Here is a 72,089-nt window from a genome sequence, read left to right as displayed (position 1 = left end):
GGAAATGAAAGCTCCTGTGAGAGAGGGCTAGCACCCTTTAAAGTCCCTATCACAGATCATATTCATGCATCACTACCATAGGTCACAGCTTTCCCTTTGAAACGGCTGGAGCCTCTGCAAGAGGCAGGGAAAACACTGTGCTCACTGGGTATCTTCCTCAAAGAAAGGCATTGCTTACTTCAATGATGTCTGTTCCTTTACACGGCTGCAGGAGCAGCAGGTGTGCTTCAAGGGTGATCTCAGTTATAAAACCTCAACCAGCTGCTATAGACTTATCTTTTGAAAGCAGAGTAACAGGGCAGTTCTGGGCATAAACCCAATATGATGTACTTCTGACTCTGGAGATTTCTCCTTTTTTTTCTCCTTACAGAAGCTACCTTCACCTTGAGAGCACTGGGAAAGGCACAGCAAAGGAAACACAGTGGTAAAATTTCCACAACCTCCAGTCCAGCCTAGCCACCATTTTCCTTTGGGTACCTATAAAGTGGTAACAAAGATGATGATAAATACCCAAAAGGTTATTTTTAAAGAAAAACTCACCTATATGGATGCCTTCATTAGGAAAAACTAGAGCAATCTCCACCAGGGAACAGTCTCCAAGAGATGCTGCCTTAGTGGTGGTCAGCCCTTAAATGAGGTCTAGAGGAGATGGACTCAAGCTCCACCCCTTCTGGGAGCACAGCTAAATTACTCTCACCTGTGCTCCCACAACTGACCCAACACTTGCCTCAGCTGATTAATCAAAGGTTCAGGCTGTGATTACCGATTTCCCATACAGTACCCTTACCATGCCATGCTTCTTCCAGTCCCAGCAGTGCTGAAATAGTGTAATGCTGAATTTGCAAGTAATTTTATATCACAAGAGAAGAGGATACAGTAGATACCAATACCTGTCACAAGACACCCTGAGCAGTGCACAGGACTTTGACTAGGTATCAAATTCAGTGAAGTAGCTCTGCTCTGTGGTATGTGTGAAGATAACTGCCTACGTATAAGGTTTTTGGAATTGTTTGTGGCCCCCTCAGGCCCATGGATGACTTTGCTAATACAGCTGCCACAGTAAGCACTGTAATATTTCCAGATATTAGCAAAACAGCTTAATTTGTACTTGCTACACCAATTCAAAACTCAGCAGATCTGAGTTTAGTTTCCAACACTGCTACAAACCTCTTTTCTAATCTTCCACTCACCTCTCATGCCAAGCATTTCAGAGGGATCAGAGATTCCAGCTGCCAGTTAAAGATACCTCCAACATGCCTGCCCCTCAGAGAATGGGCACTCAATACAAACACAACAAAGTGTACTGGAACCACCTCACTGTGCCCCAGCTCTCTGTGCTTCCCGCACCTGCTCACCATCTCATTTCTTTATATACCATAAGATTTCCAAGGCACATCATTTTTACAGCAAGATCCTCCTTCAGCCTGGAGCCTTGGAGTCCAGCTGATTAGCACATTTAGTAACAAAGGTAAGAGTTTTAAAAGGGCTGTAGAGTCTATTAGCCAATACAAACAGTCTGTCACCATGGATGGCCAGATAAACCCAAACTGATTGCTAAATAATTCTCCATTCAGTTGACTGTATAGTTCTCTCCACCCCGGGATCTCAGTCACTCACTGCATAACTGGGCAGCACTCCCTGCTGCCAAGACCAGCTCCACAGTTGCCCACCCACTGAGCACCAGAAAAGGCGAGTTATTATTTTAAGTTGTATTGGGAACTACTTTCAGGCTGCAGAATTATCACCTGCTGACGTCACTGCCGAGCATGGCATTATTCAGCCTCCTCTCTGACTTCTGCTAACTTGATGTCGACAGCTTGCTAGCTGCCAGCAGACATTGCTCATCACATAAGAATTAAAATTGTTATTGGCCATATTTTTCCAGCTGGGCTTTCAGACTGGTTTCATTTTGCCAATGGTTTGCAGGAAAAAAAAAAAAAAAAAAAAAAAAGCAGCATTAGGCACATAGTGAGCATTCATGAAAGGGAAGTGAAAAGGCACAGAGGCCCTTCCACAGGGCTGAACAAAAAGCAGCAACTTCAGCATAGAATGGGTTCCCCCGTACCTCCAGGCAGTGAAACCAGATGCTGCTCCCACACTTCAGCAGCCCCTGGTATCAATGCCTTCATACTCTCTTGCCCTCTGCAAACATCTAAGGCTTGAAGCCACTTAATGAAATCTCCAGCCAGGCTCTCAGCTGGTTCCTGCCAACCAAGTTTTCCCATCTCCACTCCATAAGGCTCCAGTCCTTCACAGTCAAGGCACAGCTGAGCTTAGCTTTTAGTGCTTTTTCTCCAACAAATTGTGTAGGTAGAGCAGAGCAGTGATCTGATCCCTAACTAATGCTCTCTTGGTTAGAAAAAAATCAGTACACAAATTACAATTGGTAGCTAACCCACACTTTGACAACTGCATTCACTGTCATAGCAGGGCTTAAAGCCTCAAAGCCAATAGTGACATAAAAGTCTCATTGTGCTCTCAGAAATAATTCCTTTTCCCAGCTCGTGTCCTAATACCTCTGTCAGTCCATGGGGTCAATTCATATTCTATCCAAACCTGGCGCTGTTTTTGCAGCTGTTTCTGCCTGACTCTGGCAATATTCATGCATGGCTATGCATTTCAGATGCATAATGCAGCATGCCTGTATACACTAGAGGTTTCTGGTTCCTGCCAATGCCAACCCATATGGGATTATTCAAGGGTAAGATAGCTGAAAGTTTGATCGCTAACCTATGAACATTTCAATCTCTAAGTGAGTCTTTCAAAGTGTTTCTTCTGATTTGGGAGTGACAAACGGTCTGCTCCCATCTTCTGTCTCCCCAGACATTGAAGGAAACATTAATGGACAGGTCAGATTCAGAATTCACCTTGCAGGTGAGCTGAGTCAGCAGCAATGCAAAAAAAAACCTCATGTTCCAGCTCAGCTAGCAAGGTCTCCCCCTCAGGGCTGGACTGCAGTGGCTGCCAAAGGAGAACAGAAGGGCTTGAAGGTCTCCAGCAATACTGTCAAATTCACCCTTTGCCAGCCAGCCTCTTCCTTCTTTGTTATTCACTAATGTGGATTTAACATCAGTTGACAGAGAAATGAGCAAAATGTGCGAGGTCAGAGATGCCTGGATAACCCATAATCTCAAGCCTGCAGGATTTCCTCAGGTATCATCTCAGGTGTGATCAGTTGCTCCTGGAACCATTCCTCTTAGTGCTGTTACAGGTAATCACTGCCCCTCTTAAGGCAGGGTGCTTACACCAATGGAAATAGCCACAGCAACAGACAACCTTCCACACAGCTCAGATTGCACTGTTGGCTGCTGGATTAGGAAGGACAGCTGACTGCTGGAAATCTCTGCATAAACAGAGGCTCCTCGTGGGTGAATAATGTATAGAGGAACATGCAGGTTCTTTCATTGCAGACTGGTCTGTGTTTACACATGAGATTTAGGAGGCAAGATTCCTCCTAAAACAGTTAAAACCTGCCTAGAAAACAGTCCAGACCTCCAAACCTACATCTTGCTCTCATTTTATAACTACTACAATAAATGGCAAAATGTCTTCTTTCCCTTTAAAAGTTACCATGGGAAATAATAACTAACCCTTTATATATATATATAAAGTATCTGGACCTAACAAAGTCACATCTTACACTTGAATTTGCAGTCCATCTCTGTCAGTTGGAAACTGATTCATCACTGCAGGACTCCACTGGTTGAATTAAAGGTCCTATCACTGAATGAGACATGAATGAATCAGAGCTCTCGCACCACACCAGTGTGGGTTTGCAAATATGGCCTTGGTTACGCTGCAGACAGAAAATGTCTACTTGTCACCATCAGGAGTGCTGTGCAGGACAGGTGAATGCAAGGTCTGCTCAGACCTCAGACAAACACAGAGCAGGGAAGCGCCTGCCAAGGACACACAAGAGAGAAAACAAATGAGTCTGCAAGATTTTAGAGAGTGTGAGAAGGAAATGGGAGGCAGAAGGGGAAGAATGCCAAACCTTATGTAAGTGTGGTGGCTCACAAACTGCCGTGAGAGAAATTTTCTCCTGGAGTATGCCCTAAGTTTTTGTTTTCTGGGGTGGGAGTCAGGGAGAGACAAATTGTATTTATGGACAAAAAAATCCCACACCACGTAAAGGCAGCAGATACTTGGTTTCAAAGCAAAAAGGAAGGATTGGGCAGGAAAAGGCACCACTGGTTTGCTGACATTTCCCACCTCATCTGTCATCCTCTGCTGATTCCTGCTGACATAAGTCCAGTCGAAATCTGATTAATCAGTTCCCAAGGGGTGCAGTGGACTCCTGATAAAAGACGGCAGAATGAGAGATGCTGAAAACTTCCTTTGGGAAGGGACAGGCCTCCCTCTTCCCCTGCCTTTATTGTGGTATTACCACAGGGCAACATTTCTCCCCCAGAACTTTGCTTTCTTCCCCCTTCTCAACATACCAACAGCAGGTGTCCGCCATGCATTTTTCTCTTCCCACAGCTTCCTGCTCTTGTTGTGACAGCTCAGCTCAGAGCTCCCTCGTGCTGCTGCTGCTCAGCAGTGCTGCAAGCAGGACAGGAGCAGCACAGGCTGCTGAGGTATCTGCAGCGCATCCCCTTCTGTCCTGGATGTGGCTGTGCCCAGCAGAGAAGGCTGAACTCTGTGCAAAGGGATGAGAAATGGAGGCTCTACAGAGGGGTAGAAAGCCCTCCTTTGCAATATTTCCTTGCTTGGGATACACTGAAGAGCCCTGCAGACGTGGAACAGACTGGTGTTCAGGTGCACATGGGAGTATTTCAGAGCAAGAGCTACAGTGATCCAGATAGGGATGACGCTACAAGCAGTTCCTGAGTCTGCTTGAAAACCACCACAGAGCATTTTGGAGAGCCTGCACTTGCACTCCTGCAAATTGAAGGACCCAGGGACCACCTTTTAACGACTGTTTCTGTGGCATGTGTCACAGCAGCATGGGCATTGCTCACCCTGTGGGGCTCCTGCCACAGTTCCTCTCTGCTATCTGCCTTAGATCATTAACTGCAGATGCTTCAAGCTTTCAATGCTGCATTCTGCCTTGCTGTTTGGTACCACCTTTCATTGTACTTGCCACCGTCTTGTCATTACTCATCTCTTTTTCCTCTACCATCTCTACCACTACAGAAGTGGTAGCGGCATTCATGCAGCACCTGGGTTTGTCCCAAGCTGCACACACGCTCCGGCCAGAACAAGAGCAGAGCAGGAGGTGCAGCAGTGCAGGGGTTAAGCTGTTCTGTGTGCTGAGGCTGAGCAGGCAGGCACAGTGAATCTCTCCCCTTCCACCTTCTTCAGTGAAATAATCAGTGCATTTTAGCCCCATGGGCATGCAGGGGGGAAGGGGGGTCCAGCTGCTCTTGTGCAGGCAGTAGTATCCTCTAAGCTGCTGGGGACTGGCTGTCTGAAGGAATTATCTCCAGGGCCCCATCAAGACTTGAAGAATAAAATTTAAAGGAAAAAAAAAAAAGGCAGAGAGAAAGCAGAGAGGTGTAGCCTGCTCCTGCATCATATGAAACGGAGACCACAGCCTTACTGTTTCTACCTCCATAAGCTCTCAAGCAGCATTTTGTAGAGAACATGGGTTGTTTTCCAAAATCTCTGACTTCAATAAATAAATAAAATATTAAAAAACACTCGTCTCTCTGGAGAAGTGTAAAGCACAGCTGAATATCCCCCTGCTTCAAACTGAATTCCCAAAGGGTGGCCCTGGAGATAGGTAGCAGGTAAAGACATGGACAGAAAAGCTGCATTTTTCAGCATCAGGTCACTGCAAGCAGTGAGATGTGATGGGATTTGATCTGCCTCACTGGCTTGGCAAGCAGCCAGCCTAGGATAAGGCAAGAGATGTTGTGGTTTCACAGTGCTAGTAGCTTCCTTTTCTCTGAAAGAGTCTAACAGTTGCAAGACTAGAGAGAAGTATCTGCCTGGGTATCTCCATCTCTTTTCCTTTATGCCATCAAATTCCAGAATCAGCTGTTTCAAAGGAAGACAGGAGATACCGAGTCTTCTATCAAAGCACTCCATGTTGACTGACTGCAGTGATCAGAGTACACAGTCTGCAACCTTCCACCATTCTGTGCCTGTTGACATGATTTAAATGGCTTGAGATGGTATGGGAAATACAGAGATAACTAACCATTGCCACATGAGAAAAGCCAGGGTGTTTTCTGAGGGCATGTATGGGAAATCGGTAATCACAGCCTGAACCTCTGATTAATCAGCTGAGGCAAGTGTTGGGTCAGCTGTCAGAACACAGGTGAGAGTAATTTAGCTGTGCTCCTGGAAGGGGTGGAGCTTGACTCCATCTCCTCTAGACCTTATTTAAGGGCTGATCTCCACTAAGGCAGCATCTCTTGGAGATTGCTCCTTGGTGGAAATTACCTCAGTGGTTCCCTGCAGACTGAAGGCTTTCATATGGGTGAGTTTTCTTTGTAAATAACCTTTTGGGTATTTACAATTACTATCTTTTATTATTTGTCGCCATACAGGACAACAGGCCTCTGAAGTGGAAAAAAACCCTGGAGCTGAATCTACAGTAATGTTTGGCCTTTCAGTCTGGAATACAAAAAGGATCTGGGGGTGCTGTTCAGTGCTCAGCTGACCATGAGCCAGCAGTGTGCTGAGGTGGCCAAGAAGGCCAGCAGCATCCTGGCTTGTATCAGTAATAGTGTAGCCACTAGGAGCAGGGAGGTGATTTTCTCCCTATACTCAGCTGTGGTGGGGCTGCACCTCAAGTGCTGCGTTCAGTTTGGGGCCCCTCGCTGCAGGAAAGACACTGAGGCCCTGCAGTGTGTTAGAGGAGGGCAGTGGAGCTGTTCCAAAGTACAGGCTTTTTGGAGTAGTGCTCAAGGGAACTGGGACTGTTCAGTTTAAAGAAGATTGGAGGCTCAGGGGGTACCTTAACACTCTTTACAATGATCTGTAAGGTGGTGGGGGTCAGGCTCCTCTCCTGGGTAACAATGATAGAACAAGAGCAAATGGCCTCAAGTTGCACCAGGAGAAGTGCAGGTTGGATATTAGGAAACATTTATTCTTAGAAACTGATGGGGTGTTGGAACAGGCTGCCCAAGGGGGTTGTGAAGCCACCATCCCTGGAGGTGTTTCAGGAAAGGGTAGATGCTCTTGTGAGGGACATGGTTTAGTGGGCAATATTGGTGGTAGCTGGACAGGTGGACTAGATAATCTTGGAGATCTTTTCCAACCTTAATGATTCTATGATTCTGTGAGATGCCCCACAGGAAGTAGGGCACAATTCTGCATTGGTTTGGGACACTTCACCAATGCTGGATTGCTTTTATTAGACCATTCAGCCAGGCAAGAGGACAAAGCTGTATTTCTCAGATAGGGATAGTGTTTACCAGAGGCAGCAGTTTGCTTTTTGTTTTGATTTCAGGCATCAACAGCAGCCCCAGATGCTCCTTTATCATCAGCAGGTCCCTGTATGTTGTGGATAGGTCTTGGAGCCTGTAATCCTGTCAGGACTTCCTGCTGTGCACAACACAGCTGCTGGAACGGATCATCTTGTGGCTGTTTCAACTAATGCATTTAGCTTCACCAGTGCTTCCCTGAGAATGGCAGTCTTGCTTTTTTGTTTGTTGTTTTGTTTTTTCTTTTTAACATTCTGCTGCCTCCTGAACAGGGTAAGGAGCACTTGGAAAAGTCAAGGCCTTTACCCTGAAGGTCATCAACAGGCACTACACAGCTGGGTGTTATACACAGCTGGGTGTTAGGTACTAGAGGAATTCTTGGGTTAATCAGCATAGAAAGGACCCTCCAGACTGAAAGAAAGGATGGATATGGAGTGGGATGGTGCTTTTCAGGGATAAGCTCTGCTGCAGACAGAAGCAAAGGTTCTGCTCCCAGAGCCAGATTCTCAGCCTTTCCTTTGGTCCCTATCTGACAGGAAGTGCCTGTCCTGTCCTTGTCTCCAGAGGGAGCCCAGTGCTTGGTGATCCAGCACTGCACACTGCTGTTTGCACCCAGTGGGGTCCCCCAAGCCCACAGACACAGGTTGTAGTGTTGCCCAGAGCTCAATGCACCAGTTTCCAAAACATCAGGGAAAGGGGGATCAGACCTGGATCTTATGGCACACACCAGTTGTTCCTCAGTAGCACATGGCCACACATTAACACTGCAGCAATGTAACTGAGCCTAAGTGCTGCAGGAGGCTTTGTCTTTTATGCTGTTTTCTCTGCTGCACTACTTACTTTGGGAAAACATTTAGAGAAAAGGACCAGCCATGCTTAGCTCTTTCTACATAAAGAGTGATCACCTGCTTGTGTACAAAAGGTATGTGTCCAGAGAAAGGCTGAAGTGCAGCCTAGGGAAAATGGATTAGGAGTGTTTAGATTTCCTTTCTGCTCTTTATACTTGTGGACTGACAGCAGAAGACATACACGATTGATAGCAGTCCACGCGTGCCTGGGCTCAGCCCCGTAACAGGCCAGGATGGATGCTGCGCCATTTGCACTGCAGCAAACAGATGCATTTCCCTTGTGACTCCTTTCCAGGCTCCAGCTCAGCAGAGCTGCCTCAGCTTCTCTTTAAAACAGAATAATGATATGCAAATAGCACCACTACCACACAGTATTTTCTAGCAGTTGGCACAGAGAACGGAAGCAGAGAAAGAGCTGAGGGGAGGGAATTGCTTGGCAAAGCATTGCTTGGTCAGGAAATGTCAGCTCATCAGAGGTTCCTGTCTCTTACCACGTATGATTCACTATTTATCATCTCAGACTTTAGTCCTTCATCAGAATCTGTGAAAGCGGGGAAGAGTGAGGGAAACTCCTGTACCAGAGGAGAAAACAGCTTACCTACTTCTTCTCCCTAGGGCTGATGGGCTCTGGCCGGCATCACCATTAACTCAACCACTACCTAAGATTAGGAAAGGGAATTAAAGGAAAGAGTCACCTTCCTGTCAGCACCATGGGAAATGTGGCAGAGCCCACCCTTCACATGAGGGAGGCCAGCAAGCTTTTCAGGTATACCCTTCCATGGGTGTCCTCACCTCTCAGCAAAAACAACACCAGGAGTAGAAAGTGCCCTTAAATATTAAAATACCAAAAAAAAGTAAGTGAAGTAATTAAGAAATAAATCATATTAGTAGTGAATATGGTGTCTTGGCAACATTCCTTTGAGATTCGCTCAGTAAAAATGTTTTAAAAAGTTATGAGGTAAATAAAGAAGAACCAGCTTTAAAGATTTCATTTTATCAAAAATGAGCCAGGAAGCTGCCCACACAGTAGGTAAATCTTCTTGTCACAGTCTAAGTAAGCTACTTCATTGAGGCTGAAGCTGCAATGTGGAACCAGGCTCAGAATGGTGCTTCATGGCAAGTGATGCTCATGGTAACCTCCAAGTAAGTGCTTCTGTTCTTTGCATGGTATTTAAGAGAAAGATTTGGTTGTCAGGTTGTAAAGCTCTGGAAAGAAATGTAAATCCATTCATGGGTGAAGGCTGTCTGCACAGTTTGGTGCACGTACTCCAGAGACCAGGCTACACTCAAAGATAAGAGTCACAGGCCCCAGGGATCATAGCTTAGATGTTGGGTTTGGTGCTTTTCAGAGGAAAAAGGAGTTGCTGCATGTGAGACTGGAATTTTATTGTTTTGTTGGAACAAGGAAAAGCAATAAAGGTCAGTCTTGATTGTACATGACTGGAGTTATTACTGTTGCTGGCAAGACATAATGCATGTTTTCTGGGTGTTTCTGCCAAGGAAGCACAGAGAGGAGGCATGCAGCCAAAGCTGTGGCAGGGGCCCACTGCTTGGAGAGTCCTAGATCCTGTGTACAAAGATGGCAGAGACTTCCTTCCTCCAGAGAGCTGCCTGTGTCTCTGGTGAGTCCTGAGGACTTTGCATCAAGGAGATAACTCAGTAAGAGCACTGTGGTTAAAGTACATCAGCCCTGAAGTCAGGCACATGTCTTGACAAAAAAGGCCAGGCAAGTGTGCCTGCTCCCAGCAGTGCGCTCTGCTGATAAAGCAGTTTGCAGGTTCTACAATGCATAAGCCAAGGTGGTGAAACCAATTGCTGGCCTTCAGTCCAGGAAGAGGTCCAGCAGTCCAGCACTTCAGGGCATGAAGTGGTTGTGAAAGGCTTGAGCCTGTGAGGGGTGTTGATCAGTGATCTGCATCTTTGCTGTGGCAAATTCCCAGCCTTAATGACTTCAGGTTTGCTGATGGTTGTTAGATCACTGGTAATCTAGGAGGTGGTGACAGGCAATTTATTATGTTTGCAGCATGCCTTGCCTTGTCATAGTAATAAAAGTGAATATTAGTAATAAGACCAAGTCTTCCCTCAGGACCTCAGTCCAGCAGGGTGGCAGATTTGTGTGCTGTTCTTTTCTCACCTCTCACTTTCTCTTTTCTCCTATCACTGCTTGAGCAAAAGAATCTCCCTTAGCAGTTTGCAGTATGGAACATGTGACAAAGACAAGCAGTCCCGCCTCTCTGAGAAGCAGTGATCCAACCATAAGCACACACATATGTAGGTGCAAAGCTATATTAATAATGATAGCATATTAAACTACAAGGAGCCCCTCATGCCATCTTATCAGAGTTCCCTTAGAAAGTTAAATGATGCACGCTTTATTTGTAATTGGATGCAAATTAAAATACCACTCACGAGAAGGCTGAAATCCTGGGAGGGTAGATTGCATGCATTAAACCTCAGGATCTGAATAATGTCAGAGAATACGTTGTTACTTTACTAGTGTTTGCTTCCGTCCTCTGCCACCCCAGTGATATGAAGAAATCAATCTCTTCCTCCTTCCTGGAAAGTGAAAGGGGGAGAGTCAAAGTCTGCTGATGAGAGCATTTGAGTCATTCACAATCTGCTCAGTCCAATGTCTGAAAGGCAGGACAGCAGCAGATCCACCAACGTGGAACGTGGACAGCCAGCTTAAATATGTCACATAGGGCATACAGCAAGCAGTCTGCTCTGGCCTGCCACATCCTATGTGGGTAGGGAAAAACAGTAGATCTGCCCTAGAATTCAGTTGTGAAGAGGTGGGCAGTGCAAGGAAAAAAGGCACTTTTCCTGTGTTTGAAGTGAGGCTCTACCCTCACAAAGATGGACAGGAAGGTATTTGAAGCTGATGCTGCAGAGGCAGCTTCTAGAGCCTTAGCTCTTCTGTGCTCCACCAACGTTAAATCAACACCGTGTTGGCTTCTGCCAGTGTGCTGCCACTGTTTCTCCCAGTTCAAGCACAGCACAGAGGCACTGTTATGCCTGTACACCGAGACAGTCTGTGTTAATGAATGGGAGCTGACAGGGAGAAGATGGGAATGCAGGATCAATAACACACAAGAGTCAGGTGTACAGATGGACCTGTTTACCTTGTTTTCCCCCCTGATGCACAGAGCAGGCAGACATAGAGGTGCCTGTTGCACTGCCTCTGTGGAACAGCCATCAGTTAAGTCCTGAGCTTTTCCTAAAGAAAAATTAGTAAGGTGGAGTTTGTGTCCTTCATTATACAAACATTTAGGCAAAAGCTGAGGACGTAGCACCAGTAACAGCAAGTGGCTCATATTTATAGATATCAGAGCAAACAACAGTTTTGCTCTAACCACTGCTTTTGCCCAGACAGCTTCATATAACAAATACAGCAGCTACAGACAGCTTTGCCTAAAGTGCCACCAGCTTTGTTCTTTTACCTGTATTATCTTTGCAGATTGCCTTTGCACTGCCAGCAGGACAACACACAGCTCTCCTCTCTGCAGGCCACGTCCGCTTCCAAATTTGTGTCCTCCATTCTTTTCTGTCCAGAATTGCAAAGATTTAGGACTAAAATTGCTTGGAGCCCTTATCCAGTACAACCAACAAATCCTATGGCTGTAATCAGTTTGGATAAGTGAATAAACATTGCTAGCTGAGTAAATTAACTACACATTTCTGTATCCCTACTGGATACTGGAACATGTGGGGACAGGAGCATTCTTACTGTCTACAAGGACATGATTAACACCTTAAAAACAAAGACTGAAAGATCTAAAGTGCTACTAGAAATCACAGGGAACAACTTTCCAGTGGTTTATCAGAAAACCACCAGACAGATGCAGGCTGTGCTACAATCCCACGTTACACCTTACGGCATAATAGGAAGAAGTTGTTCACTAGGTAGCACTGGCCAAGTACAGCTGGTCCTTATCCTAGAGGAATTGCTGAGAAGTTTAGCCATTTAGAATCTTAACATTTTTATCCAGGATTTCAAATAAGCAGATTATTTTTCCATATATATATATATATTTATTTATTTATTGGCATCGTATGTGAACCAGAACATGACTTAATGCCCTGAAGATAATGTCCAGCCCTGGGCTAATTGTTAACGCTGTTACAAAGAAAACTAAGGCAGAAAATACCACTGCAGAAGAGCTGCAAAAATCACATTGCAATCCAAAAACTAGAAGGAGATGATTTTGCATAGCCCTGGGTTACTTCCACAGATCTTTACTTTTCCCTATTGCTTCAAAGAGATACCAAATGTTATTATTTCATTCAGAGTCTTCATCTGGAAGGGTAAAATGTAGAGGAGTTGCTAGAAACCAGTCTGCAAATAGTTCATAGGTATAAATAGACTGGCAATAAAAAGAAAAGAAAAAAAACAAAAAACTTTCTAATATTCTTGCTAGCACCAAAACACCATTTCTATAGAGAGGCAGACATAAGGGTTCCTTGGGCACTAATGTCTAATCTTAATGATGGTGTTGCACATGAAGAAGATCTGGACATTCTGAGAACAGGACATGTGGGGTTTTGTGCTGAGTGCTTCAGCACTGACAGATCTTTCCTTAAGTTCCTTTGGAATTACCTGTCTGCTCTCCCTAAGAAGGCATTGGTTATCTGAGCTGATCTCCTCTGTGTTATGAGCTTCTCTGAAGCATTATATGTGATACCATATTTTATGTGCTGTACAAAGAGCTGGATCTCCTCAGAGCTTTTCTAGGCTTTCTAGGGTGGCAGTGCCAAATTCTATTAAAGGGTTTCTATTTCTTCCGCTCTAAAGACAGATGCCCTAGTGCACTGAGTTCTGGCAGTAGAACAATCACACAGCTTCAGAAGGAGCTACACGGTTTTCAGCTCAGGCAAAGATGGTTCCAGTTAATCAGTGGTTTCATTATCCAGAAGAGTTTGGAATGTCTTAACTCCTACTCCAGTCTAAAAGCTTTCATGGTTCAACCACTGAAGATCTCAAAGCAAAAGATCTCATCTTTCATGGCTCCAGCCTGAAGATCTCAAAGCAGTTTATTGTATTACCTGCCATCTTGGAAATTATCTTCCTTCTCCAGTTTGAGAACAAGGCCAGATTTCTCATAGTGGTCCATCATTTGGGGGTTCTGAGGTTTTGGCTACCTTTTGGAAAATGTTTTGATTTCCAGAGGTACAGGATCTTCTGCATCTCACAGATTAGAAGGGCTGCAGATTTCTACTAGTTACAAAAATCAAAATCCATATACTCTAAGTTTGCCATTAGGAAAAGCTAAAGACAATATAAAACTGGCTTGAAAAAATTCAGAAAATGCCCAGGATTGGAAAAAAAAGCATGACACCAGAACTGAGTGTCATAATCTGAGGTTAGATTTACACAGAACCCTGTGAAAACTCTGTGTCCAGTTGTCAGCTAACAGCTCCCTTTGGAGTCCATGGAGGTTTGCTGCCAATGTAAAGACTTTTCAGGAGATGTCTTTAGAAATAGACTGAAGGCTCCATTGCAGGTGATATCAGCACCCTGGCAGCATATTCCAGACGCACAAGATAGGAGTCTGAGGGAGTATTTTCTCCAACGCACAGTCCCAGAGTGCTGTGGTTCTTCCATCCTGACTAGGAAGAATACAAATGTATGTTCCCTCCACCATTTCCCTGGGGTGATTGCACAACAGGCTGCAGTGACTCAGGCTCAGCTGGAGAAAACAACATGTATTCAGAACCAAAATGCTCCTGGCCTCCACTCTGGGGCATGATTTTAACTAGGTATGCAACTGACACTCAGATTTGGTCCCTTAAGCTCTGCCATCCAATCCTTTAATTTCTTGGGCTTCCATTTTCAGCTGTCTACTGCTTTTGCATAGAGTTATGTGCTCAAGACTGGATGGATGAATAATCAGTTTGGGATACATGGTCCCAGATTCGCATCCAAGGGATTCACTCACATTCACCAGTTCATTAACACGCAGCATTATTTTCAGCTCCCTTACAATGCTAAGTCTGGTGCTAACGGCCTTTCTCCTCCACAGAGCTTGGAATGGATGTTTTGAATGGGTGTGTGTTTAAGACACCAGTCAGATGCATGAAGGAACACACGTGTGAATTCTCAGATCACAGAAACACAGATTTTCTCAACGAATCTAAACAAGTTTTTCTGATTAAAATAATAATAATAATAATAGTGGAGGATGATGCACATTTGTCCTCAGACAATTCCCACTGTCAACAAATGACCAGAAAAACTCTGTAATGAATAGAAAACATTGTTTCCAAGCAGTGATGACACTGAAACAAACTGCAGTAAGTTTGTAACCAGGAACTGGAACACCTGCATGTTGCAAGCTGTGGATACATATATTAAAGGAGGAACTACGGTGGTACCGGCTTTAAATGTGCCAGTACATTGTTTTTTAATGATCATCACCAGATTTGTGGTCATCATCTTGGATTGATGACCACATTGAGGTGAACACAGGCTGCTGCAGAAATGGTCCCATGGGCGGCTTGAGCCACCAGCCAGTTCAGCACAGTGAGTGCCTCCCTTGCACCAGACAACAAGAAGGGAGGTTCTTCCCATCCTGAGGCCAGTACAGAATTGTCCTCCAAAGATAATTATGGAAAAGGGGGAAAGACCACAGCCTCTGCCTCTGAAAAGTGTCGATTGATTGGTTTTCCTTTTGTTCTGCCAGTGATCTCCACTCCATGCTGAATTCCACCACATTATAGTCCACAGCACATCAGGAGGACAGCACACTGGCCATCTTTTGCAATGAAATAAGAGAACAAAGCAAAGCACTGGCTTCAGCCCTGACAAAGGATATACAGCACAGTGAGCATCTGTTACATCCCCTCTGCCTGCACCCAGCCCCTGCTGCATAGGGCTGCATTTGAACAAGGCAGCTCCTGCAGGTGCCTCCACCTCCTCAGCATAACACCAGGGGATGCAGGGCAGCCCACCCTTCCTTCCCTTCCATCCTGTCTCAAATCTGCATATTGGCCTGGCTTGCTTCTTTTTATCTCCCCCAGTGTTGCTGCACTTTACAGCCCTGAGGAGAAGCCAGTCTGTGAACCAGTTTATAGATGAATAAGAGTCCTGCCTACGTTGTCCCATGTAGTAAATACAGATGGAGGCTTTCTGTGATCTTGTTTTCTCTGCAGGGTCATGGAGTAACTCATTTTTCTCTCTCAGATCTGTTTTACATGTATATACTTGTAAAAAAAAAATAATTATATATATATAAAAGCCAGAGAAACCACAAGTCATTTTCAGTTGCCATTGAGCCAATGATGTATCTGTAATTAAAGAGGAGGTAAACTCATTTCTTTGTTGATTCAGGTCAGGCAGGGAGGAGCAGGTTGACTCTCCATTGCCCAGATTAGACTTGGGTAAATCTCATTCACTGATATCATCACTGAGGTGTAAGTGAATTTTCCATGAATAAAAGCTTCTCCCTGTTTGAGTCTGCCCTCTCTCTGGACTCTCAGCACTCCCAAGGCTCCTCCTGCAGCCCTCTGCCCTGGCTCCCATTTGACAGAGAGGCTGGGGAACTCACTGCATTCCCAATCCGCCTGCTGCCCTCCTACTTTCCTCCCAGCCCTAGAGCTTCCCACACATTCCAGCATCCTCGAGCCTGCAGCACACCTCGCTCTTGAGACAGCAGCAAGGAGCCTGAAAACATGATCATTCCAACAAAGCAGATAGCAGTTAGGAGAGCTCTGGGTAGATAAATTCTACTCTTTCGCAGCATGAAATTACAACATGTTGTTTCTTCCACCCTCAGCAGAGGGGGAACTCTGTCCTACAAATCAAACTTGTTCCAAATTACAGGCTTAATCCTTAATGCCACAGGGCAGTCTGAATCACGTGAGTCTTTCAGTCCAAAGAATATGCAGTGTTGCTGATAAAGACGGACAGATCCTATTACAGCTGAAATCCTCCACTGCTCATTGCTGTCTTCTGGGTTAGAGGATATGCACAGGGGCAGCTCTGCAGAGGGATGAAGCAAGAGAGGAATCTCTGGTTTTGAGGGCTTATTTAAGGTGCAGTTAGCAAGTAACCTCCATAACTTAACAGCTCATTTGTTTGCTCCATTCCCTTACAGTTGTCAGCATAATACACAAACCCACGATCCTTCACCTATGGGCTGAAAGTTACTGGGATCATGCTTGTAAGAGGTCCTGAAAAGCACCACAGAAAGCCACTGGTACTGTCGGGAGTCTTTATTCACATCACTGCAATCCACCCATCACCAGGAAAAGTAGAAAGGCCTGGAAATGGCCGACATTAACTCTATATATACCAGTCCTGGCTTACTGAAAAAAAGTTTGTATTTAACACGATACTGCTCTGTCTTTTCCTTTCATATTACTGCTTCCTTTTGCTCTGAGAGGAGTGTAGCCTTCTCCTCAACAGCACACGCATATCCCTTAAAAGAAGTGCATGCAGCATAGCTAAGGATGAGACAACAGGTGGGTAGGACAGATGGCGGACAGAGAGGTAACAGTGAGGTAATCAGGATTAGAACCACGAACAGTGGTTGGCAAACGTTAGGAGAGACATTTGCATGAAAACTGGATCCTTGCTTATGAAGAGTTCACTGCTCCCTGCTGCTCTCACCAAAAAACATGTTACTTTGACATCACAGTTGGTTGCTATGGGGATGCTGATGCTACCAAAGATAGGACTGAGCTGAAGGGCTATAAAAAGTCCTGGAGACCCAGCTGAGTCCATACGCATTCGGGAAGGGCCACTGCAGCATTTATTTTTGGCAGTAGCACAGCAGCCCATGAGTGTGACAGAATGTGACACCAAATTCAGAGAAAGAGACGTCACAACACAACAGAGAGCCGTGCTGCCACGGGAGGGGTGCGTCAGGGAAGGGAGGGAGGAAGTCGGCACCACCCTGGCAATAAAGAACAAAGCTCCCAAAAAAGGAAGCAAGTTTTAGAAGGAGGAAATGCCAAAAATAGATCTTTTCTGTTCCCCGAAAGATGTCACAGGCTTTAACAGCCTTGTGAGATATGGCTACTAACTAATTTTAAGTCTCAGTAAACGTGACCTTGCTAACAAACACTATCATGGTTATTTACAGCTGAGCTGTCAGTAAGTCCTCATCACTGACATTAATACTTCTAGACCTGGTCAAAAAAAAAACATCCTTTCAACATTCCTGCCTCCTCACTGCTGAAAAATGAACAGCAATATTGGTACGAAATCACTGCCTTTATGGGAGGACTTCACTAGGCAACAGGATGATTCCCAGTGATTTGAAGCCTGTAACATGAATGTGGTGTTCAGAGTAAACATGTTGTCAGAGGAGCTTCTCTTCCTTGGTTAGTGTGCCTTGTTTGATCTGTCTGTGGCTGCATTTCAGCTGCTACTTTGTTCCCTGTTCCTGAAACTGAGCAGATTTGCCTTCACTAAGCCCAGTGCTAGTAGCTTCATCTCACACTAAAATTCTCCTCAAGCCAGCAGCAATGGATGCCACTTCTTCTCCAGTATTACAGATCTTCAGTAGACACAAAGACTCATTATCAGTGTTCTACACCCCATACAAAAAGCAGGACAGTGCTTTCTTCAGACACTGGTTTGCTCAGTACTGTACATGAAGGAATACAAGAACAGAAGCCTCTGCTTGGGTTTATGAGCACCATTCCAGATTTTCAAAGGCGAATTCATCCTATTCTCCATACACCATGTAGGTGTGATTTAGACTAGGCAAAGCAGGGGGATGTGCTATGCTCAGAGGGGGTGTTCCTGAAGTTCATAAAAAACACTTTGCCTATGATATGGCTGAGCAAATATGATATGGTTGATGCATGAAAGTTCATCCTGTCTCCTCTCTCAACTTTGTTTCATGCCACAGCAGCTTAGCTAGCACAGAAACAGCTCTGCCTGTCATATCTGTACATAACCAGGGAGTCTAGGACAAAACAAGATGGGAAGAAGTAGAACAAAAACCAGTTTCTTCATTTTAAAACTTCTTGCAAGCCTCAGCCTAGGATGAAATCTTATAGCACTGCACATGAAGGAACATTAACTACTCCATGTGTCTGCTGGAAATATTTTGGGACACGTGCTTTCCCTCCTCAGAGGGGGGAAACAAATAATGCCTTTATTGCAGGCCTTGAAAGGAAACAGCAAGGGCTTTTATTCTAAAACCCATTGCCCAGCAGCTGAGGAATCTCTGGAACAGCTAAAAGCCTTCTAACTTCTTGTTCAGGTCTACACATACCGTCTCTGTATCCCAGTTAAACTTGCTGGGGTTTGTGCCAACATCAGTCATTAGTTTAACTTTCTCTTCTTTCTGCCTGTGTTTACACAGGTGTTGTATTTAAAGGCAGGAATTATCTTTCCTCCTCCATTCCAGACTACCTGGCTGAGCAGCCACAGCCCACCTGATAACTTCACTTAAAATAAGATCCTCATCCCTTGATTTTCTTCGCAACATTTTCTTGTACACATTCATTCCAGCATGAAATAATCTTTCTTGGCTGTGGGCCCTCCAAATAAGATACAATATTGCTGGTGCAACTGCGGCAGTGTTTGGAGAGTGGCATTAATGATGTCTCCACCTGTGGCACCATAACAACATGGCTTCTCACAGCCACAGCCTCCCATAATCAATCACACAGCCATCACACCCTTTTTCCATTGTCAGACCTCTCTGCTTTGGACAAGGACAAATTTCACTGCCGTGTACACAGAGGTGCCCTAGGGGGATTTCATCCCAATATTAACCCAGCCCTTGCTGCTATTAAACTGGGAACTTTCCCCAAGAGCACCCCTTCCCCAATGCTCTCACCTCTGCAGTGAGAGTATGGCTTGACTTGCCCATGCCGAGTGCTACACAACACATCAGGGAAGGTTCAGATCAATGCTTTGAGCACAGTTACCCACTTCACAAGCAGAATGTCCCCGCAAGAAAAGCTGAGAACAATAATTGACAATTTAATGCTTATGTTCCATTCCTCCCTTTCCCTAGGAGCAAACGTTCATGGAGAAGGGAGTAACGCCTCACTGTGCCAGTATTCTCAAATATAAAGCCACATATGGCACTTTGCTTCCTGCATCCTTAGATCAACTGCCCAGGACTCATCAATCTTTCTTCTCACCTTATGCTAGAGGATGTTCCCACCCAAAAAGAAAAAGCATCACAACATTTCCTACAGAGGCAGTTACTTTACCCTTAGTCCTGAAGAAGGCAAATGCCAATTATTAGCCATATATGAGCTGTCATAATGATTTGGGTAGCAGAGAATGGCAAAAGTGTAGAAGAACCTGGCTGGATATGACAATAGACAGATCTTCTATTATTTCCACCTCAAAATTGCAGTGATTCATTCAGAATGAAAAATGGAGTTGCCTGATTTAAACAGGAACCCATCTGACTGCAGTGGAGACAGAAATGAGTCTGAAATGAAGCTGAAGTTGTTGTTTCTTTCTCCTCCTTCTTTCCTCCCCTCCCTGTCCTGTTGACCTATGAAGTCACACAGTGCAAGTTCATTTATTGCTTGGTCTCATTTGCTGTCAAGTCTGCCTGACTTTTAGGCGATGCATGAGATAGATAACAGCACAGCTATTTCCAGAGCATGGCAGGAGCAGTACAGGAGCAGTAGGACTGTCAGCTCCTCCCTATCCCTGATACGTCTGGTCTCAAGTCTGTCTAATGGCACAGGCAGCCCCAGCTGCTCCTGCAAGTTTCAGGGAGTCCTGACCTCACTTAGATGATGATTCATCTTCCTTACACAGCACCTCTCAGCCCTGTCTGCTCTGATAGAAGACAACTGTGAATTCAGGTTTGCAAAGCTTGCAGAGTAAGGTCCCTAAGCACCCATCCAAAGGGACTCAGCTTTTCTGGGAACTCCCTGCAGGGCAACTTACAGATGAGTGCTCCCTTCTCCAGGGCAGCCCTCCCCAACACAACGCACCAGGCGAAGGAGAAAGGTTGTGCTGGCATGGAACCAGGTGCCAGTCCCTGCCCAGGAAGGACATGCAACTCCACCCGTGCATTGCTTGGGCCAGTTTTTGGTTTTTTGTTTTTTTTTTTAATAGAAAGACGCCAAACAGAAAGTTCTGTGTGTCCATTGTGGATTCCTGTTCCTTAAATCTTTCTCAGCTTCCCACTGATTCTTCTTCAGCCCTTAGACAGAGAAATGAGCTACTTCTGGAGCTGCTAATTGAGCAGAGCAGGCTGGCTCCAAGCTTTGGCTAAAACTGATGTAGATTTTGTCCTGGAGGCATACAGAGACATACAGAACCAACAGAGGCAGACTTGGTGGAGCTGACTTATGGCTCTCTTTGATCCAACCTGGGACAGGATGGAAGGAACTTTCTTTAGGAACCTGCAACCAGTTCCCTGCAGCAGTCTTATTATCTCCACAAATCAAAACCCCATGCTTTTACATTGCCAAAACTTAACACTTTTATTCTTGTTATCAAATTAGGTTATCTTATTTACTATAGAAGCTCCCTGTTTTTGTTTTTTTTTCTCCTGAACACTGCAGAAGTATAAAATAATTTCTAAGTCATGGTCATGTTGCCATTGTTTCTGCAATTCTTTTTAGGCAAAGGTCTCAGCAAGTTTTACCAGTAACAGTGAATTGAATCCCACCCCCCTAGTTCATCTGAGAACCAGAAGGTGAGTTAACTGTACCCTGCAGTTACTCTGATTCACAAGCTATCAAGATAAAGCCAAAAAAAATCACTCAGCAGCTGATAATTACAAGACCAAGGATCAACAAGAAGAATTTACTTTCTATAGCTTGCTCTGCTGTTGCCATAATATGGGCAAGTATATGGAAAATACAAGTTTACAAAGGTAAATTTCTAGAGAGAAAATTTGACATCACACAAATACTCAGTGGGATAACCTACCAGGCAGAGCACAAAGCAATGCAGACAATTTGAGCATAGAGAACAACATGTGTCCTGCCAGGCTCCTTAGAGCCACTAGTGCTGCATTTCATAGTGCTCAGCTCTCAACTGTGTGATGTTGAAGTCAAACAAATGATACCTGCTTGAACAGCAAGGCTGATCTCCGGAAGAAACTTTAATTAGAAACAGGCCTTATATGCAAAATAAACTAATAAAGCTTCCTACTCTATAGTATGTAAAATCCAGAACCTCTCCAATCTTCCTCTGTCAGAAGCCAGGATTTCCAATCCCACAGCATCTTATCAGCCTGAGAAATTTCCCCCTACGAATTAGATTCCCCATCCATCCTTCATGTGTATGACACAGAACTTAAGGTAGCTGGGACAAGCACTTACTGCTGTGTTCCTATGTCACTGTCTTTTGTCACTGTGTCAAGTCATATCAAAACAAAGTAAATTTAGGTACAGTGAGTGCGAGTGCTACAAAAATGGTTGTTGCACCTAAAATAGGCTGTACACTTTCTTATGTAATGAACGTGCTCTTAAGATACATTGTAAGATGCTATTAAATTTTAGGTAATTTCCCCAGTTTGAATGTGTGGGAATATGTACACGTAGGTTTTAAAGAAAATAAATAGAAAATACTTTGCAGCCCACTTCCTGATGTCTCATAGACCCCAGATTAAGAAATGCCATTCTCTATCAAAATATACCATTATTTTAGATCCCATTTCAAGTTTCCTCTTTCACTTGAAAGCCTGTAAAGATATCAAACTGCAAAAGATAAAATACTTCAGGTTGCTCAAAGATAATGGCAAGCATGTTATGGTCCATCACTCAGGGATTTTCAGCCAGTTTTACCAATCTGCTTATCCTACAAATTTTTTCAGATAAGCCCATGGAACAGGTTGTCAGTCTTGCATGCACATAATGCTACAATAGCTGAGACAAGAGGAGCAAACAAATTGAAAAGAGACACAAATTCTGACATATGGAAGCACGCAACCTCATGACTTCTCTGGATTTTCAAAACAGGAACTATGAAAGAGCAAAGCACAACAAAACAGTGGGCTGCAGGACATAGAAGAGAACTTGGAGAGGTATAAACAGAGATAGAGCAGTTCATCCAAAACCAGTAAATGCTTAGCAGTCCCTGAGTTGCAACACAGGTCCTGCCTTGTAATGATAAATATACATGGCAGCATACGCTCCATATGTCGATATGCAGTCTGTTACATGACTAACAGTTTAAGATTTTTTTTCAGATTGTAAGTTCAATATGGCCCAAGTCTTTATGTTCTCTAGCATTTTTCTTTCAAGAGCAGTCTCATAATCCTAGACAAGTGATTTTCTTCTTTGGAGTTGATTTTCAGCCTTGTTTGGTTCAAGTTTATTAAGCTCTCACAATTTCCAGTCCTGTCCCTCTACTTTTCTTTGACATCACAGGCCCCTGTTGAGTAGTTTGTTAAGCTACCGGTGTTGGATTTCTTCTCTTCTAGACCTGGGCTCGTTATTCGGTTGTCAGAAGAACTGTGCTGAATATACTCAAAAAGGCCATTTAAGAATGCAATATCTGCCAGACAGTGCTGTCAAAGTATGGAACTTGGAGCACATTGTGTTCAAGATGATCTGTCAAAATCCTGCCATTGCATTCAATTTACTCAATCATTTGGCTCATTTCATATCAGGATGGATTTCAGTGTTATGGACAACTGAAACCAACCCTTTCCATTTGTTTTGAGGGTTGGTTGGGTTTGTGGGTTGTTTGTTTTTGAGTTCTCATGGAGTCCTACATCTGTTCCTTCTGTGATCCCTACAGATCATACCTGATCTAATGGTTCCTTTACTCTTCACCACGTTGCACAATTTTCTTCTAGCCTCCTTTTTAAAGCTTGCAGAACCTGCCATGCAGCACAGCTTCTGTCCTTCTGAAGCCCAGTAGCAGGTAGCTTCTTCATCAGACTGAGGGACCTATGTGCTTAACTCCAAGCTAGATGACTTGTATCTTAATCTTTGTGCCTTTTCCCTTTCCATTTGAATGGCAGAATGCAGTATCCCAGCTCTGGTATTGCTTTTCTAAATAAAAGTTCTCCACAGATAGTTTTAACTGTTCCATTTGACATATTTATCTAACACTGCCTGTGCCACTGCCAGTGATGGGGGGTTTGCAAGTGTTAATTGGAAAATCCTTTTCATTTTGCTGAATTATGTTTCAGTCTTTTAAAAAATCTCATCACATGAGGAATCCCTTTCCTCCTTGGTATGCACATTTTTCTGCACTTTGTCAGCGTTTCAGAATAACAGTCTGGGTCTTTTACAACTTCTACATACTTCCTTCATCATTCGTGCTGACTGCTACCTCACTGGCATTGAATTTTTCTGCTTTCCACCAATTTTCATCCTGTTAACTGTTTCCTAACTGATACAGCTACATGCACTCAAGGACCCTTTCAGCATTCTTACCTTGGACTTGTATTTGCAATCGATCTCCTGACTTAGTGTATTCACACTGGCCTTTTCTAGTGCCAGACTCACCAAAGAGGCTGTTTATGAATTTTGTTACTGCTGTGCTGTGTGACCATCTGGTCAGGAGGCTTTTTATATCCCTTACTGGTAGAAACGCCCTCCCAGTCCCTTCCAAATCCCTGTACTATTTTCCCCTTGCTCTGTGCAGTCACCTTAAGCCCTTCCATAGCAAACAGAATTTTATTTTATTATTTTTTTTTACAAGGATACGTGATCCTCTGACACCGCCAACCTTTCCACAACATACTCTGCCTTACCTCCTGCCACCTTTACTGAGACCAGTGTCCTTATCTCACACTTCTGGGTACGTACCATTGCAGCCTTCTTTACTCCTCCAGTTTAATTGTAACAGGAACTTTTAATTTCCATCTGATGCTTTTCCTTCAGTGCTTTCCCTACTTCTCAGGGCTGCATAGACTCAGTATCAACTTCAATATTAACTTTCTTTCCAGATCTTTCACACTCTGTGCCATTGTTTTCTTGATGAGTAGGACATGATTTAAGATAAGTCCCTCATTACAAGAGAAGACTATGCATGCATAAGATTTTTAAGAAGTCTCTTCCCTACATGTAGGCTGTCACCATACACTGTTCCTGTGCTCTTTTGTTTGACCTTTTCCAGCTTGGTGTGCTGCGAGACACACTGCACTGAATGCTTCTAGAATTCAAGCCTGCCCACATGCCCCAGCTGCATCTCTGCAGACCATTTACATCAAACATCTGCATTTCATTAAATTTCAGGTTTTGGCACTAAACCACAGCTTTACTAGCATCTCTGGATCCTGCTCACTTTCAGAAGCTTTTGGAAGAGGTTTGCCCACGGTGATTTCAGGTGGAAGCCATAAAAAATTTGGAAGTTTTGCTTGGATTCACCCACAGTATGACCCTAATATCTCAATTTTAAGATGAATCTGAAAGGCTTTGAGACTTCTTTTTTAGCTACGTTCTGAATGAATTATTTAAAGTGCAGTAATCCAAATTAATGTGACACTCAGGATTCACAGTAATGGAACATCATTTGAAAGTTTGCAAAGTTTGTGCCGCCTTAATTCTGCACTCCCCATGCAGGTCCAGATTACTGCATAACCAAATATAACCTTATGCATCTTTCAACAATTTTTGATAACTAAGTTCTAAGCTGACATGTTCACAGTGCAAGGAACTGCTACTTTCAAATGATTTCCATCCTACCTTCTCAGACTACTACCTGAGCTGGTTCAACTGATTCATCTTATTGATAAAAAAACAAACAGATTCACAGGCATTCTCAGATTGTAGGCCCCCTTACAGGCAAGAGAGAGGGAAAAAAGGGTTTAGTTTTGGTCCTATTTTTTACTTCTGTTGTATCAAATGGGTTTGCACAGATCTCATCCAGAGCTTTCCAGCCCTCTGCTTCAAGTCATTATCCCCACTCTCATGGCTAAAGGCTTCTGGAAGAATTGTTGCCATTCTGAATACAGTTCACAACATCAAAAGATTTCCACATGGATGAAAATTTTCACTGCTCTGGGAATCTCATTGTAACATAAGGAGGGTTCTGCCAAACCAGCTCTGCCTCTTCTTCAGCAGACTGGCATCCAAACACTAAGCATGGAAAAATACATGCCAGTGTCAGCAAAACTCAGACTTGAAGAACTAGCCTTTCTTCCTTCATTCCTGGCCTGCAGCCATAGTATTGCTGGCTGTGATCTTGTCATATGCTATTCTGTAACTTCCAGAGGGTCAGCTTAGATGATGGCTTATAAGAGGGATACTGTAGCAATTGATTGTTTCTTGTGCTCAGCTTGTGTTTCCATTCCCTCTGCAATTCATTTCAGTGGTGTGGTTACATATCAACATGATTAACAGTACTGAGGGCAGCCTTTTAGCTGAGCAGAGCTGGACAACATGGTGTACCTGGAGATCCCACATCACTCTTCCCAGGGTAGGAGGCTGGCTCAGGACCGCGATGGATCCAGATTCAGATAATGGCCTCTGCTTCTTCCTGCAAGCTCACCCACTCTGGCAGTTTCAGTTCTGCATTTTCAGACACTGAGATTGCAAAGAATGCTGGTGCAAAGGTATTTGTATATATCCATGTAGGGGGATGAAGCACTTAGAGTTTGCAAAGAATTTCTGGATCAGTCTGTGGCAAATGAGATATGAATGTAAACAGTGCATAGGTACATATGTAAGAGTTTGCACAGACACAAATGCAATGCTGAACCATACTTCATCATTTATATAGTTACTTTGATCTTCAGACTGTCTTATAATAATAACTTCTTTCTGAGATAAGATAAAGGAGCATTTTCCCTTCCTAAAATGCAGCAGAAAAATCAAGATGTGAGCTGCCTCTAAAAGAAATGCTCCCCTCCAGCCTAATTTGTACATGATTAAAACCACTGCAGAACTTTTATAGAGGTAAGTCTGCAGATTCAGATGGGCAAACTTCACAAATACTTCCTGGGGCACCTTAATACATCACTGTCCTTAGATTTTTGTCAGCCTTGCTGCAGAAGTAACATGCTTTGCAGCACATTTGGTAGAAAGGGAGAAGATACCGGATGCTCCAGTTTCCAGAATAACATTTTACTTCAAACCCCCCTTCCCTGGCAACTGAAGCCAAAACACTGAACTTTGAACGACAGACAGGTCCACACTCCCTTGTTTGCACTCAGGGTTAAGGATGTTTTAAGGCTTTGCAAGCAAGTCAGAAGTTCATATAGGACATTCACGATGCACTCAGATGGAGCTACTTTGACACCAAGGTGTTTCTGAGCACCAGATCTCACCATAATCCATTAGCACCCTCAAAGAGATTTCCTTTAGGGTTCTTTGTCAGCAGAATTACTAATCATTCCAATGTTAGGAAAGCACCACATTGGGAAAGCATGCAGCTGGACTTTTGCTCTGACTTGCTCTGCGGCTTAAAACAAGTTGCTCTGTACTCCTCTGCCACAGTTTCCTTTCCTCCAAACTGGGGATATGCTGCCAGGCATACAGACAAACACTGCTCTTGCTTTATAGCTCACAGCAAGGAATTCAGCACATTGCTGTGATTCTGTCTGAATGAAGACATTGACAAATGCAGCAGAGCAGGCTCTCTGTCTTTGATCTCTCCCTTTCCTCCATGCAATTGTGCTCAATGGTAAAATTTACAGTCTTAATATTTGGAACTGTCCCAAACGCCTTTTCCTTAGATAACACGTGCAAATTGAATCAGGTCTTAAAGTTTAAGAATGTTGTTAAGAAACTGAATGGTACTGCAGAAACAAATGCATGTCACCTAGGCCCTAGTTTCCTTTCCCTAGCCAGCAAGACAATCACGAAAGTGGAGTAAGGCCGCCATAGAACAAAAGATGCTGAGTCCTTCTAGAAAGAACTTGGTTTTAGAAACAAATAAATCAAAAGTAAATCTTTAACCAAAGCAAACACAAATACCAACAACAGCAAAATTTCAGGAGGGGGGGGGGGACAAGATGCTCATGCCTAATGATAAAGCTTGCACTATAGGCAGAGGTTACTGATGTAAAATAGAGCCCAAAGCACATGCTCATTTTCTCCTGTTAACACCACACTCCCCTGTTTTCACCTTGGCTTCCCAGTTGCCTGGTGGAAATCCATATTCTGTGGCCAACAAATGTTATGATTCAGGTTGTCCCCTGCTCCCTGAGAGACTGTTTCAGCAGCCTTCTGGGCCAGGGGAAGTGCCTTGTGACTCATCCCTCTTTCTGTTTGCAATACGGAGGGACAGATCTAATCCATGGCTTCAAGTCTAAACTTTAAGGCTATGTAAGGGGCTAAGTGGAAAACCGAGCATGCCTTAGACAGCCACACAAAACCAGTAACTTGTCAGCTCAGCAAGGATCACTACTTCTGTGATTTTGCAGTTCTATTCTCAGTACCCCTCGGACATGGCAGGAGCCATTTATCAAGTTATGAAGATTTTATATTCCTCTCCACTTGCTATCAGTGAGGGCAGCTATAAGCATCTGCTGTGATGCAGGTACAGCCAGCAATAGGCAAATAACTTTCCAGAGGCTACTCAGTCCTCTAAGACTTCTTATCACTGCAGGGATGGGCTGCATGTCAATGTGTACCAAAGACAGAACATATCTCTCCACTCAATCCAAAGTACTCTGAATTCAATCAGCTTTGAGTCCATTTCAGTGAGCTTTGTTACAAGCCTTAGCCTACCCATGAGTGATGATGTGTAAGAGGAATTTGCATTATTAACAACTTCTTAATACAGTATCACTGTCTTCTTAATAAGGCATATATCACTAGGGCACTATACTGTAAATCAGAGCGTTTTATGTTTGAGGGCCCTCAGAAACAGAATGCTTTGGAAGATGATACAACTCTGAGAAGTAACTAATTTCCTTTTGAAAGGAAACTGTTTGCTTTATTTCTCTTCCATAAAGGAGGCTAAAGCTTTGGATCACTCTGAGCCAAGGTCCTTGAAAAGAGAAAGGAACCAGCAAGGCTTGTTTTCACAGGGCAAGGTTAAATAGTGTTAAACAGACACATTTTTTGCTACTCATAAGAATTTAAGTGATGTTATGAAAAGCCTTGGTTTTCTCATTAAAGAGACCGTTTTCCTGCAAAGGTTCTCCAGATTAAATTGATTCCGTAACTGAAAATTATGATATTGAATTATGCAGACAAAAGACAAGAAGCTTTCTGCAAGGTTCTAGTAACTTCACCATCCTCTCTGACAGTCAGCATCTCTCTGGCTGCACAGCTCAGAATTAGGATCATCTGGGCAGGGTTTGCTCCCTCTAGGAATCTTTGAGAAGCACAGCTATGAGACTGCATTTCTGATCCTAAGTATGGCAAGCAGAAGGATGGTTTGTGACTCTGGGCCAAATTTCATTCAGTTATTTGACCTGCAAACAGGCCAAAGATCATTCACATCATATATATGCTTGTACCTGAGAAGTATTTTACCTTGCACACATCTCAGAATTAGACTGAAAAAATCCTTCTTTGTAGTCCAAGTTGTATGACATAAGAAAGCCTGAACAGTGGTTGAAATTGCTAACGTTCAGAGCATACCTTGAGGGTCCTGAAAGAATAACGCTTCTCCAGTTAGAATCTTAAAACAAGACCTCAGACCTCATCAACAGCAAAAGGTAAAGTAGTGAGGACAAACTGTTGTTATGTGATGAGCATAGTGCAGGCAGCACTGTCATTGTGGAGCCTGTGGAGTTCCACATTGAAGGACAGAAAAGTCCTCCTTGCAACTCTGAAGAGGGTGAAGGGTTACTGCTTAGACCAGATGTAGTGGATGTGTCTGCACAAGCACAGTTAAAAAAATATGTGCACTGGCACAATGGACACTTGCAATATCCAAATTTCTGTACTGGCATCTTACTTTATTGCTGTACCATTTCCACTCCTTGTCAGGAAACAGCTAATGTCAGCACCCAAAAGTATTAGGGTCAATACCCTACCTTCAATTTTGCTATCAAAATGTTAAGCCATTTATAGTTTTCATCTGTCATTTAAAGCATTAAGTATTTTAGCGCTTAGAAAAATATAGTTCCAGGATAAACAAACTGCTGGTCTGATCCAGAACTTGTTCTGATGTGCTCTCTTGGTATGTGGAAATTGGTATCCAAGCAATTCTCCAGTTAAACCACAAGTTAGAAGACACAACTCTAGGCTTAAAGAAAGGAGTTTTGTGCCCTTCGTCAAATGAGGAGGATGAGGTTAGGAAACAACAATGATCCCTTCTGATTTTACATTTCTGATTCTGCCTTTCTCCATTAACCCCATGGGAACAATCACAGTAATCTGCTGAAAGCCTAAGAGCTTGTAAAATAAAGTGGTGGAAGGCAGGATGATTGTCGTGGTTGTTGTTCAGGAATGCAGAGAAAAGCAGAATCATGCAGAGTTGAGGGGAAATACTTTTGAGAAAGACACAGCTGGGGTTTTACCACAGAGCAAGACCTGAATACCAAAGACTTCAGTTCTTTAGTATCTGTGTTGGGATAGTGCTTGCTAATATACACAGAATACCAAATCATATGACACGTGTACAGTACAAGGCAAAGGCCTATAGCTGCCATCAACCAGTTTTCAGGTCACCAAAAATAGTACTGATCACAATTCAGTACTAAGGCAGGAATAGCTTACCCCCTTCTGAGTATAAGGGTTCACTGGAAACTCCCAAAGGAGGTGACCTCCAAAAAGAGATGCTTTCCCTTCTGCAGCCAGCCCTTAAATAAGGTTAGGGAGAGGTGGACTACTGGCAAAGTAGTAAAAGGGAGCAGCTGCCATATGTAGGAGAGAAATGACAGTGCATAGAGTCCATGGCTAAAATGCTCACTGATACAGTCTAAGTGATGACAGAAAAACCCTATAGATCTTCCTACAGCCTTATATATAGCTTTCCATTGCCGTCCCTGTCACCTGGCAACTACATTACCATCAAGACACAACACATGAAAGATCTTCCTAACACATCACCCTGGACCTGTGTACAGCAGAGGAAGGCAATGACAGTGCCTCCTACTAGGACACAAGTGCTACAGAGTAATAGAATACAACAAAGGAGAAAAAAACCCAAAACATTATCTCACCCCCTTCCAGTGAACAATAACAAGTGGAAAGAAACACAATCCCTGTCCAGACAGATGCTGCTCCCTCAGCCACTAACCGTTAAACGAAGGTGAGAAGGTGTGGATCTAGATCCCTTGGTTAGCCACACCTTCTCACCTGGTGCTCAACCATTTGTTCAGGGCATGACCTAGGAATTCTGCTGCAACCTGGAATCCTGTGTAGTGAAAAAGAAATAAGACAAGCCAAACCACAGGCAGGAAATATCAGTCCTTTTCTAGAAATGCTCATGCCAGAGCTCTAACACCAAATCTGTGCTGTTCAAATCTGGACAATTGTATTTTCAGATTCTGCCTGCATGAAGATGTTCAGGGCTCAGAGGGATATAGGAGCATCATCCGCTAAGAGCAGAGTATTTACACAGCAATAGAGAAGAACCGCTAAAGAAATTCTACTGTGTGTGCAGCAATACTAGCCTTCATAGTCTTATAACTCAGCCAAACTGGGAAAGGTTTTTGCAGGAATGGCAAAAAACATCCCTTTAATTCCATGAATATTTCCTTGCCAAACCTCTAATGTACTAATACTTATTTTTTTCCTTTTTCCTCTCCACTCCTCTGCTTTCTTTGTTTTTCTTCTCCTCTTCTTCCCTTGCATGAGTGTTAGGGATGTCATGACTACCTGCATTTTCCCAGTTAAAAGAGCTCTCTAATTCGGCTGCATTGGCTGAAAATGTACAAAGAAGTTAGTTTGAATCTAAGCATGCTTCATCTCGAGAAGCCTAAGTTGTTTTTTTAGCAAATGAAGAGAAGGCTGCCCTAAGAAGAAGTCAGGCATCCTAAACGTAACTCCTAGACCACACTCATCCCAAAAATGAAAACACAAAAATGCTGCAGCAAGTATGTGAAAGACTCACATTTCCAAAATCATTTGTACCTGAAGTCTTCGTGGAAGGACTGGGTTTGCTGAAAGCTGGAACTGAATCTCTTTGAATTTGTTTTTTGCAGAAGCTGGACAGGGATGTCCCGCTTACTCCTTTGTTTCTCCTTAGTTAAGATGGCATTCACTGGGCACTGAATTCACTGGCACTATTAAAACTTTTGTCCCATCCTTATTTTTGTTTCCTTTAGGACCGCTTCTCTTGCGGGGGCATATGGAGAAAAGAGGGATGAAATCTAGAAGGCGAAGATGTCTGATGATAGCTTTGGAGTTCCCTCCTCAATAAAGTCAAACAAAAAGAACTGTGATCACTAAATAGAAGCACTAAGACAGACTCCTGAGCACGCATGTAAAATAGGCCTTTTTTAGAATCTGCTTTTTACTGAAGTGTTTTGTCTGAGTTTTTGAGAAGCCACTGCTTGCATGTCTCTATACATGTAACAAGGAAGCTGCTCCATCGACAGCTCAGATCGAGTACTGCAGTAAAGTAACAACACCGGAGTGGAAAAGAGTGGGGAGGAGGCAGTCTGAATTCACAGCCATTAACTCTTTCCATCCATTTCACAGCTCTCTGCTAAACGCTGGAAGGGGAAAAGAGATGTTTGTCGATATCCCTCATCCTCCTGCAGCTGGCCAGGAGCAGGCTAACCCATGACTGAGCAGGGATGCATTGAAGTGTAATGTACTTCTTCGGTCATCACCTCTCCCCCTGCCCTGGCATCCTTTGAAGAAGTGGAGGGGACTGCACTGCTCAGAAACACCATCCGGGTTTTCCTTTCAGCTCTCATCAAATACTGCTTGGTTCCCTTCATTCTCTGGGTTAGTTCCAATGTTCATTATCTCTCTTTGTCCTTCTGATGCTGGCCGTGTTGCACACAAGCTCATCAGTCCTGCTGAATACGGGCTGCCAGCTTGTGGCCATCCCCAGCCACCATAGTTTTAAACCTGTTTCCTTCCAAGGGATCAGGAAATCCTTTCTTATTGTAAGACACAGCCTTGGGATGTGAAAAGTGAATCAGGAGACTGCTATTTAACTCTTTCCTAAGTGTTCAAAAAAAAAAAATCAGCGTATATTAGAAACCACTGCTCACTACCCCTCCCTGCCAGAGCTTGTACCTCATAGCTGCACTTTCTAAGCACTCACTCTATAGGCAGGATGCTCAGGGAATGGCTGTTTTTCATACCAATAGCTGCATGCTGACGCAAACAGTGCATAAACAAAGGAACTGTCTCTTCTTCCTTTACTACAGCCTTCCCAGATTAAAGAAGCTACAGCCATCCAAGCTACAAAGAAAAGGAACAGAACTCTAGTTGGTAGATAGCAAATCTTCACCAGCCAGTTTACTTACTGACAAGCAAATCATAGACTGAAACTGTCAGCAAGGAGGTAGCAGTCTGGGCCTTTAAGACAAGTAAATTTATAGTCTTACTTTCTTGTAATTTTGTGTTGTGTCTTCTCAGAAAAACCTGCAAGTGGCAAAAAGTACAGAGGAATGGACAATATCTACATACAGAGCCCACTGCTATGGATCCTAACCCACAGCTTTTCTCCAAGCTGTACTGTAATAGTACTAATGTATGACCTTTGTCACGTCACGATACCTATGACAATTTGAGCATGCACTTAAAAGAGACTTACGTAAAAAGAAAGTAAAAATCGAATTTTCTGCTTAACAAACTGTAGCAACAACAGCAAGCAGGAGATTAAACAGCCAATCTGTTGTCTCGCTCAATAAGCAGTATGAATATGTATGAATTGGCAAGCTCAGAGTAAAATGCCTTGAGTTAGGGCAGCAGGGGTCCAAAAAAGAGGCAGGCTACCATGTAAGATTTCTCCAGTTACCCCAGTTAGTGTTGCAATTCTTTTCTTCATGCAGGTCAGATTTAGAGCCCAGGGAGACCCTGGCTTTATGTGAGGCATACAAACCAAGCATTCCTGCCAGTGTTTTGATAGGGTTGCCGCTGCCAACTCCCAGTCTCCACGGAATGCTTCTGTTTGCCATTTCATGCATCAGATCATTGTATGTAATCTGACTGCACGAGACACAATTAAAGTATGGTATGAATCTGCAAAGCTGGACATCCAGTTTTGAGTTTCAACTTGTGCACAGATGCATATGTACGCTGCTTTTTCAAATAAGTGGAAAGCAAGAAAGTAAGGGTATTTAACCTCTATTTTCCTACCAATGCTGCCTCTCTGTTCATAACAGAAGTGATACAGAACAAGAGTTATACAGGCTTTCAGTTTTTCCATATACAAAAATCAAAGGTCTCAGTGTAAGAGAAGAGAAAGCGGAAAAGGCCAGGGGAAAATAAGTAAAGTTAACCAGTGGATGTTGTGAGAAAGAAAGACCTTTTCTACCCTGCTTCTGTAATCTAGCAGGAGTATCTGCTATCCATGTTGACATCAGCAGCGCGGCTGAAAAGAAATGCTTCCTGGCCCTTATAGCTTCTGATGTGTTCCATCAAATGCTGTCAGTTCAAATGAAGAAATGCTGTTCTCATGCTGCATCCTTCCTGACTCATCGCACTGCTACATGCAACTGCACTGTACTCCGGCAGAGGCTGGCATCGCTCTGTTCCCTAATAGTCTGAGGAAGTTGCATGGCCTAATCCTTATTGGCGTATGCATTAGAGCTGCCCAGCTGTGCAGCTCTCTGGAAATAGTCCCTCCACCCCCCATTTCTCTCCAACAGTTTGTTTCGACAGAAAGGCTGTTAGACATTCAGAACAGAGCCTGCTGCCTGGGCTGCCAGATTTCCAAGCTCAGTCAAATGCATGGTCTCCAATAGCAGCAGCACTGAAAACAAGTACAGAGTGACCATCTAAATTGTATGTTGAATAGTGCTTTATGTCCAGATGCCCCCATTTTTGCAATAGATAATTTTTCACTCATTTGAAATGATGACAGGAAAGATAACATTTAAAAAAGGTACAAACAGATCCTGCTCTTCCACTGTAGCAAAGACTTTTGGAGACGATTAAAAAAATTACAATCTGACAAGGTTTATAATTGATTTTGTCCTTTTGTAACAGACAAGTCCCATATACAATATCCTCTGGCCCCTGGGGGTTGCCCTCCTAATTCTTTTGGCTGATATAATCTTAGTTTTAAATGCCAAACACTCTTTACTCTCTCCCAGCTGAAATCACTGAGCAGTTGAGCACAAGATATTAGATCACCACAAATTCAAATTTTCCTTTATGAAAAGGAAGCACCATCTTTTACAGCATGTGAAACTCATAAGGGCTACCAAATTAGCGTTCTGTTCTGTCTCCTCGAAATAGCAGGAACTGAATTTCCAGTGCTTTAAAAACCTCTACGTGCAAGGTTTCAAACCACCTTCTCTGGGCAGACAAACATGTCATAAAAACAAGAAAATAAACTTCTATCTCAGCTTATTCTAGAATGGAAAAGTTCAGTTGAATGGACCTACAAAGCTCAGCAAGTCCAACCACCTGGTCACATCAGGGCTAAGCATATTAACGGGGGCTTTCTCCAAATGCCTCCTCACCACAGACAAGCACAGGGCATCAGCACTTCACTAGGAAGCCTGTCCAAGCATTTGATCTCCCTCATGGTGAAGAAGTTTTTCCTGATGTTAAGCCCGACCCTCCCCACGTACTTCGGACCAATTCCATTCTGCTATCAATTCCCAGGAGCAGAGCCCAGCATTTCTCTCTGCATCCCCTCCTCAGGAGATGTTGAAATCAGTGAAGTTGCCTCTTCTCCAGATCGGACAACCCAGGTGCCCTCAGCCCCTCCTCCCAGGAGCGCCTCCAGCCCTGTCAAAGCTTTGGTGCCCTTTCAATGATCTTAACATCCTTGTTATATTGTGGAGCCCAGAACAGCACACGGTATTCAAGGTGAGGCCTCACCAATGCTAAATGTAGCAGGAGAATCACCTCTTTTCCCTGGCTAGCCACACTGTGTTTCAGATAGGGCACTGCCATATTCCTGTAGACTTCAAAAAGAGTGCAATTTGCACTTGCTGCAACATGCACATATAACCACACCCTTCCAAACCACTTGGAGTGTCTCAGAGCAGGTTTTCCCACTGAGAGATGTGATCTTCCACCTGTTGACCTCTGGCATGGAAATTCAGAAGGAATTAGTCTGGGTAAATCACGCAAGTGTTGTGAGAAACCTCGTTCCTTCAGCTGCTGAGAAAATCCTCTCCTCCTCCACATTTCTTTCAACCATTTTCTGAGATGGAAGAAATGCATCTTGTTTTGCATGTCTGTTCATTTACAAGCACTGTTGCATACCAAAGCCGTGCAGTGAGAGACTTTTGCTGCGGCTTGGTTTTTTTCAGGTCTTCTTAATGAGAACTACTAAAACCAGTAACACACCTTCTCCAGGAAACATTGAAAAGCTGGTAACAATCCAGCTGAAACTGGCCGTACCATAGGAAAAATATCCTCACTTAGACCAAAGGGAGGCTGCTTGCAGGCTTCAGATGTCACTGCAGAATGGCACGTTACACTAACTAGCTCAGATACTGAAAGCCACCTAGCTCAAGAAGCATAAAGATACACACAGGCTATTTTACACCTTCTGGTTTGCAGCTAGTTCAAGTCTATCCATGCAGACCTTGTAAATACAAACCCCAAGAGGAGGAATGCAAAAAGCTTGCCAATTTAGTAATGTCCTCTAGACAGATGTTCAGCAAAGGCCTTGCTGTGACCATTATTCTAGAATAAGCCAATTGGAAAGAGCAGGAAGGAAGTGTCTGTTAGTGCAAAGGAGGTTTGGATTTTAATCTTCCCTCTAACTTTTGCATTGTTTTGGCACTTAGATTTAACAACTGTGTTCTAGTTCCTCTCTCTGAATAAGGAACTAGGTGTTACAGTAAGCTTATGTCAGCGATGCCAACTAAAAACTTGGAATCTTAAGAACAGATGGAGAAATGCAGCTAAGTGGCATCTCATGCATTTTACTTGTTTCCCCTTTCCTCCTCATTCCTAGTCATCACTATCAGAACTTAAAATTACCAAAATCCACTTCATCCCTTCCCACCTGGAGTCAATACGCAATTTCTTCCGTAAAAATTTTCTAGGGCTCCACCAGTCTGGTCTTATATGACTCATAAAGCTCCCATCACGTTCTTTGTGATAATTCAACAGTCTCCTAGACAACATGACAGCAGTACATAGGTCCTAAAATTAAGCAAGGGAACTGCATTCTGAATTCCTCTGTAAAGACAACCTGTGAACAAACCTGGCTCCAGAGCTTTTCTCTTTGCATTTTTCAACTACCACCAGAGAGTTATCAAGCCTCCATACTAGAGCCAAGTTCCTCTAAATTTAATCCTTTATTCTTATAGTCTTGTTTGAATGCAAATGTGTCTCTTGGTATAATTTGAGTCTTGTTCTTTGTTCCACAGCCACTGAGGTGACCAAACATTCCAGTTTAATCGAGATACCATCAGTTCTTTGTTGAAAGCTGTTAAAGCAGATTTCATTTTTCTAACCACACATTTTTTCTCCGTTAACCTGCCTGGGTCTTTCTCAGTCAGTAGTGTCCTTCCTCAGGCAAAGTGATGTTTGTTGGATCAGGTATCCATAGCCAGATAGAGAGAATTCCTTGCTGTGTAATAAATGTTTAAGACAAGACTGTGTGCACGAGTAAAGGCTTCTACAGAGCTGAAGGTGCAATGCTGTTTAGCTTACCAGGAAGCACATGCTCTCTGAATATCACCTTCTGTGGTAGATACACCTCTGCCTAAATCCTAAAAGGTTCTCAAGCAACTATGTGGAAAGTAAAAATCTGGTTACTCAAGGATTTGTGATGAAGTAATTAATTCATATTGATGGCCAGGTTGTATGTTTAGCATCTCAGAAATTCAGCCATGCTCAGGAGCTTCAGGTCAAAATCTATTACACAATGAGTCATTAATAATACAACTGCCTTGATGGTCTCTCAGTTAGAGACCACTTGGAGTCTGCTGTGCCCACACAGGAAAAATGAAAAGTAGAGCCATCTTTGCCAAGATTTGAGCTGCAACTCTAAGTATGTCCTATTTGAAGCTTAATGTTATTTGGTAACTGTTTAGATAGGTAAACAGTAGAGAGCACTGTATGCTAATGTTTTACAACAAGGGAATTCAGGTCAGTGTAACAGGGATAAGGTAGCAACTGGAAAGAAAAATAAGCAAAGAATTATGACAGGATAGCATCTCTATCATATTTTACTTATCGCTAGAAAGCAGTTGTCCCAAATGGATAAATATGAATGTAGATGTATGCCATTCAAGATTCGGAGAAATTTAGGTTCAGCTCTATTATGCGAGTCTGTAATATGAAATAATGATAATGTGGAACATGTGTATTAAGTATTTCTTATATATTCCCCCTACTCCCAAACTCTTTTTCTTCTGTTTTAAAAGAGACATCGCAGGGAATTGCATAGAGATGAACTACAAATGCACAAAGCAATAAATGGGGTAATGCAACTATGCATTTGGCCCTTCCTTTAAAGCATGCTGCCTATTCAAGATAGAAACACAACCACCTCTTTTGTAAACTTATTTTAGCTGCAGATCAGATGTGCCCAGATCATTCAGAGATTGGGTAACTAGCTCATCTATCAGACAAAAAGAACAAAATGCTGTAGATAAGGAAAGAAAAGGGGAGGGGAATATTAGATATGAAACATAATATCCCTAAGGCAATTATACTACCCAATTGTGTTTTCATTAACATTTAATATTTCTTTGTCTAACTTGCAACTTGTATGCCCTGTATTTTAAGGCATCAAATTATACTGCCATATTGAGGATTATTTAAGCAATCCCGGTAAGTAGGTCAGCCAGTAATTTACTCTGGGTTTATTAGAGTGTGCTAAAAGAAAAGAGCAACACTGCTATTTGTTAAGCGAGCAGCTGGACTTTAATTGTTGGGGGGGAAAAACACCATCAGTTGAGAAAGTGTTTTGTTAAGATTTCTAGCATAAAGAAAAGTATAGCAAAATCGGTTTGCCAGACAAATTCGTGTAGCAAGCAAACATGATTAAAGCAGCTTCTCTTCCATAGCAGGTTAGATTAAGCACCAGGAGGAACAATGCAGTGAAGGGCTCTGAGTGACCCAGGGGACCAAGATGGAGGATGCATTTGGTCTTATGTAGCCTGATTAGACAAGCATTTTCCCCAACTGTGTTAACAGCCCCAGAAACTGACACTGAAAGAAAGAAAATAATACCAGTCACATTCCTTTGAATCATGAGGAAGACTGTTCTCATTCAGTTATATATAAAAGCAAAAATAATGAAGTTGTTCTTTTTAAACTAGGGTATCCTCCTGAGGCAGGATCTCAGGTATTTACTTATGAACTAATCTCTATTTTCCTTGCGTTGCCATTGGAAATTCTCTCCAGTACAGTAAAGCATCAAATAAATTTTTGAAGAGAAGGTATTGATTTTGAATTGTACCTTCAGGTATGGATGTAAAGCTGGGATAAAGCTTTTAAAATACACTAATTGAATGGCATTTGTGGGGAGAAAAGGCCAAAGATGTAGTCTTAAATTCTGAGATTGAAGTGCTAACACTTATCCTTCTCTCTGAAAGCCACATCAGCAGCTCCTCCACGTGAATACTCTGTAGTAAGGGATTTCCATGGGTTTAAATAAAGGTGAGAGCAACGTCCTGTCTGGGCAGCATCGTCTCCCCCAGAACTGTCAGAGCAACTCAGAAATGGCTATTGTGTATGTTCTTAGATAGCATTCAGAAAGGAGGTAAATTGTACCCTTTTTCTGCCTCAGTTATTTTACAGCAGGGCAGCTCTGCCCAGCCTGCGGTAGCAAACCAAAAGCTTTGCTGATGTTGGCCTAAATAGCATCCTTGAATGGTAGCTCTCAATTACAGTTTGCCTTTTCCTTTACTTAGAAACTTTGTTTTTAACAAGTTTTATTCATGAGCTGGCCTTCCTCAATGCAGGAGATTGACTTGAAAAGTCCAATTTCCCTTCCCCTTCTCCCTCCCTTCCAAAGAAATTTTTCCTTTCATAAGCTCTGAAGCAAAAACATCATTAAATTTTCTTTTACATGACTGCTCAAGGGTTTCATGAAACCTTAACTATCCAAAAAAGCCTGCAAGAAATCAGGAAGAGCATTTTACTAACAGCACATTAAAAATATCCCGATAAATGTTTGTATTTCTAAAAACTCAGAATGCAAGTGAGATGTCACGTTGCTCTGCTAGAGAACAAAAGAGAACTTAAGACAATGAGCTACAAGAACAGAGTATTCAGAAGGTGAAATATTTCATAATCCCTGGGTTCTATTTATTTCTCAGTTTTCTAGTTCTGTAGCTTGCAGTGGATTACAGAATGTTTCTATTAAACAAAAGTGAGTATTAAGCAGTTATGGAATGGTTTTGATTGTATTAAAGGATCAGTTTTCCACAGAACCTGGCTTTTAACAAGTCCTTACTGTTCATTCAGGTAAACGCATGCATATAGGTATCATCACTTTTAAGGGTTTGGGAAAAAAGTATAGTATCAAGATACAAACTGAAAGTCAAGAAATTTGGGTCATGTCAGTGCAATAGGGGCAAACATTTCATCAGAAACCCCACTCTAAGAGAATTCAGAGATTCTTCTGTGGCACTCATCTTGTGACTGAACAGTCTATTAGTCCTGATACCTCGTCAGTCCCAGCAGAAATAGCAATCAACCTGCTTAGGACATCATGCAGCACATTCCATCTGGCAAGTGGAGATTGTTCAGCACAAAACGTTGTTTCCACTTTGTATTAAATGGGCAACCTTATCAACTATAGTTCATGGCAAGTCTGAAATAACCACATGAAGAATGCACAGCTGATGGAACATCCTTTAGGCTGAGTAAGTACAGACTGATGAAATACAACATATACTCATCTCCCTCCAATATTCTCTCCAAATTACTAAAATAACTCCATTGTTGACAGCCGTGCCCACTTCATTTGCATCTAAGTTCTGGTACCGGAGAGTCAAGGGGTGCTAGCTATTATCAGCAATGAGTCACCCAACTTCATAGTTCTCTCATAAAAGAGGAAGATTAGAGGTGAAATCATAAATAAGGTTGTAAACAGCAAGAGAGCAAAGATCCCTCAATCCCATGCTTGAAAACAAGCTTGACACTGTGCTGCCCATAAGAAAAGGGCACTGTCACTCTGTTGTGTGTACCTACTGTCTCACCACAAGACATTACTGAGACACACGAGTCCATTAATAGATCACTGGTCAAAATTCCCCCCACAAAGTTCCACTTCAGAAAACCTGTTGCTTCTAAAGGAACCAAAGGCTCAGATACAAATCAAATCACCTTACTCATGAAATGAGATAAAATTTTCACATTGAGGGTTAGACAGGTGTACAATCAGCCACAGGCAGCAAGGACTTTGCAAAATGCCTGCTATTAATTATCTCATATCGTGAATCACCAATTTACTGACTGGAGGCCTGCAGAGTTTCTATTCCCTGATGTAGCAGAGTGGACTACAGTCTAGAATGTGCTGTAATGGAATAACTCAAGAAAATGGTTCTTAGACACTAACTACAAAATGATGCTGAAAAATATACCAAAAGCAGAGCCACATCTCCTAGTCCTGCTGATACCACTTACTTGTGCTTCAGTCAAACATATTTTTCTGCCTTAAGTAAATAAAAGTACAAGTAAAAAACATAGCTAAGAGAAGTTAGTCCTTCCCCCCCACTGTGGGATCAGTATATGCAATAAACAGATGACTTCATGGCCAAATATCTCCTGGTCTGAAGGGGCCATTTGACTTTTAAGAGCATACAAGTACCATCACCAGCCCAATGCTGATCACTTATCAATTATGCTTGCTGCCTAAAGTTTTAACTGCAACATTAATAACTGGAAAAAGAATGAAAACAAGAAGTATCTCAGTTTATAAGAGAATGCAGAAGGTATCATCTGAAATCCACATGCAAAGCTTTGGATCAGACTGATCAGTAATGCCCAACCTGATGAGCATGAGATGCCCAGAATGGCTCTGGCAAGACAATGAACATTGGCATGAAGTGAGTTCTTTGGGGTAAGGCTGCGTGCAACTGGCCAACCCTGTCCTACTGGCCCTGCCTGCTACTCCTAATGGATACCAGATGAAGAAAATCACAGAGAACAGGCTAGCTGTTAATATGAGATGCAAAAGGCCTGGGAGACCAGGAACCACGTACCAGAGGAGCTGATGCAGGAGACAGTCTTGTGAAATATAATTTTGACATTTAGCTGTGTTTGCAGCCCAAATATCATTTGGTTTTACTCCATTTTTAAAGCATCTATATTGTAACTGAAACCACTGATTTTTTACAGGTATTTAGAGTGTCTACATTTTGTGGACAAAAAAATGAAGGCGGAAATCAACAGTGTATATGTATCAGAAATTATATATTTCAATGAAAAAAAATAAAGCAAAGGACTGTTTATGATTTCTTACCACAACGGAAAGAAGGCTTGGGCTTATCAGACAGCTCTAATAATGAACAAGTTCAGATTTCAGTCACGCAGTTCTTTAAAGGAGCTGCTGTTAAATACCAGCTATTTCTGCTCACCTGTGAAGAACACACTACCAGGAGTAAAGCTGGACAGGAAAAAAAATGCTTATTCTTCTGTGCTTCCCAATTCCACCACAAAAACAGTTTGAGAGTGAAGCAAAAACTCTCTCGAGTACTTCTAGGGACAGCTGTGAAACAGAAAACCTTCTCAAATTGCTGTCAAGGTACAGTAACCCCTCTGCATTTAGCACAACGCTGTGGACACAATAACATCTTTAGCAGCTGGGGCTTGCACACGATTTCTTTTATGCATAGGACCATAGGGCCAAGAACTCTGTTGCGGATGCACAAGGTCTGATATACCCTGTTAGCATCAGCTTGACTGACATTTAACAAGGCATTGCTCTTACCCTCAGGGTCTTCAGTGAAATGAAGGCCTTCCCACTGCCTTCAGCTTCCCCTAATTATTCACAAACTGTTTGTGTCTTACAACTACCTAGAAAATAGTTGTCTGTGAAATAGTGTCTGTAGTTCCCTTCCCTCCCAGCTCCCCCACCACATCATCTCCCCTTAGAATTTGAGCCTGATAGCCATTTCTCAGGACTAAGCATTTATTACGGTAGCCAGCCAGTAGTTAATTTTTTACACATTAATGATGATGTGAAGAAAGCTGCATAGGTAAAATGTAAGATAAATGGTAAAATAGGCTCTGACTCCCTGGGCAAGTGGCAAATCAGGCCGTTATGACCTCTTGTGTTGGCAGACAGATGTTGGAGAAGCAGCTAACTAACAGGATGGCAAAATGTTCTTCTGAAAGCAGAACTATAAAGATCCTCTTTGTATGTTAAATCACAGACCAAAAAAAAAAAACTAGGATCTTCTTAAAAGGAATAGGCTGACGATCAGTACTCAGATATTTCAAGGAAAGTTTCCACTATTCATAGAGCCATTTGAATTGGAGGAGATCCTTAAAGGCCATCTACTCCAACTCCCCAGCAGTGAACAGGGGCATCTAAGCTAGATCAGGTTCTCAGAGCCCCATCCAGCCTGAACTTGAATGCCTCTCCAGGGATGGGGCATCCTGTGCCAATGTCTCACTATAAAAAGAAATCATTTTCCTTATATCCATACTCAAATTGTTTTACTCTTTTAGCTTGAAACCATTTCCCCTTGTCCTATCACAACAGACCCTGCTGAAGAGCCCGTCTGTCTCTTTCTTACAGCCTTCCCTTAAGACACTGAAAGGCCACTATCAGGTCTCCTTTGGAGCCTTCTCTTCTCGAGGCTAAACAGCCTCAGCTCTCAGTTTGTCACTGCAAGGGAGATGTTCCATCCCTCTGTGACCCTCCTCTGGTCACACTCCAACACATTCACATCCCTCCTGTACTGAGTACTCCTTATCTGGACACAGCGCTTCCTCCCAAGGAAGTTTACCTGTTTTACTCTATCTCACTTCAGAGGCAACTTGGAGTTTTTATAATTTAAGTGGCAGGATTTCAGCGACAGACTCAGACACCTGAACCAGACAAGCCAGATCCACACTCAGTCACTGTGCATAATATTTCTTCATCAACACTTTGTTAGAGCAGCACCTGTACACTGGGGCAAATTTAATGTGATAGATACTGTATGGTGACAAATAAGAAAAGACTGTAATTGTAAATACCCAAAAAGTTACTTACAAGGAAAACTCACCCATATGGAAGCCTTCTGTCTGCTGAGAACCACTGAGGCAGTCTCCGCCAAGGAGCAATCTCTGAAAGATGCTGCCTTAGTGGTGGTCAGCCCTTAAATGGGGTCTAGAGGAGATGGAGTCAAGCTCCACCCCTTCTGGGAGCACAGCTAAATTACTCTCACCTGTGCTCCCACAGCTGACCCAACACTTGCCTCAGCTGATTAATCAGAGGTTCAGACTGTGATTACCGATTTCCCATACAGACACCATCAACTCATGGATAGGTGATTAACTCAGAGAGCAAGCAGGAAGACAGAATCCATTTCAGTGTGTTACAAGGAAACAGGTCAATTATGGCAATTCCTTAAGTAGTAATAACTGAGGCAAATTTAAAGCATTGCTCTTTGGAGTCCAGTGAGACTTTCTAACGTATTTAAGGACAGAACACTATCAAAGCTGTAATTCCATTCCACTGAGATAGATTTTTTTATCACAGGCACATGAAGTAATTGTAAAACTGAAAACTATATATGAGTAAATGATCTGGTGGCAGATGTAGTGAACGTCTTTTACCCAGACATGCTCAGATTCAGGCAGGATGGGGCACTGAGCACCTGATGTAGCTGTAGGTATCTCTGTTCATTACAGGGGAATTGGACCAGATGGCCTTTAATGGTCCCTCCCAACTCAAATGATTCTATCAGTCTATGTTTCTGGGATCTACTTTTCTATCAAGTAAGCAAAGCCTGAGTTACCTATTCCAGAGACTCTACCAGACATTAGACAAACAGAATGGCCAATTGGACATAAAGATCAAAATTTTCCAAAGAATCTAGAGCAGCTACTGCCTACTTTGTAATAATTTACAATGATCTATATTTGCAGAAAGAACAGATCAACAACCTATCTCAGTCAGCCTAAGCTTGGCATCGGTAATCAGGAAAATAAATGGGACAGTTACAGAAAATTCCATCTCTACAGACTGAGTTTGCCTTGGACCTTCCAGAACCTTTCCTGAAGCTTAGAAAGTTCTCTAAAACATTGATCCTTTTCCTGCACAATAGTGTGACATTCTGATCTGCAGACCTGTAGGGGTGATACAGCAAAGAACCCGGAGAAGTGCCTCAGCAGAGAAGCACCACAATTTGTGTGTATCTTACAGGAATAAAAAAAGCAAAGTGATTTTGACTACATAACTGATAAGCTGGTACTGTATCCAAACACCCAACAAAAACTACCTGGCTTTTAAAGGACATTTTGTCTTCCTTCCAATCAGCTCCCAAAGCTACCTCAGAAAGGCACAAGCTTCCATCTTAATGTAGATGTGGGGGGAAAAAGAGTTTCCTTAGCTGTGCATATTCAATTCAAGCAGTTTTCCTCTGTTGTACTTGTTGATTTATCTTGTCCAAACTTGCTTTAGCTCATACTTTTTATTCTTCCCAATAACAAATGGGTGAAGCAGCCAAGGACAGAATTTAACTCCTCATCCTTCCCCTACCTTCAAATTAGCCTCTTGCACATGCCTGAAATGTGTGATCTTGTACAGGAAAATAGCCTTCTTTCTTTCTGAGCAAGTCATGAATGCAAAATATTTTGTTTTATAGGAATGCTGCAGTGATGCACACAATGTATTTTTTTTTTTGTCTCTTAACAGAAATGTTCTGTTTTTTCTAATTTTTAATCTTTATACAGGGAGAGGAAAAATTCTAATGCTCCCCCTGTGAGTGAAGTTAAAATCACATACCCGCAATTTTTTCTCTTCTCTGCACCATTCCTGGGTAAAGCAGCCTCTCTGGAAACAATAGCTTGAGCTTTAGGTATCCACTGGGAAAACAGCTTCATGCTTGATTGAACACCCTTCTCTTGGGATTCATTCTTGCTAAAGTGCCTGTGTGGTTTATGCCAGAAGGGATACACAATTCACACGTGGATCCAACACTCACTGAGAAGTAAGTACTTAGTACTAATAGAGCCTAACAGGAGTGAGCATCCCATGGATTACAAGTGCACCTGAGAACTATCCCCCATTCGGAGAAAACCGAAGGCTTACCTGACTGGTTTGAGAAGGAGAAAGCTGAATATCAGCATCTTTCTCCAATACAACCAAAAGCTGTGACCAGAAAATAACTACTATTAGATTATATGGTCAGATAATAAGCAGAAATGCTATCAGTGGCTCAAAGTCCACAAACAAAGATGTGAAATAAGCACAGTACCCCCTGGATCATTTTAAAAACACTTTTCAGGTGTGAGACAGATCATTCAAGCAATAAGCACAGACAAATAACAGCTCAATCAGCATGTTCTACTGCATTCTGAGCAGTACCTACCAGAAAATTTCCAGGATCCTATACTGTACATATAAATGTACATATGTACATATATATAAAAGAAACAAACAAAAAAACATCTTTAACAGAGCTTGCAAGGTGAAAGAGTGTTTGTTTGCATTCTGCCACTTGACACTAAGGCTGCCTTTGCTGTGCACACAGCTGGAGACTGTGCAGTGACAGAACAGCAGATAGCATCATTTTTGGATTTCGAATTCTGTAATGCATATACGAAACGCCACCCCCCTCCTACTACATGTGCAGTCTGCTTGATTCAAAGAGACTGCATAGCCAAACCTGATCCACTGCTGTTTACCACGGATCTATAAATAGTAAACAGCACATTGTTTCTCTTGGTAGCCATTCAAGCCATTCATGTGATGACTACCTTCATTTTGCCATTTATAGGAATTGAGGGACTGAGAGCATTAGGCTGCTTGCTGCTGTTTGTGGAACAAATTGTCTCAGAACTTACAGAAAAAAGGCAGAGACGGAGAAATAATGTACATCATTACCTGGGACTCCACAATCTTCAAGTGATTTGCCAGTGTGTACAAGCAGGAAAAGCCCAGCTATAAAAGGGAGACTAGAGAAAGGTGTTGAGTACTGCAACAGTGCTGAACTAATAGCTCTCCTTGTCCGTATGATAAAAGTAAATGAAAAATCCCTGACAACATAATGAATCTCTGAATGACAATGGAGCTGCAGGGAGACAATAAAACTTGTCACCCTAGAAGCATGAAAATAACAGATCAGTGCAACTTAAGTTTGTTACTTGACAAGCTCTTAGATTTTTGCACCACATCCTTCATATAAACTGAGTCCAATGTTAACAAGTAGACATGCAGAACAAGAAAAACAAACAAAAACCAACAAAACAACAAAGAACCTCAATTTGAAGAGGAAAAGGAAATAAATTGATTCAGGTTCAGTTTGAGAGAAAATGCAGGAACCTGTTTCAGAAACGACCTGGAAGTTGCAAAGCCGGGACAGACTGTGGTCCAGTTGGTCATCTGTCCCATACGTAGATCTTAAACATTTAAAAACTAAGAAAGAAAAGTCAAACTTTTGGATATACACCACTACAAATCCACAGGCAATTTTAAAGGAATCGGAAGGGCAGGATTCCATATCAAAAAGCAGAGAAAAGAAGTTTCTCCTGGTCATTCTTGATACCATTCTGTACATTCATGCAATATCTAACATAGTGGGATTTCGAAGTGACAGGGCTTTGTCCATGATGCTGCAATAGCAATAATAGGCTTGCTGAAATTAGTAAACTCATAACGACTTCAAAGGACTCTGCCTCAAGGCACTGAACAATTTCTAGAGCCTGTTTTTATTTAAATTGTTTTCTGTGAAAAAATAAATAAAACTCATCATCATTTGTACCCCTTAGAGACAGGTCACTCATATGGACAGCGGCTGGTGAAGGAAAGCAGAAGCAAATATTTGGTAGCAAAGCAGTATTTCTTGCTCACAACAATAAATGTAGCCTTCTCCTAATGACCAGCAAGAACTAACCATAGAGAAACAAAACTAAGCTCAGAGAAGAGCTAAAGCTGGAAGTATTGTCACTGGAATCGAGCTCGCATCCAAACACTCAATGTTAAATTCTGTTGAGAAATTTTACATCTTCACCAAAAATAATGGAGTCATTTGCAAATAAATTCTTCCTGCCACGCAACTCCTTATTATTTATTCTCATTTCCCCTTCACTCTTCCCCTAGAAGTTATATTTACTTGTTGGAAATATATACCTTGTTTGAGAAACAGGATTTTCCTCCTGCTTTTTGGAAGGATGGGAAGGTTATGGAAATGAATATTATTTAATTTGCTTCCACATGTTCACATTTTAGATGGATGAGATAAATTCTGGAAGTATGGAGCACTGCAGAGAGAATGTGAGTCTTAGAAGAATGAGTCTGAGATGTTAAAGTGGGCTGGTTTGTAAGAAGAATGTCTTCTGAGGCCTAAGAGAGAACATTCTCTTTTACTGAGCAGGAACTTTATGGAAGAACGGCAATGTTTTTTCCCTACATAGAAATAGCTTTAGGAGATGGGACAATCTCTTCTTTGTATGTGAGAGATTTTGGTTTCCAGGCACCTTTTTTAGCCTTCTGGATCAGTTGCCCTCTACTTACACATCCGGATGTTAATTAGGATTGCACTTACTCGTCCCTAGCGTCAACCTCTTAACTACCCTTTTGCTTTGGACATAGCTCAGTGTGAAGAGGGGCGGTGACTACAAACACTGAGTGAAAACAGGGGTTTCTGGAAAAGAAGATACTGATGTTATTTGTATTAGGTATTTGTGGGGAAAAAACCACAAAGCAGGACTTACATGAACATCTGCAGATGTTGATTAGCTTCTTTTAAAAATAAAGGGTTGATGTTGGTAAGTGTTAGGAGAGAAAATCTGACTGCCTTTACTGCAGATGGGAAGCTGAACTTTCACACTAGTCGGTCCTGCACCGTGCCCATATCTTACAATGATATAAAATATTCCTGTAATATGGAAGAAACACAAACCTCTATATCTTATAAATAACAATCTGCAGACCCTAAATGAATACAAGGATGTAATTCACTCTAGGATTTCTGCAGCTGTTAATAAATCACTCAAGCTGCACTCTGGCAGCTTATGACATCAGCAGCAGCCCTCAAGTGAATTACAGCCATTAATTTACACAGAGGAGGCCATCTATCATCTATTATTGACCATCTGTTACTGAGAAAATGTACATTTTTTTATAAATTATTAAGATTTTGATAGAAAATGGTCTTTAATTTTATTCGTTTTCACATGCATTTGTGATGTTTAACTTCAAGTTTGTAACCATCGGTACAAGCTGATCTGTGCCACCAGTTGGAAGCAATCACACGTTGATAGTGGCACACCTACTTCGGGGCTTGTCTGGGAGGCACAGCATGGGGTGCTTAGGGCTCCTGCATAGACATGAGTGGAAGGGTCTGATCCTCTCAAAGGCATTGCAGGAAGACATGTACTCAGCAGACAAAAGAAACAAAATCCTGGTGTGTCCAGTGCAATATAAAGTGCTTATCCACTGCTCTCTATATCCTTTGCAATGTGAAACCTGTTACACTTTGTACAACACCATTTCTTCCAAATAGTAAAAGTAACAGCTATCGAACATCTGCTTACTGTCAACAGAAGATAAGACATTATCTCAAAGGAAGAATCAAGCTCATTACACCTGCTGATTTACTACAGCCTCTTCCTGGTATTTCTGTTTCCTCCTGTTTCTACTTCATGAGGTGGTACCGTTGTGCCCTTACCATCAGCAGCATTGATTGTATGGATTTGAGTACAGTATATATGCAGTTTAAAATTGCAACGGGAGTTACAGCAGCTACAAGACACAGTGTTATTATTAAAAGAGGTTATTGTTAATGCATTGCAGATATTAGCATAGGGCTTGTAAAATAAATAGGAGTGTTTTTGGGCAGTGAGATTGGGCAGTGCTTCAGTGTTTCTGAGCAATGGAGAATGGGGAAGGGGGCAGGGGTCAAAGTGTGCACAGAAATCAGCTTGGAGCACGGCTGAGTAACAAACAGTTGAGGGCTGGCTCAGAGCAGTACCACCCTGAGATACTCAGTGTGCTAATATATATAATAATTATGTAAAATTATAAATGAATAAATAAATCAATCCCAAATGCCTACGTGGCTGAGTTAAACTGTCAGGTGGGCATGGACTTTTCAGTTACATGTCTGTACTCCTGAAAATTGCTCCTAACTACAGTCTTCAAGTCAGATCTGAAAACAAAAGAATAAGCAGCATTCCTGTCACACAGGGACAAGACACCACTTGCTCAGCAAAAGCCACATCCTTACCTGGAAACTGAAATTGGTTTTGTACCACTGGACAGGATACAATGCAGTTGTTCTTCACAGAGAGGAAAGGATTGAGGGTCTGATTCTTAAACTGTAGAAGCTTGGACCTTTGTGATGCCCTACATAAGTGTAATGCAACAGTGGAAGTCATGAAATCATCATGTGACTGAAATACTGGGTAACGTGACTGAAGGAAGCTTTTACTCCTGTAAGAAATGATGCCATCCTGGCTGTTCTTTGGTAATTAACTAGGAAGCAATAAATGTTTAAGATCTGAGACCCTACACATTCCTGTGAGGACTAAGCCTAAAGTATAGCGTGAATTTAGGAAGTGAAAGTTTTGTTGAAATTCTCTATGGGGTTTTCACAGTACAAAATATAATGGATTTCTGATGACATCTAGTTGGATGTTCCAACTCACCATACGCCACTGAACTGCAGTGATCCCTTCATGCCTCTGGGACCAAAGATGGCATCTCCTGGTCCTGAACTATGCAGTGCCCATCCACTCCATGCATGCACTGAACAGGCTGAGGCACCTATAAAACAATATACAAGTGCTGTTATTAATATTAGCACAGTGTCACTGCCTGTTGACCTATTAATTAATAACCCTTTCTGGTCTAAATAAAGCTTTCCAGGGTTTGTAAATTAAGTGCAAAAACTGCTAATCTGGTTCAACAACATGGCATGGCAAGGCTGAGCTTCAGGAGCAGCTCCTTGTTGTTACAATAACATCCACTTGTTCAACATTTCTGTTGCTGGAATCCCTGCCATTCCCAGGAACTGCAGTGCACGGGCAATTAAAGTAGAATTAAACCCCGTTCCATGTGAAAAGCGTGTTTCATTAACAACCTTAAACTTCGTTTCCTACTAAGCACCACTGGGAGACTTCCAGTACACAAAGGGAGCTGATCAACAGGAGGAGGATTGAGTTTTTACACAGTGTAATGCTGATAGGACAAGGGGGAGCAGCTTTAAACTAATAGAAGTAGTTCAGGTTGGATGTTAGGAGGAAATCCTTTATTCAGAGGGCAGTGGGGCACTAGCAGTGATCTGTGGATGCAGGCAGAGCTGGATGGGGCTTTGGGCAGCCTGAGCTGCTGGGGGGCAGCCCTGCTTATGGCATAGAGTGGGACATGGGTGGGCTGTAAGGTCCCCTCCAACCAGACCATCCAGTGATTCTAATGACCACAGAGGAACCCACAACGCTGGCAAGTGGCTCTCAGAACTTTCTCTGCAGCAAATCGTTCCCACAAACGCTTCTGATGACTTACAGAGAACAAAGATGCTCTAAAAGCTTCAGCTAAACCTATGGAAATAAATATGCCTGAGAACAAACCGTACCGTGATCTCGACAAACACAAAGGGCAACTTAAAACATCGGGGCGTGCAGTAAAACTTGTGAACTTAGAGCAGAAGGCGGATGGCCGAGGGGGTCATCACTGCCATCACTGAGGGGCTGCCCAGCAACACCTCCCTGTGGAGAGGGTGGGCGCCATTTTTAAAGAGCCCTGTCAGGGCGGAAGGGGAAACAGGTGCTCGCTGCGATATCGGCCCCACAGAGCGGGCTGTGGTCATACACACAGTTTGGGGTTGGGAAGGGACGCCTGTATGCTGCAAACAGGCGGACACGGAGCATCCCCACACCCTTAAAGCGCCACAACGTGCAGCGGCTGCGATGGGACTCCTCACATTTAAAGGGCAGCCCCGTGCGGAGGGATCTGTCAGCACACGGCCGGCCGGCACTTCTTAAACCCGTGCAGCGGCGGGGCGGCCCGGACCTCGTTTTCTCTCCGGGAATCCCTGCGTTGCGCCGCCTCGAGCGGTCATGGGCGCTGCGGTCCCCGCTGTCCATCCGCGGCGGGCGAGGCACGGAAGCCGGCTGAGTGTCGGCCTGCCCCTGCGCCCGCCCGCGTGAGGGGGAGCTGGGGAGCGACGGGGATTGAGGAAGGAGGAGAGCTCGGTTTTCTTTCGAGCCGTGTATCCTTCCGCGCAGCGGGCACAAGAGGCTGGAGCCGCGGTGTCCCTCCGCCGCCGGCAGCGCAGGGGCAGGCGGCGCCTCTCCGGAGGGGGGCGAGGAGGTCGCGGCTTCGCGGGAGAGAGAGGAAGAAACTTAAGAGCGCCGTGGCTGGAGCGACGGAGCGCCCGGCTCAGAAGCCCAGCGGAAAGAGGCCTTGGACAGCGAAAGAGAAGCACGAACAGGAGGAGGAAGCGGCGGCGGCCGCCACCGGCCCCTCATCGCCGCCCCGCGGGGTCCCTGCGAGGGAGCTCGGGGGACTCTTTTTCGCGGGGTCCGGCGGAAGGATCTCACGGCGGCTCTCTCCATCGCCTCCCCCCTGCACCGCTCGCCCCTCGGCGCCGCCATCTTGGATTTTAATCCGCCATTTTTTTTCTCCCCCCACTCGGAATTATTTTTGACCATTACCTCCGTGCATTTTTTTTTTTCCTTTCCTCTCTCTATTTTTTCCTTTATTTTTTCCTCTCCCGGTTTTCTCTTTTCTCTCCTCATCATCTTTTTTTTTTTTGTGTGTGTGTTTGTTTTTCTTTAAATTTCCCCCCCCCCTTTGCTCCTTTGCTTTGGATGAGCCATTTCCCACGGAAAATGCTGGGGTAGCACCGGCGGCGGCGCGGAGGCGACCTGAGGTGAGCGCGGGGGGCACAAAATGGCGGCGGGGTAAAGCCCTCCCTCATAGAGGGGCGTCCGCCTTGTCCCAGCCCCGAGGTGGGGAAGGCCCGGGCCCTACTGTAGGGACTGTAGGTAATGTAGGTACTATAGGCCCTAGAGGGCAGCAGGGAGCTGGGTGGGAGGGAAGGGAGCGCCTGCAGCCTCTACAGGCCTAGGGTAGAGTGACTGAGAGCTGTGAGGAAGGAAAGGATCCGGGGGTGTTGGTCAGTGTGAGCCAGGAAGGCCAGCAGCATCATGGTTTGTATCAGTAATAGTGCAGCTAGCAGGAGCAGGGATGTGATTCCCGCACTATACTCAGCTCTGGTGGGGCTGCACCTCAGTGCTGTGTTCAGTCTGGGTCCTTTAGGGTCAGCACTGAGCGATATTTGAATATAGCTACGTATTGTTTTTAAATGAGAGTTTAACCTTTCCACCCCACCCCCATTCTAAAAATGCTGTTGCTTTTCTATGGGTTTGTGTCCTTTTATGTTTGTTTTTTAAGTCATTACTTTTTGGAGGCTGTTTGTATATTAGTTCAAAGCAGGTTGCACACTACACTTACTATGATGTATAACCTCAATTGGGTGTATGTGTGAAAATGCTGTTTCCTGGGGTCGCATAGCTACACTTCCATTGATGTTTGAAGGGAGGTAGAAGCAGGAAGGGGAACAACTTTTTACGTGGTCTAGGAGTGGGTGGGACAGGGAGGAAGGGCTTTGAACTAAAAGAGGAGAAATTAAATGAGATATTAGGAAAATAACATATATTTGCTCAGAGGGTGGTGAGGTGCTGGCACAGGCTGCCAGAGCTGAGGGTGCCCCATCAAGGCCAGGTTGGGCCTTGGGCAGCCCGGTCTTGTGACAGGCAGCCCTGCCCACGACAGGGGGTTGGAACTAATTGGTCTTTAGAGATCTCTTCCAACCTAAGCCATTCGATGATTCTGTGTGTGTGTAATTAGATAGGGGGGTGTGCTTATACAGGCGTTGTCCTTAATCACTTATCAGCTTTAGAATTCTGTCTTTGCTTCCAGATGTGTCAGCAGTTCACCTGTGAGTGTCTGCTTGCAGCAGCTCCCTGTACCAGCACTAGTGAACTACTTTCCTTGTTTCCTAATGCAAATGCAGATCACTTTTCTTTTACAGTATGTGTGTGTACCTACATATAAGCGTGTATTAAAACTTTGTCTTGGAAACAGATTACCTTGTAAGTTGTAATGATGTTAATGTTTTGCTTCCAGTAGGTATTGGAGCTGAAATTATTCATCCACTTCTCCGAGCCTTTTTGAAAAGTGACTAAATGCAACTGGGTCAGGTTGTCTGTGGGCATGAAGTGGTTGGGAGAATCCAAGAACATGGTGGTGAATGGCAGGAGGAGTGGAAGCAGGGCGTCTAATGACCACGTGCAGAGTCAAACCAAATTGCAGCACACAGGAAAGGAGAATCCCAGGTCTGGCAAAAATGGAGTTGAGAGAAGATCGAGCCGATGTACGTACATGTCTATGCAGTTTGGTGTTTGTGCTGTCAGCTTGCATGCCAGGCTTCTGCTGTGTCTTAATTCACAAGGGGGGTGTGCATGTAACCCTTATCAGTGGTACTGATTATGTTTGTATTTGTTGAACGTTGTAACTCCTTTTGCGAATACGGAGCTCTTCAGCTTAAAAGTTAAGTGAGAGTAATAGAACATAAATTAATCTGAAGCTGGTTGTGTGCAAAAATACATGACTGGCACTTAGTGAGAGCTAGTGTGATTGGAGCCAGATAACAGATAACTCGAGGTACTGGCCTAAATGTAGTGAATGTGTGTTTGTGTAGAAGTAGACCCCATTTTCAGTGAAGCCATGTGTATCAGTAGTAGTTACAGAGTTGTTTATGGTTGGATATTAGGAAGCACTTCTTTACAGAAAGGGTAGTTAAACACTGGAATAGGCTCCCCAGGGAGCTGGTTGAATCGTCATCCCTGGATGTGTTTAAGAGCACCACATCCAAACGGCTCAGGGATATGATTTAGATGAGGGTTGTTAGAGTTAGGGTACTATGGTTAGGCTGCGGTTGGACTTGATGATTTTCAAGGTCTTTTCCAACCTGGGTAATTCTATGATTCTATTGATGTGGAGTGAGGAATGAAATAGAAATTTGGAAGAAATCCTCGTTTCAAATTTCAGGACAGTCAGTCTTATATTGTCATGGCTTTGTCGTGGCTTTGACATGCTCATAGGCCTTAAACTTTAGAGGCAGGTATGTCTGGGTTGTGTGCTCTGGGAATATGTATGTGGGGAGGTGCAGAGAGAAGGAAGCCCATAAAAATACATCCTGCAATGCTGTCTCCATTGGCAGCTGCAATAACCAGCAAGAGTTAAAACTGAACTGTGCTTCTGCTTCTTCCTTTGTGATTGATTTGTATTATTTTACGATCCAGACTTCAGTTGCAGCTCCCCTTTTCCCTAATGCAGGTGGCTTTCAGAGCGTTCCATAAATGATACCTGGTTTCTGCTTTATTTGCAGGTAGTGGTGCTTCGGGATTTGAGGGTCAGAGTCGTTATGTGCCTTCCTCTGGAATGTCGGCCAAGGAACTGTGTGAAAACGATGACCTAGCAACTAGTTTGGTTCTTGATCCTTACTTAGGTTTTCAGACACACAAAATGAATACTAGGTAACTTGGCTTTACTTTCCTAGAAAAGAACTGGTGTTCTGATTACATCCATTGTGATAACTGTGGAATTTCCTGCATGTTTACAGAAGTCTGAAGCAATGACAGTTGGTGGATTCTGCCTTTAGAATGGCCCTGCATGTGAGACTGGAACTTCAAGCTCTGTGGCTGTGTTGTTTTATAGCACTATCACAGGTCTCCCTGTTATCCTTAGCAACAGCTTCTGCTCTAGAGCTGTGTGTTAATAGATGCTTCCCTACCTTAAACAATTAACTCCCCCTCAGCTTTTAACTTCTAGCCATTTGAAATACTATTTCAAAGCCAGGAGTTGGCATCTGGGGAGTGTGGTTTATTTCCTATTCATTTTGTTGGCTGGGGATTTTCTTCTCAACTTTTACAATATCTTGCTTTACTTCCTGGGTTCCAGTGTTAGTCCCACTTGATGCTCTTGCAGATCCAGTTCCAGTGTTAGTGCCACTTGATACCAGGCTCTTGTAGATCCATGCTGAAGAAATGCTACTCAGATATATCTGTGTATAAATATGATAAGTGGATGTGCACATCTAGAACCTTCCTACCAGATCTGCACATACTGTTATGCACCTGCCTGAATGTTGCCTTAAATTCAGAGTGGGCTTGTGGTTTAGTTGTTGCGTGTCTCTTCCTGTTTGCTGGTTATAGCAACACCTCTAAGTATGTTCTGTAAACGTGGATGTTCTCAAAAGCCCTTTTTGTTGTTCTATGGGTGGTAGTGTACAGCTGTTCAGAAGCTGTTCAGCTGATTTGCTTTTTGCTAAGGAAGTTACGTATCTATCAGCTGGAGAAGTTGCTTTTGTAAATGAGATGTTTTTCATTATGTGAAATACTTCTTGAATTGCTGCTTTGCAGCAAAAGACCAGGCAAAGGTTATCATCATCATCATCGTGTGTTTCTTCCTTTCTCAGGCTTGGAGTGCAGTTACAGGCAGCCTTCAAGGACAATGGTTAATAATCTTGGAGCTCTGTGGGAGATACTTAGATGATGCTTACAACTTCTGCTAGACCTGGTGACTCATTCTTAATGTCTTACTGAGGGAGTTTCTACCATTACAGTGAATCAGAGTTAAGCTTTCAGCATAGCTCTTGCTTGTCTTTCACTGTAGTAATGACTTACTGCTGTAGCTACTCAACTTGGACCACCTTCCTTCCATCTAGTGACATGTAGTGCTTCTATAACTTTGTAGAGTTGTTGCCCTCATGTAATTCTGAGGAGGTGGGGGATGTGAATGTTTGTAGACCCAATTCAAAGCAAATACCTTCAGGTACCACTTATATGCTTGCAATGAAAAACAAAGGTTACAACTTATGTTGGGTACCTTCTGTTTCAGTGTGGTATAGCCACATAAATCTTGGCAACATCATTTGTGTAATGAAGTGAGATTGAAATCAAATAGCTGCTTATAAAGGCATGGAAATATTTCCTCATCCTGTTGCAGTTTGTTTGAAGGCACACATGGAAGTGACTGTAGCAGTTTTGCTTGGCTTGTGGTGCACAGAAAGTGTTGTAGCAACTGGCAGCCCACTGTGAGTTTGTGGCTGTGTACTCAAGTTGTATTTTATCTCGCTTCTAGAAGCCAAACCTGCATTTTTGTTTGTAGAAGTGTCTTCTATACAAGCGCTCTTTGTACTTCATTCCTTTAGTTGAAAAGTTTGTGTAGCTGGGTTGTTTTTCCCATAACATATTCATTAGAGAAGAAACTTATAACATTGTAGTTAAATATCTAGATAATTCCTGGAACTTCTTTATATCTTCTTGGTGCTAAAGTAGTGACAGGAACCTGAGTGTTCTTTTTATGTTGTTTGTTGTTTTATCTGGAGGCAGTAAGAGGAAGGTTCCACGTGTACTCAGCATCTGCTGCCTTGGGAATTGGGCTGGGAGCTTTGTAAGCTTTCATGTCAGTAATATCACAAAGAGCTGAAAGCTGGTTATCAAAAGATTTCAGTCACATCCCCTAGTGAGTTTTTTCCACTTTCCTTTCCTTGAAACGTCTTCTTGTTGCCAGGGATTTGATCATCTGCCTAAAATCTAGCTCTAGAAATTCTTTAATGGCTTTACTTGAAAGTGACTTTGTTTCGTCATCCTGGTTTTCCAAGAGAAAGCAGATTGGTTCTAGTGGTTGGGGTCTGCTACAGGGAGCCTGTCCATGTGGCTGTTTTATTCCAGCTGTAGGAGGTGTCCTGTGCGTGGGCTCTTGTCCTGAAGGGGATTTCAACCAGCTGGCTGTCTGCTGGGATAGTGGCACAGCGGGTGGCAGGTAATCCAGGAGATTGCTGGAGTCTGTCGAGGACAGCTTCCCAGTCCAGGTCATAGGTGGACTGACCTGAGGTGAAGCCCTATTGGACCTGGTCCTCACAGATGTGGAGGAGAGCACTAGAGAGGTTAAGAGTGGAGGCAGCCTGGGCTGAATTGACCATGTCTTGGTGGGGTTTGTGATCTGGAGGAATTAAGGCCTGGCAAAAAGCAGAGCTGGGACCTTGTGCTTCAGGAGAGCAAGCTTCTGGCTGTGCAAGGAACCGCTGAGTGGGATCCCCTGCGAAACTGTCCTTAAGGGCATGGGTGCAGAACAGTGGCAGCTCTTTAAGGACACCCTTCTGACGGCTCTCCATCCCCCAGCAAAAGAAGTCGAGCAGGGGAGGCAGGTGACCACTGTGGCTGTGCAAGAACCTGCAGCTTAAACTGAGGGGAAAGAGGGAAATTACAGGAAGTGGAAGCAGGGTTGTGTAGCCTGGGAGGAATACAGGGCTGCTCTTCATGTATGCAGAGATAAGATTAGGAAAGCCAAGGTGCAGATGGAGCTGCACTTGGTGAGGGATGTGAAAGATAAGAAGGGGTTCTGCAGGTTCGTAGGCAGGAGGACACAGGCCAAGGAGAGTGTTCCCCACTGATGAAGGGTAGTGGGGAGTTGTTGGCTTCCTTAGACATAGTTACTCAATGAGTGCCTCAGTCTTCACTGGTGGTCAAGCTTCTCGTATCTGCCAGGACCCTGAGCCTCTAGGTGATGGTGTGGGGTGTGGTTTCTGTCCCACTGTAACGGTGGAGCAAGCGTGAGCCCTCCTCATGAAACTGAACATGTTCAAGTCCATGGGACTGGTTGATATCATCCTTGAGTTCTGTAAGAGATGGCTAATGGAGTTGCTGAGCTGCTCTCTATCATATTTGAAAAATCCTGGCTGCCTGGTGAGGTCCCTGGAGACTGGAAAAAGGGAAATATTACCCCCATTTTTAATCAAGGGAGAAAGGAAGACCCGGGGAGCAACAGGCTGGTGAGCTTCACCTCTGTGCCTGGGAAGATCATGGAGCAGGTCTCCTAGAAGCTATGCTAAGGCACGTATGAGACAAGGAAGTGATTTGAGACAGCCAACATGGCTTTGCCAAGGGCAGATCTTGCCTGACCAATCTGGTGGCCTTCTGTGATGGAGTGACAGCTTTGGTGGATGGGGGAATGGCGATGGATGTCCTCTACCTGGACTTCTGCAAAGCCTTTGTCATGGTCCCTCACTGCATCCTTCTCTCTGAATTGGGGAGGTGTGGATTTGAGGGATGGAGTACTGTGTCCAGACCTGGGGCCTCCAGTACACGAAGGATGTAGATCTCTTGGAGTAGGCCCAGAGGGAAGGCCACTAAGATGATCAGAGGGCTGGAGCACCTCTCCTATGAGGAAAGGTTGAGGGAACTGGGTTTGTTTAGCTTAGAGAAGGCTCTGGGGAGGCCTCATTGCAATCTTCCAGTACTTGAAGGGAGCATTTAAACAGGAGGGGGAATGCCTGTTTATGAGGGTGGATAGTGATAGGGCAAGGGGGGATGGTATTAAACTAAGGTGAGTTTTAGGTTAGAGGTTAGGAGTAAGTTTTTCACACAGAGGGTGGTGACACACTGGAACAGGTTGCCCAAGGAGGCTGTGGATGCCCCATCCCTGCAGGCATTCAAGGCCAGGCTGGATGTGGCTCTGGGCAGCCTGGGCTGGTGGTTGGCAGCCCTACATATGGTGAGGGCTTGAAAGTAGATGATCACTGTGGTCCTTTTCAGCCCAGGCCATTCTATGGTTCCAAAGGTGGTGCTCTTCACAGACTAAAGTATCATGCTTGGGAATACCAAGAGCACTTCCAATAGTCATTTAAAAATGTTTACTGGTAGTACAGGAAGTCAAATGTGTTTTAGTTTGTTTTAGGAGAATCTAGGTCTGTTTCTGAGCTCCACATTGCTGCTTTCTGTGCAGCTGCATGCTGGCAAGTGTGTTGGCTGGTTTTGCCTGGAAGAAGAGCAAGCTTTAAGAATGGCAGTTTTTCAGAGTAAACATGAAGTTTTTAGGGGTGATATGTTGGAAGCTGCTTTCTCTCAATAGCGTGCCAAAGAACATTTGGTCTTAGGGAAACAGGCAGTCATTCCTGAGCTAGACAGGGGGTGTCACTCCTGATCCCTTAGTCACCAGTTAGCAGCAGTAAAGACAAAAAGGGCAAAGCAGTTCCACTCACTTCCATTTGGAGCTCTGTGCAGAATCTCTTCTCTACTCCCCAGCTCATTTAAATATAATAATTAAAGGGGTCATCCTGACTGAGTGAATTTGAAATGTGGAAAAAGGCACATTTTCTTGATAAGTGAGTTCAGTGAGGTTATCATGCTTGCTCCTGGTTCTCTTCCTCCTCTCTTCCCATTCCCAAAGTCTCTGTTGGAGTCAGCTGTTGTGCTGCTGAATGTTTTGGGTTTAAAACCCATCCAAACAAGAAAATCCTACTCTTACATAGGTTTTCTAGTTGGACTTCTAGCAGGAAAAAAGTGTTCTGTGTTGGAAGGATGGAGTGGCTTACAGTAGTCGCTCTGACTGTTAAATTCTACCCTGCTGCTCCCTTTGGTAGAATGAAAGAACGTGAGTTCTCCCAGCTGCTTTCGTCCTTAGTATTTTAAAAACACATTTATTTGTCAGCTGTGCTGTGGAGAATGAATTTCTGCAGCTGCTGGAATTTTCATTACTTCTATCTGGGTTGGATTTGAGCTTTGCCCACAGTGGGATGTGTACATTTTTCAGTTCAAGAAACTTAAGTGGACTACTTGATCATTTAAAAAATGCAGTTTTGAGCTTTAGCCTTCAGGGAACATGGGATTTTTCCTGAAAGTTTAGTGGAGAAGTCCTTTGGTGCTCTGTAGTGCATGCGTTATGTGGGCTTTCATACTGAAACTCTTTCAGGATCCATTTTTGTTCAAACTCACTGCTCTGAGTGGCTGAGCAAGGTACCGTGCTTCCGAACTCACCAGAACCTCTCCTTTAACTTCCTTTATAGGCAAACAGTTCACTGACCTTTGGCTTTATACCTTGGAGTTTCAAGATTCTTTAAGTATTCCTGAGGTAAGAGGAAATGAGAGGGAGAAAGAGCTGTGCTTCATCAAGCTGTTATCTTACATCCTTCTTGTTGAGGCAGCCTCAGGCAGCTCGTCAGGAAGAAGGGAGATCAGCCTTTCTCTAAAGATGCAGTGATAGATGAGTTTTGTGTTTGTAACTTAATTGGAACAGCCGGACTGTTGTGCAGCAAACTATTCTCTGTGAGACCTGCTTCACATTCAGATATGAGTGTCTTGTTCAGTTCTCATGATGGAATCTTACAGAGGTACAATTCATGGGAGCAGACCAGAAGTTTGGATAGATTTGATTCTGACTTGATTTGACTCCTGAGTTGTGAGACGGAGGTGGCTGATTTGTTCATTTTTAATCTGTTTTTCTTGTGCTCTTTTCGTCTCTTTATTTTTCTTCATTGAAGTGGTCTCCCATTTTACTGACATTTTAAAAGCCTTCATTGGTTGGTTTTGCTCAGCTCTTAAATATGTTAGGTACGGTGTCTTTCTAGGCTGTCTTCATGCTGTTAGAGAATAGTCATGTAGATGCTTAAAGCATTTTGGTAGACTTCTCATGTCATGTGTGAATGAGGAAGTATTTTGTACTACCAAATTTGCAGACAGTGCTGAGAATCACTTCACGTAACTCCTTGGTTTTGTGGTAGGTAGTGTTAGGAAAGTCTAATGAATAAGTTTCTATTTCATAACACTCTTTGGAGAAGTGAAGTACCTTTATTAAATGCAGCAGAGTCTCTCAGTCTCCAGGAAGATTCAGCTTTCAGGCTTTCTTGGCCTGCAGGCATCCTCTATCTCAAGTCAACGGGTGCCCATTGCAGTGTATGTGGTGATGTCCCTATGAAACATGAGAAATCTGGTTTCAGTATTTTGGCTTATCTCAATCTTGATACGGTTCATATGCTGTGGTTCATGGCTGCAGTTGAGCTGAGGAAAAACTCACTTGCTCAGGGTGCAAAGTGCTGTTCTGTTTCATTGAGCTGGGAACCCGTTAAGTAGGATGGTCTGTATTGTGCTGCTAGCTTCCAGTTTCTTTCCACATACTTGTGGATGCTTCCATTGCCTACTTGGATTCCTTTTATTTTTCCTTTGCTCCTTTGCCATGTAAATCATCTCAGTCTTTTCAAAACTTGTGTACATCGTATTTCTACTTGTCTGGAATGATGTTACATGAGTAGCTGCTAGAATTCTGAAAGGACTCTGGTAACTGTAGAATGCCTGAAATAAGAACCTGGAGAAAGTCCTGCTGATGTAACCTATGGAAGTATACAGGGTTAGTGCCTGTTCCTGAGCTACCTAAGGTAATTCATCAAGTCCTGCTGTGTGTTATGCTTGCGATAGTAGGAGTACAAGTGGGTCCCTGTTGCAAAAGGTGTTTCCAGTTGCCACTACAAGACTAAGTCCTTATCTGAAACTAGTCAAATGTAGTTTATCTCGTTCTGAATTCCCTTGGTATCTGAGGAAGCTCTGTGAGTTTTGGCAATCAAATCTGAGGGAGGTTTCCTTCTTTTTTTTAGAATAACCAGGAGATCTTCTCCTGCTTGTATGTCTGACTGACAGGTGGAGAAAACTTTGTGCAACAGAACAAAATGACAATCACCTCATCTATAGCCTGAAGGGAGTTTTCTTCTGCAATGAGGCTTGCTGGGCATTTTGCTTTGGGGGAGAGGGGATAAGTGTGTTCTTTATTAAAGAAGATAATTGAAAAATGTCTGGCATAACATTTATTATAGTTTGAAGTAGGTAAATTTTAGAAGTGCATCATCTACTTCTTCTTAGTTGTTATCCCAGCAGGTAGGATACTTACCTCTATCTTCTCTGAATTACCAGCTATATTTTCTGTTCTGAAAGCTTACAAGGTTACGCTGATAATTTTTGCAGTATTGAAAAAGATCTAAAGAATTGTAGAGTAATTATATTGCAGAGACCTTTTTTCTAATGGAGAATTTGGATCAGGTGCTTATGTAAAAGCATGGAAAGCTGATAACCTGCACTGCCCCTGGAAACAATACTCCTGTCAGAAGGTCTTTATTTACTGTATTAGGAGCAGATATACAGCATTCTTCTTCCTCATGAATGAAGTTGTATTCCCTTCACTATGAGCTATTTGTGATTAAAATTGAGGCATGCAATACTTAACGTTATCAGTTAGGGAGCTGGAGACGTTTCCTTCCACCAACTTAATTAAGTCATTTATTTCCTATTTTTTTTTGTTTTTATCATCAAATGCAGGCTTTGTTTGGTAAGTAAGATCAGTATGGTAATTCTCCACAAGACATAATGAAACTGGTGTATATTTAATAAGGTCTTGATTTAATGGATTTAGTCAAAAGCTGTTAACTTTGTCAACTACAGGAACCAGAACTATGTATAGATCACTTGGTACTAGTGTTGCTATAAAACTTATAGCAACCAGTTTATTTTCTTGAATGTTTTTGTGCATGTAGTGGTTGTAAATTGAGAAGGAAAGTTAGGACAGTAATACTTCCATTATACTAGTTCTTTGGCTGCTGTTTTGTAGTGAACTATTATTCTGTGGTGGTTGATCTTATCAGCAGTGCATTTTATACATAAATTGCCTCAGTAGAATTGAAGGTTTTAAAGTTTCAAGCAGTAAGTTTGGAACCTTTGTCATCACCTCTGAAAGTGAGGGTCTGTGCTTTGTTTGCATAATGGTCAGTTTCCTTATGCAAGGAGCAAAATACTCATCTGACTAGAAAAAACCTTATGTGCTGTGAGTTAATGTGAGGAAGAACTGCAAATGAATAACAGCAGACTGGAATAGCTTTCTTCTTTGTTTCAGATTTCGACCTATAAAAGGAAGGCAAGAAGAACTAAAAGAGGTGATCGAACGTTTTAAGAAAGATGAGCACTTAGAAAAAGCCTTCAAGTCCTTGACGTCAGGTGACTGGGCCCGGCACTATTTTCTTAACAAGAACAAAATGCAGGAAAGGTTGTTCAAAGAACATGTAGGTGTATTTGTAATTAATGTGCTTTTTCACATGGTTGAAAGGCTATGAAAATGTAGAAGTTTCATAGGAATATAGCAATAGCAAAGTGAAGTAATCCTCTGCAGTTACATGTTGCTTGTTTGGATGCTTTTTTAACATGAAATTCTTGTGTTTGTTAAAACCCAGATAACTTGAAGGAGGGTTGGGGAAAATTAACTTGCTATTTATTTCATAGGCATATAGAAGGGACAACAATATTTGCAGTTTGCCTCTTCTTTTGTTGGCTTAAGTCCTAGGCAGAAGAGAGAAGCCCTGCTGCTGAGAGACAGAAGTATTGAGGACTTAATTTTATGTTGTGTTTTTTGTTGGTGTTTTTTTTCCTGTTCCTTTTTAAACTTACAGCTACTGTAGATCAAACTGTGGGTCAACAAAGAGCAAAGGGAGAAGCCTTGGTACCTCAGAGCTCAATTGGCTCAATATACTATTGCTCTTCCTCTACTTTGAGCACCCCAAAATGACTTTTGATTGATGTGCAAACTTGCAAAGAAATTTTAGTACTGTTGAACTTCAGGGAAAAAAAAAAAATAGCTCCTTCTAGAGTTCAACATGTTGCCTGCATATACAACCAAAAGGCATTTGGCCTTTTCCTATTCTAAAACAGATTTAATGTAGTAATACAGAAGAAGGTAGGCAGCAAATTCTGCTTTTCTGAAGCAATTTTAATGAAAGCTGCTGGAAGGAACTGCTTGAAACTCTGATCTGGTCCAGCAGTCTCTGAACTCAGCAGCTGGATTTCTCATGGAAATAATACCTTGTTCAGAACTGGAAGGAATAAAATCTCATTTAAAAAGGCTGTTAGGTGTCCATGGTTCTTCAAGACCCAAGACAACTTCTTGAACGTAAATATGTTTTCCTCACTGCTGTTTTGCTTTTAACGGGATGCTGTTATTTTCTTTCATTGCAGGTATTTATTTATTTACGGATGTTTGCAACTGACAGTGGGTTTGAGATACTGCCTTGTAATCGGTATTCATCTGAGCAGAATGGAGCCAAAATAGTTGCAACGAAAGAATGGTAAGTAGTACAGCTTACTGTTGTGTTCTGTTTCTACCAGTTATTTGGAATGACTTAATTAAAAAAAGTAGAGCATGATTTTGAATTAAAATTGTAACGAGGGAATTGAAGTGGGAATTTCATATTGGAAAATTGTGAACTGAAACTTTTTTTTTGCTGATAATCTTGAAGGACCTTATGAGAGGGAGAAACAGGAGGCCTGCTTCAAAACCTTGTCAATTGCTAGGAAATTCTTACAGCACAGTATATTGATAAGAGTGCTGTGCAGTCTCTGTAAAAGAAGAATTTTGCACTTGAAAGGTATGGCTATAGGGAATAAGTAAGATAGAAAAAAATCTTTGTCATTTTAGCAGCTGAAGAAGCTGAGGTAATCAAAACTCCTGTGGTTACTTGCTTGCATCCTCAGGAGACTGCAGAAACAATGATGGGTAATGCCTTCATGTAATTGATTCTGTGCAGTGGCATAACAACATTTAGTTCATATAGAAGAATATGTCTGCCCAGCCTAATTATTGACATCTTGTGCTTTTATGAAAAAATACCATGCTGTTATACTTTGTGTTTTTTTTAATGGACGTATGCTTATTTTTACTGTTCTTTACACTAAAGGAAGCGGAATGATAAGATAGAACTACTTGTTGGCTGTATTGCTGAGCTATCAGAAATGGAAGAAAACATGCTGCTGAGACATGGGGAGAATGACTTCAGTGTAATGTATTCCACGAGGAAAAACTGTGCACAACTGTGGCTTGGTCCTGCTGCGTTTATCAATCACGGTGAGTAAGAAGGATTGAAACTGTGTTAAATGGCACAAGTAGTTCTGTTCAGACACAACATAAGTGATCTGAACAACAACATTTAAGTGAGCTAGATCACATCAGGACATCGGAGGAAAAACAGCAGGATCAAGCATACAGGTTACCAGTGTAGTGTAGAACTCTTTTGGGGAGCTTCCCAAACCAGATCTGACTGTCTTTGAACTGAGAAACTTAAAATAAGGCTCTGGAAAGTGATGCTTTCTTCCTTCACAGAGACATTGGAGCTGGCAGCTGAATTAATGGAGCGTATTGAGGCCCATTCTGAATTGCTAATATAGCAAAGTTTCTGAATGTAGTCAGCAATAACGTAGTGGGTGAACTCTGTGCTTCTTTTAAATGCTTACACAGAAGCTTCACTGATGCTGCTGCATTAGTACTCTGAAGGAAGAGCAGGTAGGATTTAAGATAAGTTCTGTTACTTTGAAGAGGAGGGAATTTGAAAAATTGTGGTAGAGTAGGGAAGAGTTCAGAAGCTGAACTGTATCAAAGTGGTCAACTCCTGTTATACAGCTTTATGCAGTACTACAGCTGCCAGCATTTAGTTGAGAGTCTAAAGTTGTTGAAGTCAGAGTGAATCCTTACTTTAGATATCTACAACTATTCATGTTTCAGGTCTTATCAACAGTTAATTGACTTTATCTTTTGGACCTTTTTCAGATTGCAGACCTAACTGTAAGGTAAGCAAAACATTAAAAATCAATAAAGCCCCCCGCTTTTTTTTCTTTGTCCTTGCACCTTTCCCTACCCAGCTATTTTGCTGCTTGTTTTCTTATTTACTGTTCAACCTTAATGACTTGCCTTTCTTTTCTTCCCCCTCCACTTCCTGTCCTCTTCTCAAGTTTGTGTCAACTGGCAGAGATACAGCATGTGTGAAAGCTCTGAGAGATATTGAACCTGGAGAAGAAATCTCTTGTTACTATGGAGATGGCTTTTTTGGAGAAAATAACGAATACTGCGAATGTTACACCTGTGAAAGGTATGCATTGATGTGAATAAGGCTTTCCAATGAAATCGGGCATATTCATAATGCATTTTGTAAAACTAGATGTGGTTGGTTATGAGTACACAATTCTTCAACCCATTATTATTGCTTCTTAATTCATCATAACGAGTTTTGTTGTTTTTTTTTTAATTATTACTGAATAGTCACAGAATCACAGAATTATCAAGGTTGGAAAAGACCTAGATCATCCAGTCCAACCATCACTAATACTTCCCAGCCAGGTTTGCTATGAACTCCTGTATTCTGTTCCTTTCCCCCCTTCCACCTCAGGAATTAGCCAAAATCATAAAAAGTGATGTAGAATCTTTAAAGTAGCCTTTTCTGAAAAAGGTAAATAGGAAAAAAAGTAGTTAGAGATATTAGGAGCACATTAGCAGTTGGATCCTGACTGCAGCTCTTAGAGCAAAGTAGATTTCATTAGTCTTTTATTTGTTGGTCTGAAGTCTTGTTCTGATGAAAACAATCTGAGTAGTTTTCACATTATCTCATCAAAACATGTAGGGTTTATGTATTAAATTTACTGATTACTAACAGTTCTTGTGCTTCAGGAGAAAAACCTGCTGGTATGGGCCTCAAAGCTCATTTGATGTTGGTCGGTCATTCTAAGCAAAGGGTACAGTTTCAGTCTTTTGTCTGTAGAGCTTCTAGGTAAAGTTTACTTCAGCCCTGGGAGCTGCTAAGTATTGAATGGATGAACATCTCAGTCACTTTTTCCTTCCAACATGGAGGGTTATTTCTTTTTGCTCATTTTTCAATGTAACGTCAATATATACTTTCAGTTTCAGGATGGACCAACTTCATTTATCAGAATCCTTTCAGAAACATGTCATCTTTGGATTTAAAGTACATGAAAATGTTGTATTTTTAAAGCTAATACTTGTGTAGTTCTTGCTTTGGGAATCCACTTCTCAGTCAGGAGGTTATGTTACAAAAATTGAGATTTGAATTTAGTGGAGCTGAGAAAGGGGAAAATGAGTCCTTACAAGCATTAAGAAGCCAACCTAATATGTAATTGTGTTATGAAATATGAGTTGTGTAGAGAAGTCAGCCATCTCTATGTGCCGCAAGAAATAATTCTTAAGAGATCCAATTTCATCTATTCCGTAAAGGCTGTAATTTTGTAATGTTAAAATGCCAGGCTTCTGGGAGTCCGTGGGATATGTTTTGGAGCAGAGGGAAGGTTAGCACTGAAAAAAAATATTTTCAAGTCTCCAAGAAAATCAGCACAAAGAAAACACACATACGTGCATTGACAGTTAGGTAAGCACACAATTCATCGTGTCTGACTGAAGTAACCAAGCACCAAGAACATGGCAGAAGGCTGTTGTCATTATTTGTGGCACTGTTGTTCTGATCTCAAGTGGCTGCCACTTGGGTTGATCTCAGCCTGGTATCTTCTTTTAGTTGGCTGTAATTTGCGAAGTTTAAAATAATGCCAAAAGAGTGTTCAGCATAGTGTTATATCTGCATAATAATAATAGTTAACTTTGTGGAGATTGAGACCCTCTGTTGGTGTAATTTATCCATTTGTTGCTATGATTCAGATTTATGTGTAAAACTTAGGACGTTGTTTCACATAGTTATTAATACATTGTCATCTTTGCCTTTGTAGGCGTGGAACTGGTGCTTTTAAATCAAGAGTGGGATTGCCAGCCCCTACTCCTGTGATTAATAGTAAATATGGACTGAGAGAAACAGATAAGCGATTGAACAGACTCAAAAAGCTGGGTGACAGCAGCAAAAACTCAGACAGCCAGTCCGTCAGCTCTAACACTGATGCAGATACCACTCAGGAAAAAGCTAATGCAAGTAAGCAAGTGTGGGACTTAAAGTTTTATAAAACATGAAGAACTACCACTGTGATTGCATTGCTTCTTGTATTTGAAAAGCATCCCAAATGCTTTTAGAACTGTAATTGATTAAGGAAATTGAAGATCATTTCTATAGCAAATTAACTGTTTTCCTTAAGCCTTTCTATAAGTAGTAGTATATTCTTGTTTTGTTTGTATGTTCTTGTTTTCTTTCCTTCTGTTGTGTATACTTACAGCTAATAATTGGTGTCACATTTCTAAATTGGTCAGTTAAAGAGCTCTGTTGATTTGATTCATATTTGAAAAAGATGGTAAAAATCACATGCAGTGGTATGGCTTAGGAAAGAAAACTCAGATTGAGGAGTCTCCGTTTTGTAGGAAAACAATTCTTACAGAAATAGTTCTAGAGATAATTGAATGTATAGTCATCACCTTTAGAGATGCCTTAAACTAGGCAGCTATTCCCCCTCAGCATCCAGGACTGTTAGTTCAAACACCTATTCTGAAATGAACGTGCACAGTTAACAATTTCAGAAGAGATTGGAAGGGATTTTTGTTTGTCATGCTCTTGAGAGACATCTCTTCACGGAGTAGTGAGTACTATTTTTCTTCTTTTTTCCCCTCACACACAATATAGGCAAGATACGAATAATTTCAGCTTTTTACTCAGCCGAGTCACTTTGAATATTGTGGCTCTGTCTGTCTCTTATTTGACGTTGCGAATTAAAAAGCAAACCAGTAACAAACTTTTTTCTCAGTTGTATGATCTCTGATTACAAAGCTTTGTAGTGGTAGCTTTGCTTGGGCAGGCAAAACTCTGTTACTATCACATTAAGTGACGGTTGATAGGCAGATGGAACACTGAAAATGAAACCATTGCAGTAGCTAAAGGTTTGGTTTTGTTTTTGTGGCCCCTGGTAGAAAAAAAAATTAAAACAAGAGCATGCAGATCTTCAGCTTTTTGCTGGAATAATTCTCAGTATCTACCGAGGAAAACATGGGATGAATCTGTAGAAAATTCAATGGGAGAAGCAGGTGGGATTGGGGGGGTTTGCGCAGACAGCACACTTGATACAGTGGAGATGATGAGGGAATTTAGGTGGGTTCTTAGATGTACTCCTGGAATTTAGATGGAGTATTTGACAGTCCTTTTGCATCTGAATAGGAAATTAACCAGTCAGTCTTGTTACTGCACAATGTCTAGCTTGTTGAACAGATTTTAATGTAAAGTATTAAATGAAACAACTGGAATTTGGGGAATGGAAACCTCAGGTTAAGTCAGCATCATAAGCACTTCTTTTTTCTTTTGCAGCTAACAGAAAATCTTCAATTGGTGTGAAAAAGAATGGCAAAAACAGAACATTAACAAGACAGTCTATATCAAGAATTCCAGCATCATCAAACTCTACCTCATCTAAACTAACTCATATAAATAATTCCAGGGTACCAAAGAGACTGAAAAAGCCTGCAAAGCCTTTACTTTCAAAGATTAAGCAGAGAAATCAGTGCAAAAGGCTGGAGCAAAAGAATGCTTCTAAAAAGCTCGAAATGGGAAATTTAGTTCTCAAAGAGCCTAAAGTAGTTTTGTACAAAAGCTTGCCCATTAAAAAGGATAAGGAATTAGAGGGACCAGTCAAAGTTGCAGTCTCTAGTGGATGCTTAACAAGGCACGCAGCAAGAGAGTATAAACTGAATTCTGTGAAAGGTGCTCACGAGCATGGTGACATACCACCTTGCACATACATAACACGGAGGTCAATGAGAACGCGGATGAGTTTGAAGGAGACCTCTGACATAAAGCTTGAACCAAATACATTGGATAGCTATAAGAATAACTTGACGAGAACACGATCGGACGTTTTAGAGCAACAGTCTCATGCAACGGATGAAAACAGCCTGGCTCATGGAACGTCACATAAAGGGGAGGCCAGGTGTCAGAAAAATGACGCAGGCACGTCAAAAAAGAAGTCTCGACAAGGAAAACTAGTGAAACCACCTGCAAAATTAGATGAAACAGATAATACGCACAATACACCTGTAAAAGATGAAGTACCGGACTTGATCAGTTCTCACTCGGAAAATGGGGAGAGGAATAATGTGGTAGATGTACCTGTTAGCTATCAAGACTGTATCTCTGGATCTGGTAGCTGTTCTGTTGTAACATCTGACAGTTTCAAAGCAAAGGACACCTTCAGAACTGCAAAAACTAAAAAGAAAAGACGTATCACGAGGTATGATGCACAACTAATCCTTGAAAATAGCTCTGGGATCCCTAAACTGACTCTTCGTAGGCGCCACGATAGCAGTAGCAAGGCAAATGACCAAGAATCTGATGGAATGAATTCTTCAAAAATAAGCATCAAACTAAGTAAAGACCACGAAAAGGATAATAATTTATATGTAGCAAAGCTAAATAATGGGTTTAACTCAGGATCAGGCAATAGTTCAACAAAACTAAAAATACAGTTAAAACGAGAGGAAGAAAATAGAGGGACGTACTCTGAGGACCTTCATGAAAATGGTGTGTGTTGTAGTGAAACTCTCTCCCTTTTGGAGTCAAGAATGGAAGTAGATGATTATGCTCAGTATGAGGAGGAAACAGCAGATGAGTCTTCATCAGAAGAGGATGATGAAGAGGAAGATGACTATGATGACGAATTTGATGACTTTATTCCTCTTCCTCCAGCAAAAAGACTAAGGCTCATTGTTGGCAAGGATTCAATAGATATCGATATTTCTTCCAGGAGGAGGGAAGATCAGTCTTTAAGGCTCAATGCATAAGCTTATAGGTCTTAAACTGACCTGGATGTCATTTTTAAAAAAACAAACAAAAAAAAAATTAAATAAAAAATAAAAATAAAAAAAACAAAAACCTCACCACCAACAAATTCCATTTGATTATTCCTCAGCTGAAGAACTTTCTGAAAAACTTAGCGGCAGCACTTCTTTATTGTTTGTTCACCTATCAACATAATATTGTAGAAAGTGTACAGCATACTGACTCTTCTTAAGTTCGATTTGTGCAGATTTTTATTGTACTTTTTAATAGCCTTCTTATGTGCAATTCTGAGGTAGAGGTAATGCTCTGTTGTAAAATAAAGGCTCAAGCAAAGTTATGAAGTTGCATCAAATCTTTCCATGCAGGACAATGAGAATACAGTGTGGCTACACAATTATTTTTGATCTGCGAGAGCCTCGGTTTGCTCTTGCGGTATTTGACTAAACAATTAAATGATTAAAAATAAATCATAGTAGCAGCATATTTAAGGTTTTCTAGTCTATGTTAATATCACCAGCAATGAACTACAGCTTTTCGATTTCTTTGCTAGATGTTTTTTTGTTTTGTTTTTTTTTTCCCCTTGGAGTTTGTCGGTTTTAACACTGTATGCTGTCCCAGACGTTACTGTTTGTGGCCTTTGTTATAGTAGCAAACAGTTGGTTGGAAGTCAAATTGATTTCTTAAGAAAAAAAAAAAATTTAAAAAAAAAAGAAAAAAAAAAGGTGTTGACAATTTGCTGACTTTTTAGTACATTATATGTACAAGGGTAGCAGTATGCAGAATAAAAGTTTGGATATGGTGTATTTATTGCTTGTTATGTAAATTAAACACCTTGTATTTAACACTTTTCAATACTTTTAGATAAAATTGTTCTTTGCAAGAATGATTGGTGCTTATTTTTTCAAGAATTTGCTGTGAAATAATGTGACTACAACGGGCAACGTTTATCCATTGAACTGCAGCTATCCTGAATTGGTTCTTCATATTTTTTCTGTTGCACTTGTAAAATGCTACAAGGAATTTAAAGAAAGAAAAATCTATTCACTTTAACTTATGATAGTTTTATGAAATTAAAAAACAACTAAGTCACAGCTTTTGTTCTGTGGTAACCTATAAAATGTTTGTCTTTTAAGAACCAGTTGTAAAAGACTGAAAAAAAATATGTATATGTTGTAAATATTTGTGTGTTGTGCGGAATTTTGTCATAAGAAATTGAGATAACTTGCCAGAAGGGTTTTTAAGTTTAGAAATACATCCATGCCAATAAAATAGGAAATTGTAAACCTAGTTTTAAACTCTGCGTTAGTTGGAGTTCTTTGCTCATATGTAGTTTGCTTGGTGCTTCAGAATCTATAGCAGTGAAGAGCATCAGGGCAATGTTTGACTTCTTAATTCCAAGGACATTAGGAAAACTTGCTGCTTCTGGGCACGGTTAATGTGTTGGTATGTATAAAGCATTAATTTATATGTCGCTTCTTTGAAACAGGGCTAAA

General features: G+C 42.4%; 1 protein-coding gene across 3 annotated transcripts; it reads left to right on the top strand.

Moving 5' to 3' along the window:
* Positions 1 to 51,054: 51,054 nt before the first annotated feature.
* Positions 51,055 to 71,883, top strand: KMT5B (lysine methyltransferase 5B). Of its 3 annotated transcripts, none has more exons than XM_015863809.2 (10): positions 51,055 to 52,113; positions 53,376 to 53,619; positions 54,637 to 54,784; positions 62,964 to 63,129; positions 64,076 to 64,185; positions 64,795 to 64,961; positions 65,661 to 65,680; positions 65,843 to 65,979; positions 67,619 to 67,815; positions 69,130 to 71,883. In XM_015863809.2, the coding sequence occupies exons 2-10, from the start codon at positions 53,460 to 53,462 to the stop codon at positions 70,596 to 70,598; spliced, it is 2,574 nt and encodes an 857-aa protein (XP_015719295.2). In that variant the 5' UTR covers positions 51,055 to 52,113; positions 53,376 to 53,459; the 3' UTR covers positions 70,599 to 71,883. The 3 variants fall into 3 exon arrangements, with proteins under 3 accessions (XP_015719295.2, XP_085404475.1, XP_015719296.2); XM_085548349.1 differs by having other exon boundaries at positions 53,373 to 53,619; positions 62,964 to 63,064; XM_015863810.2 differs by having other exon boundaries at positions 53,373 to 53,619.
* Positions 71,884 to 72,089: the final 206 nt, after the last annotated feature.

The sequence above is a fragment of the Coturnix japonica genome, chromosome 5, assembly GCF_054131305.1.
Source record: "Coturnix japonica strain WE chromosome 5, WE-NBRP24, whole genome shotgun sequence".
Classification (NCBI taxonomy): Eukaryota; Metazoa; Chordata; class Aves; order Galliformes; family Phasianidae; genus Coturnix; species Coturnix japonica.
This window is presented reverse-complemented; position numbering and strand designations above follow the sequence as displayed.

Excerpts from the sequence above, each read along its gene's own strand:
- KMT5B (XM_015863809.2), top strand. The coding sequence starts at position 53,460 with ATGAAGTGGTTGGGAGAATCCAAGAACATGGTGGTGAATGGCAGGAGG. Across the intron at positions 63,130-64,075 it reads AAAGGTTGTTCAAAGAACAT|GTATTTATTTATTTACGGAT; the intron begins GTAGGTGTATTT and ends CTTTCATTGCAG. Across the intron at positions 67,816-69,129 it reads TCAGGAAAAAGCTAATGCAA|CTAACAGAAAATCTTCAATT; the intron begins GTAAGCAAGTGT and ends TTTCTTTTGCAG.